Source organism: Camelina sativa, chromosome 5, assembly GCF_030686135.1.
Source record: "Camelina sativa cultivar CO46 ecotype springtype chromosome 5, ASM3068613v1".
In the NCBI taxonomy this organism is placed as follows: Eukaryota; Viridiplantae; Streptophyta; class Magnoliopsida; order Brassicales; family Brassicaceae; genus Camelina; species Camelina sativa.
Genome location: NC_141884.1, coordinates 33,706,189 through 33,765,924, shown reverse-complemented (window position 1 = coordinate 33,765,924; position 59,736 = coordinate 33,706,189). Strand labels below are relative to the sequence as shown.

At 33.8% G+C, this 59,736-nt stretch overlaps 4 protein-coding genes, 1 long non-coding RNA gene and 2 pseudogenes across 11 annotated transcripts; 2 read left to right on the top strand and 5 right to left on the bottom strand.

Annotated features, from left to right (window-relative positions):
* Positions 1 to 1,038: 1,038 nt before the first annotated feature.
* LOC104787686 (uncharacterized) lies at positions 1,039 to 1,746 on the bottom strand. Its single transcript, XM_010513293.3, has one exon. It carries the CDS (start codon positions 1,573 to 1,575, stop codon positions 1,072 to 1,074), a length of 504 nt encoding a protein of 167 aa, XP_010511595.1. The 5' UTR covers positions 1,576 to 1,746; the 3' UTR covers positions 1,039 to 1,071.
* Positions 1,747 to 6,741: 4,995 nt separating this feature from the next.
* Positions 6,742 to 15,238, bottom strand: LOC104787685 (LEAF RUST 10 DISEASE-RESISTANCE LOCUS RECEPTOR-LIKE PROTEIN KINASE-like 1.4). Of its 5 annotated transcripts, none has more exons than XM_087451028.1 (5): positions 13,130 to 13,974; positions 8,622 to 9,341; positions 8,352 to 8,381; positions 7,608 to 8,252; positions 6,742 to 7,537 (listed from the first exon to the last, which is right to left on the bottom strand). In XM_087451028.1, the coding sequence occupies exons 1-5, from the start codon at positions 13,836 to 13,838 to the stop codon at positions 6,903 to 6,905; spliced, it is 2,739 nt and encodes a 912-aa protein (XP_087307154.1). In that variant the 5' UTR covers positions 13,839 to 13,974; the 3' UTR covers positions 6,742 to 6,902. The 5 variants fall into 5 exon arrangements, with proteins under 5 accessions (XP_087307154.1, XP_087307153.1, XP_010511594.1 ...); XM_087451027.1 differs by lacking the exon at positions 13,130 to 13,974 and adding an exon at positions 10,312 to 11,206; XM_010513292.3 differs by lacking the exons at positions 8,622 to 9,341; positions 13,130 to 13,974 and adding an exon at positions 14,388 to 15,238.
* Positions 8,281 to 9,652, top strand: LOC147944697 (uncharacterized). The gene is made up of 2 exons (XR_015557688.1): positions 8,281 to 8,413; positions 9,023 to 9,652. It is a non-coding gene; the product is annotated as an uncharacterized LOC147944697 (long non-coding RNA).
* On the bottom strand, positions 11,223 to 12,471 carry LOC147944696 (LEAF RUST 10 DISEASE-RESISTANCE LOCUS RECEPTOR-LIKE PROTEIN KINASE-like 1.4 pseudogene; annotated as a pseudogene). Its single transcript, XR_015557687.1, has 2 exons — positions 11,409 to 12,471; positions 11,223 to 11,304 (listed from the first exon to the last, which is right to left on the bottom strand). The product of XR_015557687.1 is annotated as an LEAF RUST 10 DISEASE-RESISTANCE LOCUS RECEPTOR-LIKE PROTEIN KINASE-like 1.4 pseudogene (transcript).
* Positions 15,239 to 23,991: 8,753 nt separating the features above from the next.
* LOC104787684 (putative glutamine amidotransferase GAT1_2.1) lies at positions 23,992 to 26,912 on the bottom strand. Its single transcript, XM_010513288.2, has 5 exons — positions 26,743 to 26,912; positions 26,318 to 26,631; positions 25,727 to 26,143; positions 25,362 to 25,571; positions 23,992 to 24,475 (listed from the first exon to the last, which is right to left on the bottom strand). Exons 1-5 carry the CDS (start codon positions 26,840 to 26,842, stop codon positions 24,215 to 24,217), a joined length of 1,302 nt encoding a protein of 433 aa, XP_010511590.2. The 5' UTR covers positions 26,843 to 26,912; the 3' UTR covers positions 23,992 to 24,214.
* An 11,334-nt stretch (positions 26,913 to 38,246) lies between these two features.
* Positions 38,247 to 38,690, top strand: LOC104787683 (major pollen allergen Ole e 10 pseudogene; annotated as a pseudogene). Its single transcript, XR_015557679.1, has one exon. The product of XR_015557679.1 is annotated as a major pollen allergen Ole e 10 pseudogene (transcript).
* A 19,139-nt stretch (positions 38,691 to 57,829) lies between these two features.
* Positions 57,830 to 58,317, bottom strand: LOC104787682 (Bifunctional inhibitor/lipid-transfer protein/seed storage 2S albumin superfamily protein). Its single transcript, XM_010513286.3, has one exon. The coding sequence runs from the start codon at positions 58,275 to 58,277 to the stop codon at positions 57,969 to 57,971; it is 309 nt and encodes a 102-aa protein (XP_010511588.1). The 5' UTR covers positions 58,278 to 58,317; the 3' UTR covers positions 57,830 to 57,968.
* Positions 58,318 to 59,736: the final 1,419 nt, after the last annotated feature.

Sequence of the window (59,736 nt, the reverse complement as noted above, 5' to 3'; positions counted from 1 at the left end):
TTTTCTTCATCAACAATACTAAGCCACTCTGTAACCGAAAAACTACAAACCGAAAAAGCTGAATACATAAAAATGGACAACAACAACGAACTTTCTTACTCATTAGCAACTACTTTGTTTCCAATGATATTATAACAAACACTTGGTATGCAACAACTTTGATGTTGATATATGCTATGTTGGTGGCCGTCGCTGAGTCTGTTTATATGGTCGTGGCGGTGGGAATTCGCAGGACTGAAACGATGGTGGTGGTGGATGTGTTGTATGCAAAATTTGGTTTGAATTAATGCTAAAACAAAATCGATCTTAGTGTCTTCATCTAACACCACAATCAAATTGAAATCTATCAGTTCTTCCCTCCAAGTCTAGCTTTCGTTGTGAACCCAAGCTCCAGTCACATGCTCTTTCCTCAAAAACAGAGTTTGTGGATTCGTCAGAGATTTTGCCGATTTAGTATGACCCTAAGCTTCTTTGATTGAATCTCCGACATATTCTTTGATTGAATCACAAATATGATTAGTGAAAGAGATGAAGAAGAAGAAGAAGATGTGAGATCGTAGGTTTCACCGAAATCAGAATCGATAGACTCTTGATTATAATTATTTTATCCTTTTATCATGAATTAATTTAGTAATTAATTTTAGAGAAATGTTAGTTTTGGAAAATTTGAACTTATGTGCTAACTTTGAAAGAAAAACCTAAAATAGTGTTATTATTTCTCTTCCTTTTATATTTGCCTAATCTATAGTTAACTTATTTAATCATTTATCGATCGTGACAACGTTGTAGGCCAATTCTTTAAATGAAAACAAATTGTTATAAACTCTCTCTCATTGTATGATCAAATTCAGAATACAGTAATTGTTCGAACTTGTCAATATCCTCATCAAACCACTAAATTATTACTGCAATTTTTCACGAAAAACTTGCAATAATAAGACCTAACACCTAGACCAAGAAATAATATTTTCACAAACGAATTGGGAAAAAAAAATCAGGCGAAATCAAGAACAAAGAAAATATAAACAACCGACGAAAGATGTTAAATAAGTTTATTTTGTTTCAAGAGTTTTACTGTTCAGGAATAGTTACAAGAACTGGACGCCAAGCTCGTCGAAGTAACCTACATCGAAGTGTAACAGACGACATGGGCCTCCTAACAGACCCGTTAAAGCCCACACTCCGAGCCGCCGTTATCTCTTCTCCACCAAAACCTCCGTTATTATTCTCAACGCCGTTAACCGTTACATCGTCCCTCTCCATCTCCACCTCCATCTTCTTCTTCCCCTTATCGCCTCCTCCGCCGCCGCCGACACTACTTTCCTCAAACGGAGGCGACGATACAAAAAGCTCTCTCAGCTTCCTTCGAGATCGGATCTTACCTCTCTTATCTGATTTATTCGATTCGTCTACGTTGTTTTGGATCTCAGGTAACCGCCACCGATCTGATGATGATCGGGTGAGTAGTAAACGCAGCGTTTTACGGCGGCGGAGGTGGATGACTGGACTACGCGTTGGACTCTCCGCGACGGTGCTGCATTGAGTAGCGAGAAGCTTGAATTTTTGCAGAGACATTTTTGTGATTTGATCTCTGTGTTGATCATTTGGATTGGTTTAGTGTTGTTGGATTCGATTCGTTGCTTCGTGTGAGTGTATGAGTGTACTCGTAGTGGAGGTAAAGGGAATAAGGGTGACTAGGATCGGCACCATTCTTGAAGAAGATAGGTTACACGTGGCAGTTAGAATGAGTGTTGTTTACTTTTTTTTTGGGGATATTTGATATGATATTTATTATTTAATATGCCAGCGAATTTCTCTTTTTGTTTATATATTAAAATAAAATTAATGGGGCTGATTTCTTTTTAATAAAAGACCAAAGAGATAACAGATAAAAATTTGTTGAAAAGAAAAAAAAAAACAAATTAACATCAAATCCCTTAGATACAAGTTAGATTCAAAACCTATATGAAACATAAAGAAGATGGATGAAGTTCTTTTTTACAACATATGTATACTCAAAAACTTATTTTATGAATCCATATGTTTAATTTTTGTCAAGTCTACAAATTTTAAGAGGAAAAAAAAATATAAATTGTGGGTTGAGTATCTAATCACCGTAAATGTTTTACTATTTCGATCTAATTTTGTTAGTTACAGTAGAACCTCTATAAATTAATACTCTTTAAATTAATATTCGCTATAAATTAATAAATTCTTCCGGTCCCGAGTTGGGCCGGTGTAAAAATTGATACATTTCGATAAATTAATAAGATAATAATTTTTTCAGAAATCCTATGTAAAAATATGGTCCCATCAATATCATAAATTAATAATCAAGCTAATATTGATATATATATATATATATATATATATATATCTAAGAAAATCTAGTGAAATATGACTCTATTGTTGTTTTCATATTCTTGAATTTGCATTCTTATTGGAGATCATCTCTAATCTTTTTCATTACCGTCTTCTCAAATCGCATCCAAAAATTATGGAGAATCATAAATGCGATAATTGCTTCCTTACATGTATTTGATTCTAAAATTACCACAATATATTCTTTGACTTAATCATTACCATGAATGATAGTAGCAATTTCTTCTAAAACTCTAAACTTCTAACATTTATCATTTTTACCTAAACTCTAAACTTAACAATTACGATAGCCAAGATTATAAATTAAGAAAATTCTTAAATATTATGAATGATAACAAAAGTATCTTATTTTATAATATAATTTTTTAAAAAATTATGAAAATTAAAAATCTCTTCATAAATTAATAAAATATTAATTTATCGATAAATTAATAATTGTTAATTTATCGATAAATTAAAACTTCTATAAATTAATAAAATTTTGTGGTCTCGAACTTATTAATTTATAGAGGTTTTACTGTATAGGATTCCAATGTTTGTGGTGATTGGAGCAAACAAATATGTAGGTTTGTAGATTGGCTTTTATTACTACTAGGTGCTTCCCCACGCAACGCGTGGATTGTGCTGTAGTTGACATTTTCTTGTTTTTTTTTGGTCTTTTTCATTTTCTCTTTTGTATTATTTCGTTTTAATTAGGCATATACGGGCTTTGCCATCACTTTTATTTATACACTATATGTTTATACCATTTCGTTCAGATGTGTATAATTGTGGCGTTTATTTTTTATGAATTATGAAGATGTTGTTTCTTGCTTTTGAGGATCCAATCTTATCATTGACTGATATTGTTTCCAATATATTTATTGTATTATAGATTTTCTAATTAACTGCTTATGTAAACTCTTCATGTTGCAATAATAAGTTATTTTTTTAAAATATCTTCCGTGTAAGTGATTATGTTTGTATGCCCATGTTTTGGTCTAATATCAATAAGATCGTTTCTGTTTTTCTTTAGTTGGCTTTGAAACCAATATTCAGTTAAGCAAATAATGGGTCGAATTATGGTGTTAATAAGTAATATAAATTCTTATGTATATATATTGTATATATGTGACTATAAATTTAGCTAACTAAAAGATTATGTAATATTTAAATACAATCTTGAACATATATGAATATTTTTTTATTTGTGGGAGGAATGTATGAAATTATTGGATAGAAGTTATTTTTGAGTTAAATGACCTTTAATGTCTTTAAAGTGAGTTAAATATTAATAAATTTTTATATGTGTCTTGACTTTTTTAAAAAGAAATACCAAGTGTTTCCTTCCAAATTTGAAGTGATATAGTATTTTAGTTTTCTTATATGATTTTATGAACACTCACTGATTAAATCATAAAATTTGGAGAAATGTTTATTTCGTTTAATCATCTGCTCTTTTAAATAAATTAAATAAGTATGTTGTTATTCCTACAAATAGGACAACATATATTATAGTTTAACTATGGAGTTAAGCAATGGAAATGGAACTTGTGATTGCAAGACAAAATGCTTATATGTTACACATTGATCGTTTAAAAATGAATAGGAACATCTAATTCTCAAATAAAGTTGATTGTTTTGTTAAAACCAATATATGTGAATTTAAATTTAACTATGCAAATTTAAAAAGTAAATATGAATAGATTAGAAAGGCAAGAAATATAAAAGAAATAGTTTTTTATATAAATAAAATAAAAATTGAAAACAATGTTAAATATATATAATACTTTCTACATTAAAATATAAAATCAAACTCTTACAAGTTACAACACATATGAGATATAACAACATTTGATATTGGTAGGAGAGGAGGAGAGAATGTTTACTATAAGATGGTAATCCAAATTAGATAATGGAGATGAATCTTTAAAAAATAGAACAATGTAATATCTATATATATATATAATACTTTCTAAATTAAAATATAGAATCAAACTCTTACAACACATATGAGATATAACAACATTTGATATTGGTGGGAGAGGAAGAGATAATGATTACTTATAAGATAATAATCCAAATTAGATAAAGGAGATAAATCTTTTAAAATAAAAACAATGTAAAATATATATCATGTAGTCTCTAAAATTAAAATTTAGCATTAACAATTTACAATGATATATACTTTTTTTCTTTTACAACCTATACAACAAAAATAAGAAATCAAAAATAACAAAAAAAAACGAAAAATGATTTGAGGTATTGTAGAAGAGAATGAGAGAATGTGAAAATGAGATAGTAAAAGAATGTCAATATGAGAGAATGATAGATTGAGAGAATGCTTATTTATATGATAAGAAATGATGGAAGTTACATTTAGAACTATGGAGTTACAATAGTAATTTATTGTGTTTGAATAAAATTGAGTGGTAGAATATGATTAATGCATAATTTATTTTATTTTCAGTTAATAATTTTATTTTAATGTGTGAGTTAAATGTATTGTGTTTATTGGATCTTAAATATTGTTTAAAGCAATTAGAAAGCAAAAAAAAAAAAAAAATAGAAACATTAAATGAAAATCAACCAATAAGGAGAGACCAAAACCTTACTTTTATATATATGATATATTGCTTTAAACTTTGAAATGAGAAATATATTATAAACAATAATTTTACATGAGAAATATATTAATTTAGCCAACCAAAATATGAATATAAGTTTAGCCAACCAAAATAAATAAAAAGTATTAAAATTTAACCAAAAATAATTTCTCTTGAAAGATAATAAGTTAGTAGAAGGAATGAATTAATGTACAATTATTGGATAGGAGTTACATTTGAGTTAAATGGAGTTACATGTCTTTAATTATAAATAAATATTTTAATTTTTTATAACCTAAAATAAAAGGAATACCAAGTGGCTGAATCAAAATTCACATGATTTGGTTGTTTGTTGATATAAACTCAACACTTACACATAATATTTCAAAATAAAAAATATTACTTTTTAAGTGACAAACTAAATTAGTTTTCTTATAAAATTATATGAATTCTTCAATCTCAATAATTTTTAAAATCCCAAGGATAACTTATTTTTTTTTGGTTTTCACTCATCAATTTAATTTATAGTGCTAGATTTCATACTAATGGTTTCATCTTTAGAGAATTTAGTGAAATGATATTTTTAAAATTATATTTTATTTTTATATTTAAGTTCCAGTTGAATATGTTTTGTTTTTTGGATCATTTTTTATTTTGATTAAAGACACAAAAAAGCAATTGTTTAATTATGTTCTTTTTGTTTTCAAAAACCTCAAATCATAAAAATATATATATATATTATATTGATATCTGCAGATTTAACAATTGGATCACAAAACAAAATAGTCTTTATAAATGGATAAATGGATAATTATATTGATCTTTAAATATTATATTGATCTTTATAAATTATTGAAAATGATACATGAATATGTGAGATAACCAAAGACATAATAGATAATTATATATGGATCATTTCAACTTTATGATCTTATTGTGTGGTGAATATTGTAAGGAAGTATGAAAATAATGACTTATAAGATGTTAATATAAAATAGAAAATGGAGATAAGCATTTTAAAAGATTAAAATAAATATATAAGATATACATATCATACAAACTCTAAAACTAAGCTTTTACAATGATATTTGATTTGATTTTTTATAACCTATATAACAACAATAAAAAAAAAACAAAACAAAACAAAAAAGAGATTTGAGAGTAGTGGAAGAAGATGAGAGAATGAAAGAGTGATAGACTAAGTGAATAAGATAATGAGTATTTATAGGAAGAGAAATGATGAAAAATTACATTTAGAAAAATGAGAGTTACAATTCTAATTTATTGTTTTGTTTTAATACAATTGATTAATACAACTTAGTGGAGAAATAAAGTTAATGAATAATTTATAGGAGAAGGTATAAAGATTTCAGTTTTATATTATGTGAGTTAAATGTGAAAATTAATTGTTTTAAATTTGTGTTTTAATATAAATTTTTTTTATATTAAAATTGCATTGCCAAATGGATCAATAAGGAGAGACTGAAACTCTACTTTTATATATATGATTCATAATGTATATCTAGTAGTGATGCACGTACTCAAATAGAAGAAATCTATTGCAAACCAATTATGAACCGATTTTTATACAAATAGATTTGATATGGAGTTGTTTGTTATCCATCTTATAAAAATAGAATGTGTATTATTAATCCACTTAACATTAGTTAAATTTCTAATTTTGCTATAACTCATTATGAGTTACTCATACATTTTCCCTATAAGACTAATGTGGTAGAATATTAAGAATATGACGATTATTGGAATGTACATCTCTAGAAATAGTAATGTCATTTTAGTTTGTAACCAAAAAAAAACGTTATCACAGAAATAGAACAAATAGGTCCATTTCTTAATACACAGTCTCGTCCAAAAAAGGAAAACAATAATAATTATTAAAAAAAGAACACTTACAGTTCACGGACGATTCCTAATTTACAAACTCGCCGCCGTATCAGAACTACTCGTCCACTTATCAGTCTCCGGCGAAATCGGCGGCGGAACACTATTTCTCAACAATCCAACATCATCACCACCACGTTCAATATCAACAACATCCGGAGTAGACTCAACCACCCCAACACGCTTCTCCCCATCCTTAATCCCTTTCAAAATCTCCACAATCTCATCCATCGAAGGTCTAACCTCTCTCTCCTGTTGCAAACACCGAAACGCCAGCTCCGCCACAGACATCATCTCCCTCCTCACATCTAAATCCTTCTCAAACCCTAAACTCGGATCCACGAGCTCGTGCAACGCGTTGTTCTGGATTTTGGATACGGCCATGTTCGCGAGGTTAATATCGTGACGGTGTCGAGTTATGTCCACCGCTTCTTTCGATGATATTAGTTCGGTTAGTACCACTCCGAAGCTGTATACGTCGCTCTTCTCGTTTAATCTGTAACATTGGTAATACTCTGGATCTACATAGCCTGGTGTGCCTTGTGGTGCAGTTGAGATATGTGTTTGATCCATTGGAAATAATCGCGAAAGTCCGAAATCGGCTACTTTGACTTGGTAGTTATCTTCTAGGAGTATGTTTGTAGTTTTGACATCTCTGTGTATGATCTCTGTATAAACACATTGTGAGAAATTTGCAAATGTACTGTGAATTTTAGGATGTTTGATGTTGTTTTGTACCTGATTTGTGGAGGAAGGATAATGCGCTTGCGGTTTCGATTGCGACGTTTAATCGGGTTGACCAGCTAAGAGGACGAGCTTCTGCGCGGTCGCCGTGGAGATGTTCAGCGAGTGTTCCGTTTGAGATGTACTCATAGACTAGTAGAAGCTCTCTGCTGTGTCTTGATGTGCATCCGTAGAGTATCACAAGATTCTGATGTTTTATCCTTTTCAAGATTTCGATCTCGTTCTTGAACTGTTCTACGCGTTTTAGCGATCTTTCGTAGAGGCGTTTCACTGCTACCGCTCGTCCGTCTTTTAACATGCCGTAGTAGACTGTACCGAAGCCACCATCTCCGAGCTCTCTGGAGAAATTCTCGGTTGCTTCTTCAAGTTCTTCGTAGCTGAAGACTTGAACTCCGTAGTAGTCGCTTCCGTTTGGAAGGTTAGAGATTGACATTGAGGGAAGATAAGAGTGATTGCTACTAGAGGAGATTGTTGTGGAAGTTGGATTTCTTGATGTTTCTCTACTCGAGTATGATGTTGTTGGCAAGTCCTTGCTTGTGTATTGAGCTTCTTGTGTCTTTCTTCTCCGTCTGATGAGTAAGAACACACATGCGACTATGAGAGCCAGCGCCGATATAGATACAGCAGCTGCAATAATACCTAGAGAAGGATAAAAGAAAAGGAAATCGTAATAAGTCTGTGATGTTGCCTATGTTAATCAAATCAGTTGTTGCCAAAGAACATGAAAAAAGGGAGCACCTGTATTTGCTTTAGTAGACTTCTTTCCAACTGCATCAAAAATGGAATGGCACCAGAAAAAGGTTAGTTGAAACTAATAACAGAACTATAAATGAAAAAACTTGAGATTCTTTCTTCTATATATACTTTAATCAGAAACTGTAAGGATGTTCTGTGGATGATCTAGTGAAAAGGTTTGTGGGTGAGTAGGGAGATTTAAAGAAGGGAAAAGTGGTGGTTATTGAGGAAGAACCATTAGGAAATTAGAATTAGTAGGCAAGATATCCTTACCCTTGTCTGTAGAACCGCAAACACCGTTACCTGGCTGATCATCTATACAATAGCAGACAAACCCACTCGTGGTAAGTATGTGATTATATCCACAAGAACCCCCAGAGTCTCTGCACTTCTTACAATCTAAGTTAACTCCAACCTCGAAACTCTCTTTAAACGCCTTATTTAGATTATCCGTACTTGGAAAGCTCTCGAGTGTGTTCAGTGCGGTTCTAGATGCGGGAATATTAATGTATATACTGCAAGATCTCCTAAAGTCTATGAAAACCGAACTGTACCCTTCAAGTAGAGAGGACACTAGGTTTCTCGTCACGTAGTAATTTCTTCTATCATCATCCCCACACTCGAGCTCTTTCACATAAGTAGCATTAACAAATGGTGAAAAGTCTTGGTCGCAGTTGTAATAAACGGACAGCCAGTCGGTGGTAGGAGCAATTGGAAGAACCGTTTCGTTGAAAGAAATCTTTAAAGAATCTTGGGAACATGGATCATCGCTATAATCGGATCTGGCAAGTTTTATGATACCAGAGGTATAGTTCGCCGCTAGGATTTGGAATTTCACAGAGGAAATGCTAAGCTCTGGAAATCCTCCGCTACAGTCGAGCTCGAAGTCGGGGTGACCGCAGTCTTTTCTGCCAGGAATCCAGAAAGGGTACAAGAGACCGCTCTGATTGCCACAACTAAACGAGGGACTGCAGAGTACGTGATGCTGCTCAGCTGAGAAAACATAAGATGGGAGGATGACAAAGAGCATCCATATGAAGCTATAGGATATAGATTTTGATAGGGAAGGAGACAAATTGATCATTGTGTAGCAGTTGCAGGTGAATAAAGAAAATGGTGAAGAAGGAGAAGAAGACGAAGAGATGAAGCAATTGGGAATATGTCTTGGTTTTTTTGTAAGACTTGAACTAAAAGGAACACATGTTTGTTTTTGGTCTTTTTTCGACCAACCTTCACTTTAATATTTTCATTTAATGTTTTCTATCTGGAATTTTATATTTTCAAAATCGAAGTTTCTTTTGGAATTAGGTGGCTTACGACGACGACTTTGAATGGTACTCCTATTTATATTGATAAACGATAATGCGAATAGTGTGATTCAAAACGAGTTTTTTATCATTGTTTTTTATAGAATATAAAACGAGTTCCCACTTTGGACTCTTCTTCGTCTTTTATTTTTTAATTTTTACTCTTTTGTTTTTTTCAGTACGACGACTTTCAAAGTCAGGTGTTTGGAATTTTCTCAGAAAGAACCTAATGGGAAAAAGAATATCATAAAAGTAGGACCCTTTTAATTTTTGCATAAATTGACCAGCGCACAAACCATGTCCTAGTTTGGTCCAATGGTTTTTATCAGTTCTAGAGAATTTAACGATATTGTGGGTATTGTCAAAAAAAAAAGGATATTGTGGGGAAGAAAAAAATGGAGTGTGGGATAAGGCAAAGAGAAGAAGAAAAAGTGTAAGAGAGCTAGACTGCTAAGTTAATGCTAATTTGTTTGAGATAGAAGAAGATTCAAATAAATGATTATAGGACCATTTTACAGAGTGGGTTTTGGGGGTAGTGGTGTTATCTAGATTTTTCTAAAGGTTGTGTTGCTCTTAGGAGGGAGATATACCGGTTATACAAGCAAAACCAAAACTAAGACGGCTACTAAAACGATGATGATGTATAAGAAACTTACCATCATGTGGATGGAGATTATAGCAACTTGAGGATGAGGCTTCCTTGCAGCAAATTTGTGTGGAATTTTCGAAGCCGCAAGTACCACCAGAGGATGAACATTTTTCATGACAAACTTTCTCATCAATCTTCAACTTCACCTCAAACCCTTTACTTAAAGTACTTTCGAGATGTACCAAACTCAACTCTTTTTCTTCTGGTACGAAGCTCTTAGGAACGTTAATAGTAAAAATGCCTTGACAGGACTTATGATAATCAAGGTTTTGAGAGACCGAGACAGGACCTCTACCAGGACAAGTATAACAGGATTGGTAAGAAAGCTTAGTGTCGCAGAGGTAGAAAACATTGAGGCTCTTGTAGGTCGATGAAAGCTCAAAGATTTCGGGAGGCAAGGTTGTGGTGGCTGTGAAAGTAGCGTTACAAAAAGAACCTTGAAGCTCTGCTCTAGCAAGTCTAAGAGTCTTAGATGTTTGATCTATTTGGAGAACATTGTAAAGATGGTTTGAGATGATTAAAGAGGTAATGTTTTTATAGCAGTTAAGCTCCAGCAATGGATGACCGCAAACTTGGGGACGACTCCCACCGGAGAAGGGGAAACCAGCAGCGATATTCCCACACTGAAACTTAGCTTCGCACCACCCAAGTTCTTTTTCATTTGAAGCACAGAGAAGAGAGTGAAATAAGGAGAAAAGGAAGAACAAGAACAGACAAGAAGTTGAGAGATAGTACATGATTTGTTGAGATCTATGGAACAGTGTGTCTTTTGTGTTTGGTTTATGTTGAGAGAGCAAAAGAAATGATTTAAACAAAGAAATAAAGAGAGACACTTGAAACGGGAGACTTGGCGTGTCATTATTAGTTTACTTTGGAAGACTTTTTATTCTTTGTATTCTCTTTTCTCAAAAGCTAAAATTTTCGAAGACTTATGTTACCATTGTGAAACTCTCTTTTTAGAAAAATTGTGGGAACATTACATGTAAAGAGGAAAGAGCCACTTATTTAAGTTGATAGACGACTCCATCATATATCATCCCTTGTTGGAGGAAAATGTCAAACCAAGAAGTTTATATCTTGAACATGTAAAGAGGAAAGAGCCACTTATTTAAGTTGATAGACGACTCCATCATATATCATCCCTTGTTGGAGGAGAATTTCAAACCAAGAAGTTTATATCTTGATCACCTTCTCTTTATAAGCTCACTACTAAGCTATGTCTAAACGTGTGAAAATTATTAGAGGAAGATCAAAACCGAAATTACTTGGAGAAATAAGCTTAGTAGTTGTTTGGTATGTCAAATTAAAGGGTTAATTAAAAATAATATGGTATTCAGGAAGAGAAAGACTTGTCAAACTGTGATTTTAGGTTTCAGTTTCTCAAACCATGCTCATACTGCATAAGTTAGGGTTATTAGAAGTAAAGTCGCTAGCCCAGCATAAGAAACTTACCAGTTGGTGGATTGCATTTAACTCCAGATGGCAAGGTTTCATCGTAGCTACAGATTTCATGAGAGGATGAACATTCTTGACAACTTTTCTCATCGATCTTCACCTTCACCTCAAATCCTTGTCTTAAAACACTTTCCAAAACTTGCAGATCCAACACTTTCTTTTTTGTAAGGAAACTCATAGGAACCTTCACGGTGAAACTGGAAAGGCAGGTCTTATATAAATGGTTCTCAGACACGAAGATCTTACCTATCTCACGACATGTATAAATCGAACGGTGAGGATAAACATGTGAACGGTGGAATGTAACGCTCTTGTAGGTTGGCAAAAGGTTGAAAAGCTCTGGAGGTAAGGTTTCGTTGGTGAATGTAGAGGAGCAAAAAGGCTCTTGCAGTAGGTCTCGACTGACAAGTGTAAGGGTGTAGGATGTTTGATTTATATGGAGAACATGGTACAGATGGTCTGAAATGAGTAAAGAACTGATGTTTTTCTCGCAGTGAAGCTCCAGGGATGGATGACCGCAATGTTTGTGACGATCCCCTCCCCAGAAAGGGAAACCGGCGGTAATGCTCCCACACTGAAACTGATGAGTTTTGCATGACCCATGTTCATGTTTACTTGAATCACAAGGAAAAGGGTAAAATAAGGAGAAGAGGATGAACAAGACTAGAGAAGAATTGGGGAGATAGTACATGATTTTGTTGTGGTCGATGAAAACTGTGTCTATTGGGTTTAGTTTGTGTCGAGAAGATCAGTTTAAATAAAGAGAGAGATAAGCATAGAGAGATGTCGTGGAAACGTACGGTGAAGAGACTTAGGACCAAGTCAAGTTGGATAGTGACAAAAGCAGAGAGACTTTGGATGTCTCTAATAGTTTACTTTGAAAATATTTTCTTCTTTGTTTTCTCTTTTTCCAATTTTTTTTTTAAAAAAATTGAAAGACTGCTCTTACTATTGTGAAACTCTCTATTCAAGGAAATTGTGGGAACACTATACGGTGCATGAATCCTGATATAGGCCTTTTGGCTTTTGCAAAGTGTCCAAGGTTTGGGGGTATCAGGTACGTTAGTCATTTATGCACTCTTAGAAACTTAAAAAAAAAAAGTATTATATATATAGAAATTAAAGAAATTGCAGAGAAATTGACTATGGAAATAAAACCATTTAGTACGAAAATTGACTGACGTGGAAGAAGAAAATTCAATTAGTGATACAGCTAACTAGTTGTTTGATATGTCAGAGTAGGGTGAAAAAAACTCAATAAATATCTTGAGTTTTACCACCATGCTCATACTGCATATATCTCATAGGCTCATAAGAAGAACCAAACTGCTACTTGAGCATAAAATGAAGAAAATGGATATGAAACTTACCAATTGGTTGATCGATTGGAATGCATTTAAATGCATACGGAAATGTTTCTTTGAAGCTACAGATTCCATGAGATGATGAACATTTCTGGCACGCTTTCTTATCGACCGTCAGCTTCACCTCAAATCCTTGTTTTAAAACCCTTTCCAATTTGGTCATATTCAACTCTTTCTCCTTTGTGAAGAAAATCCTAGGAACGTTTACGGTGCAACTGGAAAGGCAGGACATATGATGTTTAGGGTTTTCAGACGCTGAGATTGGACCAATCTCAGGACATGTATGACTGAAAAGGTTATGCGTAGGAGAGAGGCAGAGGTAGAAAACGGTGAGGTTTTTGTATGCTGGCGAAAGCTCGAAAATTTCTGGAGGCACCGATTTTTCCAAGTTAAAAGAGGAGCAAAAAGAACTTAGAAGCTCTGCTCTGGCAATTGTAAGAGTGTTAGATTTTTGATTTAGATGAAAAACATAGTATTCTTCTTTTGAGATGAATAGAGAGGTGATGTTGTTTTTGTGGCAGTGAAGCTCTAGCAATGGATGACCGCAATCTTTGTGACGATTCCCTCCCCAGAAGGGGAAACCAGCGGTTATGTTACCACACTGAAACTGAGCTTCACACCACTCATGTACTTGTTTACTTGAAGTACAAGGAAGAGGGTGAAATAAGGATAAGAGAAAGAGAAAGAACAGACAAGAAGTGGGGAGATTGTACATGTTTCGTTTCAGATCTATGGATAGTGTGTCTTCTGGGTTTGGTTTGTGTTGAGAAGAGCAGAAGAGGTTCTTTAAACAGAGTGAAAGATAAGCATAAAGATGAGGTGGAAACTGTGAAAGGCCTGAAGACCAAGTCAAGTGAGAATTGAATAGTGACAGAAGCGGAGACTTCGGATGTCAGTATTAGTTTACTTTTAAAATATTTTTGGTTCTTTTCTCTACGCTAAAAATTTCGAGGAAGCCTAGATGAAGTATTATGGCAAAGTGTCGCACACGTAGTTGATGAGGTCTCAGGTTCCAATTGCGGATGAGTATGGGAACACTATTAGGTACATAAGTCCATTGATGTAGTATTTTAAATTGATCGACGATCTAAAGCCAAATATAGGTTGGTAAACAATTTGATCATATCAGATTTTGAAAAATTATAATTATACTCTAGGGACATGCGTTTCATGCAGTAGAGACATAGATTACTAGTTGTTTTGATATGTCTAAGCTAAGTCTAAGTAATTGATATGAAATGATAGAGATGCATAAGAAACTTACCAGGTGGTGGATGGAGTGAACATTCTTGACACGTTGTTTTATCTGTCTTCACCTTCACCTCAAATCCTTTTCTTAAAACACTTTCCAAATTTGTCATATTCAGAATTTTCTCATTTGTAACGAAACTCTTAGGAACGTTCATGGTGAAACTGTCATGGCAGCTCTCGGGACGTTCAGGTTTTTCAGACACTGAGATCTGACCTTTCTTTAGACATGTATAACTCAAATAGTAATGACGAAAAGGTTTGCAGTGGTAGAATACGGTGAGGCTTTTGTAGGTTGGCGAAAGCTCAAAAACTTCTGGAGGCAAGGATACGTTGGTGAATACAGAGGAGCAAAATGGTCCTTGCAGGTCCGCTCTGGCAAGTGTAAGAGTGTAAGATGTTTGATTTATATGGAAAACTCGGTACACATGGTTTGAGATGTTTAAAGAGGTGATGTTGTTTTTGTCGCAGTGAACCTCCAGCGATGGATCACCGCAGTGTTCAGGACGGTTCCCGCTCCAGAAGGGGAAACCGGCAGTGATGTTCCCACACTTAAACAGAGTCTCACCACACGAATCCATTTTACTTGAAGTACAAGGAAGAGGGTGGAATAAGGAGAAGAGGAAGAACAAGATCAAACTAGAACTGAGGGGATCATACATGATTTTTGTCTGATCGATGAACAGAAGAAGTGTTTTTTCAATCAAGATAGAAATATAAGCCTAAATATGAGGTGGAAACGGTGAAGGGGGATAGGAGACCAAGTCCAAGTGAGGATTGTGACAAAAGCGGAGACTTTGAACTATTAGTTTACTTTGAACTACTTTTTTTTGTTTTTTCTCTAAGCTACAAACTGAAAAATATATTTTACTAGAAATAGGCTCGGGCGATACACGAGATATATTTAATTTAATTTTTATTAATTATGATATATTTTAAATTTAGAAATGTATTTTTTATATGAATTTTTTAAATTTTTTTAATATTTGTTCCTTTTTATATATGGTTCATAATGTTTGGATGCAAAATAAAATAAACAAAACATATCGGAAATTTTTTTAGTGAAGTAATTAAATCTCTCAAAATTTTGTTGTTTTTGGATTTTACTGCTTTGTGATAAATTGTTAGGTTCTTAAAGCATCTCCAACCCACTCTATTTTAAAGTCAAAACTTTGTTATAGAGTAACATTTGCTCTAACCCTACTATATATCTTACTCTAAAATAGAGTAAATGGTACGATTACCCTATATGCAACTTTAATTTTTTACACTAACTCCATTTTTTAGTATAAAATAGATTGACATATTGAAAAAACTATGCTCTACTTTAGAGTAAAAAAATAGAATATATATTGGAGATAGTCTTAGCACACATGAGATTTGTATAGAGACCATATATCAGACATTCGAAACGAAAATTGAGTATTGAAAATTGTTTACAAATATTACCAAATAAATCTCATCTTTCCCTACATCTTTTCCAAAGCTGTAATATATGGATGCGATCAAGACTTATATGATCGTAAAAAAAAAAAATTGATAAATATTTATCTTTTTGCGAGTGGTTTTACAACTTTATATATTCTTTAACTCAATCTTGATATTTGATTTTCTTTTTGACTCCACAATATGTTGCTACGGTTTGATTTTCTTCAGTTAGCTTCCTAACAAATATCTTGTGAATTAGAAACTCTATATGATTGCTTAGAATGTGTTATACTTCTATGATTATGGGTTATTTCTCGGTCCTTGTCTCTATTCTTATGTTCTTTTAATTGTCAAAAAAATGAATTCTCCAACATTTCAATTGGTGTAGATGGAAGGGAAGACAAAATTAGAACAATTGATATCAACAATAGATACATTCCAATTATTTTTCTGACATAGCTACATTTCTAATTTATTTTAACTTACATCTAAATGCTTTTTTAATTAACTATATAAAAACTTATAATATCTATATGTTGACTTTTTCATCAGATTTTGATGATTTTAAAATAAGATATGTGAGGACAAAAAATCTGACCGACTCAAATTCATCCAATCAATAAACTAAATTTCTAAAACCTGAATTTTGTACTATACTAATGAGATTATGAATCTAGACAATATGTTTTACAAGGTAACAGAGGAATCACCAATGATTATTTTGAATATTTAATAATTGTACTCATGATTTATCATATGCTCCAGTGTTTACTCTCTAATCTGGTAATAACCCTTAATATAAAAAATTGGAATAATGTATATTAAAATATGGCTCATGTCATAAAAATTTATGAAATATCTTATATTATATCTCACATTAAATTTTGAATAAAATTCATGAAAAGAAAAATGTATCAAATTTAATATTTTTAGATTCGATATATTATATCTATTTTCTAATCATTTTAAAATATATACTATAATTACCATTAAATTATTTTGTGAAACTATTGTTTCCTACTATTTCATGGGGTGATTAAGCAATTATGTTATTTTTCTTTTCTTTTAGTACATACGTTTAAAGACAGTCAAACTGTAACTTATAGAATATTAAATATAATTTAATTTAATCTGAGTTTTGTCTTTAATACAATATATATGATTAGTGAATACAATGTGATTTTTAAAAATATATTAGAACATATTTTATATTTTTAAATTAGTCTGTCATAAATTAATTTGGTTTCAATTTTTATTTTAAAATATGAAAACTTTTTTTGTTTTAATTGGTTCGATCAGTAGTTTCTTTTTTATCTAAGTTTTGTCTTTAATACAATATATATGATTATTGAATACAATGTGATTTTTAAAAATATATTAGTACATATTCTATATTTTAAAATTAGTCTATCATAAATGAACTTGGTTACAATTTTGACTTTAAAAGTATGAAAGCTTTTTTTTTGTTTTAATTGGTTTGATTAGTAGTTTTATTTTTTTGTTATATGGTATATGCTTTTATTAGGAAATATATTATATGTTGAAACTAAAAAGTTGGAAAAAATATATTTTTGTAACAACGTATTTTTTTTAACCAACTATACACTATATAAGATATAAATAAAATAAAGTATGTAAAAAATGTTTAATTTATGATTAGTGAGAAAGACATGTATCATAAATATAGAACGCCAAGTGTCGCATTGACAGGCAAAGTTAGAAAAAAACTTTCTCATATTATATAAGATATATCTTCACCTTTTTGAATTCTATATATGTTTGTATCTGTTATGTTCTTAATATAACTTCGATGAAAAAAATAATGAAAAAAAGCTACAAATTGAAAAATATCTCACCGACCCTTGTGAAATTATCTATATATAAGTAAATTTGTATGAAAGCATGAATTATGATATAGGCGTAAAGTGGCCTGTGGCCGCCAAGGTTCTTTCGGTCTTAGGTTCAAACTGCGGATAATTATGAGAACACTATTTGGTACATGAATCATGCTGCAGTCATTTGAATTGATGGATCACCGACCATTGCAAATTTACAATCAACTCAATTTCCAACACACGTTTTGTGGTCACTAACATCATAATATAGCATAGTTGACTGATATGTTGACTATAAATACCCACATCAATAGATGAGTATCCAACGAGAATGAGCCATAGGTAAAGGATAATTTTGTTCACCTATATGATTATCATTTCTTTGTTGGTTTTCGGGCAAACGATTCATATGTCATGAACCTATTTTTACCTTTTTACGTGATATATGTAATATGTTTAAATCCATCAGAAAAACATGATATTTGAGACGATACCATATAACTTGCTCTGATCTTGGACCTGAAGGGATGTATGGACTTTAGTCCAAAACTTTTTAGTTATTAAAAAAAACATGTTATTTGCCACATTAAAGTGCAAAATCACATCTTACTTATCTGCTATTTTACCCTTTAATTTATATATCAAAAATTAATTATAACTATATATATATTTATATATCCAACCAGATACAAAATTTCATCCAAACTAAAAAATAAAATAAAGAGAGATAGATCGGTGAGATGTAAATCAATCATTTTAAAATAAATAGAAATTGTTACATTGAAAATTCTGTCATACTAACTTGTATTGATTGATCCAATACCAGATTAATTTTATTTGAACCAATGTAAAAATTGAAAAAATTTAATTAAATAATAAAAGAATAATTTGTTAGTTTCAATATAAATATATATCTCGCTAATAGAATAATTTATTATATATAGCTCATCTTTAACTGCTGTTGTAAAAACCATTCCTTATGTTGTGTTATTAAACTACAGTATCTTATATAATATGAGAAGGTTTTTCTCAACTTCTTCTAATAACATGACACCTGACTTCTTATATATCTGACACATGTCTTCATTTTCAATTTAATTCAAAACATTGGGTTAAAGAAACTTAAATAGATCCATCTCAATTCCCTAGCCAACAAGATATAAACTCATTTCAATTTTAATTCAAAACTATGGAGCAAAGAAACCAAAGAAACAAAAAAAATAGGCCTGTTCCCTAGCCAACATGACTAATTAAAAAAGTTAAATATATTTTCTTTCTTTTCCATGCCTCTCTGCTTCTACGAACTTGGCATCATTTCGAAGCATCAACTACATAATCTGACAATGTATTAATGCTTTACTTATGGTTGGTTGTCCCTCATTTCTTACATCATCATCAATTCTATCATCTGCTTTATTCCTCTTTGATGACCTAATTGGTTAAAAATCACATTATTTATTATATAGAAGTACTCAGATTTATCTTTCTCTACCAAATCTTTAATTAATTTTGGTTTTTTTAATTTAGTATTATTTCATAGCAAAAATCTCTATAGTTTACTTTTGTTAAAGAAAAATTAATCTATTAATCTATTTTGTTTTTACAATTCATAAAATTTTCACTTATTTTTTGATCGCAACTGGAACTTTATTACTTCACTATTTTTATCGGTTTCACATGTCAATATTTACTATATATTAAACTATAATAAAGTAGAGTTGTGAGAAATTGTCATTTGGTACTCCTGTATTTTTTTTAACATGTGTCATTTTTTTCAATTTTAATGAAATAAAAAGACACATTATTGCTAATCTAAAACTAAATTGTCTACACACATTTTTTAAATTTGGGACATTTTATTTGTTCAGTTTCTTTAGATTTACATTTACTTCTCTCAATCAATTACCTTTATGACATTATGGGTGGACATTTTCTTTTGTTCAAACTGTTCATGTTGAAATAATGCATATGACCAAATTAATTACAATTAATATGCTTTATAACTGTATTTATTGCCATGAATGTGACTACTCAGAATAATGTGTCAGTGAAATTCCTTTTCCCATCATTTCCCATGGTATTTTTTAAAAAATATTATTTCTTATGAAGTTTTTTTAAAAAAACATGATGTCTTGCAGTATGATGATTAACATATTAATTTCTCTAGGACTATTTGAAGAAATCGTTTATAAAGCCATGTCAATGTTTTTCTTGTTGATATCATAGTCTTGTCAATATTTATTAGCCTCTTTCAAAGGATTATGTTTTATGATAGTCATGATTTAAAGTTTTTGCATTGTTTTGTAATGTGATTTTTAACTTTCTAACTATAGTTGGAAGTCTTAAGTGATGAAGATGAGCCTAATGCTTGACTCCTAAAGCACAATCTCTTTGGCTTTGAACATTCAATCATAATATTATAGTTGTAAGTCCCTTAGATTTCTCCTCTTAAGTCCTCTGATATTCAACTACAATATATTTCTAAGTTTATGTTTTGTAAATTTGCTTTGTTTTTCATTTTTAAAAGTTCTTTATCCCCATTACAAAAAAAAAATATTTTACTTTGCATATTGATAAAAAGATTGAGCCTAATTTTACCGTGTAATACATATAGAAATAGTCAAAAGATCACATATTTCTTTATGCTTCTTTGGAATCACTTCCCAAACTTTACAACATCCTTTCGCATTACACGGAAAAACATTACAGAGACCTATTGTAAAATATTTAATATATATACACATATTGTAACCTTAATACTTTCATCATAGACATATGTCAATCATTAGAAGTGGTATAAATTATAGTAGATTAACCTGTACAAAAGCAAAACTACTTTTATATCACATTGGTATTGTTTGAGTTGCCAATCATACCTCATGTCTATTTTCCTGTAATCCTTACTCCATCCGTCATTATGCCGAAAAAGCTTACACTATTTCCAATGGTTATCTATATTTTATATTTTACATTTAGGGTATAATTTTGAAGAGATATGGTTTAGTATTTAAATATATAAGATTAAAAGCATGATGCTATTTTAGTATTTTTAGAATTTAGAAATGATTTGCTAAATTTAAAACCAAAACTTATTTTTATGCAATATGTGAAAATTGTCCTTTTTTAACACACTTCATAACTATAAACTGATAAATGTATGTATTTAAATTCTTTTCAAGGCATATATAAATAATATCATAAACTATTCATATATAATTTAACAAAATTTTATTTTATATACAAAATATTTGATTTTATAACCCACGCATCCCGTGGGTAACTTTCTACAAAACTATTGCATTTTTATACTACACCAAAACTTAGAGTAATTTTTTATAACTTTATTTACTTGGATTCATTTTCATTATTAAAATTTCGTAAAAAAAAATTTAATTTGTATTAGAATGTATAAAGAATAAATTATATTGAGGGATGTGATTGCATTTTTTACCTCACCAAAAATTAGCTGGTAAAATATATTTATTAAGTTCATTGTTGTTTACCTAACTTTCATATTTAGATTGTATTCATGTAAGTTATTTTCCAAAATTTTCATGTTTTTGTAGATGTCAGTGGTAATATAATTTGTGCAAACGCAAGAAAGAAAATAAAAAGATAGAGAATGCTTAATATGTCTTGAAAGTCTAAAGAGAGAAAAAACCATAAACGATTTATAAACATTGACATGGCTTTATAAACGATTTCTTCAAATAGTCCTAGAGAAATTAATATGTTAATCATCATACTGCAAGACATCATGTTTTTTTAAAAAAACTTCATAAGAAATAATATTTTTTAAAAAATACCATGGGAAATGATGGGAAAAGGAATTTCACTGACACATTATTCTGAGTAGTCACATTCATGGCAATAAATACAGTTATAAAGCATATTAATTGTAATTAATTTGGTCATATGCATTATTTCAACATGAACAGTTTGAACAAAAGAAAATGTCCACCCATAATGTCATAAAGGTAATTGATTGAGAGAAGTAAATGTAAATCTAAAGAAACTGAACAAATAAAATGTCCCAAATTTAAAAAATGTGTGTAGACAATTTAGTTTTAGATTAGCAATAATGTGTCTTTTTATTTCATTAAAATTGAAAAAAATGACACATGTTAAAAAAAATACAGGAGTACCAAATGACAATTTCTCACAACTCTACTTTATTATAGTTTAATATATAGTAAATATTGACATGTGAAACCGATAAAAATAGTGAAGTAATAAAGTTCCAGTTGCGATCAAAAAATAAGTGAAAATTTTATGAATTGTAAAAACAAAATAGATTAATAGATTAATTTTTCTTTAACAAAAGTAAACTATAGAGATTTTTGCTATGAAATAATACTAAATTAAAAAAACCAAAATTAATTAAAGATTTGGTAGAGAAAGATAAATCTGAGTACTTCTATATAATAAATAATGTGATTTTTAACCAATTAGGTCATCAAAGAGGAATAAAGCAGATGATAGAATTGATGATGATGTAAGAAATGAGGGACAACCAACCATAAGTAAAGCATTAATACATTGTCAGATTATGTAGTTGATGCTTCGAAATGATGCCAAGTTCGTAGAAGCAGAGAGGCATGGAAAAGAAAGAAAATATATTTAACTTTTTTAATTAGTCATGTTGGCTAGGGAACAGGCCTATTTTTTTTGTTTCTTTGGTTTCTTTGCTCCATAGTTTTGAATTAAAATTGAAATGAGTTTATATCTTGTTGGCTAGGGAATTGAGATGGATCTATTTAAGTTTCTTTAACCCAATGTTTTGAATTAAATTGAAAATGAAGACATGTGTCAGATATATAAGAAGCCAGGTGTCATGTTATTAGAAGAAGTTGAGAAAAACCTTCTCATATTATTTAAATATAATTTTGGGGTATAATTTTGAAGAGATATGGTTTAGTATTTAAATATGTCTTGAAAGTCTAAAGAGAGAAAAAACCATAAACACACTACTATGTAACCAAAAATTTCTCTACATGTTGAAATACTCTAATACTACATATAAAAGGAAAATTTAAGTAACACTAAACAAAAGAACCCAAAAAATATTGAAATGATCAGTATATTTTAAAAATCATTAAAATAACAATTGCTGAGTAAACAAATAAAAGAACTATAATATCTAAATTACTAAAATTCAAAAACAATATAAGCTAAATCCGTGCGTAGCACGGAATGACTTCTAGTTGTAGTATACTTTATAACTTTGACATAAAAATATCCAAAACTTTCTGTAAAGTTTTAGTTTCTGAATATATATATATATGTATATATATATATATATATATATATATATATATCATGTTCATTTCAATAGTTTTATACACACATGACACAACTGACTTCATTAAATTATAAACAAGCAAAACCACGAGATTCCATTTGTGTTTCAAAAGTGTTTTATAGATGAAATGTGTTTTTCCTCTGTAGTTGTTGTGCGACATTAATTTAATCAGAACGTTTTGTCTACATTATTGATATTTACGAGATATTACGAATACAAAAATCTGCCTATATGCCACGATATTTATATAATATGAATACAATTTTGTTAATCATTTTATGAATCATGCGTTTCCCATTACCACTTTATCACATCAATCGCCATCTTTCTTTGGTCCCCGTCCCACTGAACACTGTTACATTATGTACGTGAAAAAAGAAACTTACATATATATTACAAAACAATTTTGTTTGTGTAATCGTGTTTGGCATTTCTGTTCGGAATTGACCTTTTTATTTAGAGTAATATTAGTAACTACCACTAGACTCAAAAAGAATTGAGAAAATACCACTGAATCACAAAATTTTGGAAACTACCATTTTTCAATGATGTGAAAAATCAAAATTGCCCTCAAACAAAAACAAAAGATGTATCAGCATTACATGTGATCTTAATAAATAACGTGTAATACAAAAAAAAATGCATGTTATAAAAACAAAAGACAACGGAGATTCCAAGAAAATTTGAAATTCAGTGAAATAAAAATGAAGATCTTTGACTATTAAAGGGAGAATGCACACATAAGTATGTAGAGAGTTAGGATGACACTATTGTTGATGACATAGAAGAGGTAAAGAAGGTGGAGAATCAAGAGCAGTTGAAGAATGAAAAGAGAGGAAGTGATGGTGGTGTTGGTCTTCATGACTGTAGTTAATGGTTAAAAAGAGAGAAGAAAAAAAGTAAGGGATGAAGATGAACAAATATGGAAGTTGTTATATCTTTGAACTAAAAACAAAAAAAGAGTATTATGGAGAAGATGAAGACAATTATACTGTATATTTTGGGTACTATTTGGTCAAATGATAGTTCCTTAATTTCTTTTTAAAATTGTGCTATCTACTACATATAGTCTTTTATTTATTGGCTAAAAAAGCCAAACATTACAAATTTACAAGGTTCTTTCGTTGCAAGTCGTATGCTTATTGAAAGTAAGTCATGTAATACGTTTCCAAAGCACAAAAGTAACTTAAAACACACAAAAAAAAATTTTTAAAAGCCAAACTTAAGCATTAAATTAATGCCATTAATCAATACATCATTATAGTTTTTTAGCTGATGTCATTGAGAAGTGAGGTTGTGTTCATTGACTGAGGCATGAAGTTTTCTCTCCAACACCTCACTAGAGATCTTACCCATCAGTTGATAGAAAGTGATGAGCTCAGAGAGTCTCTCAACGTTCATCTTCTTCATTATGTTCATCGCTTTCCTCTGCTTCTCCTCATCAAGCCTAAGCTTTTCCGTAAATGATCCACCGTTCCTCATTGTCGCTCCCATCTCCTTCAGCCTCATCTCTTGTTTCACACTTAGAGCCGTATTTGACTGTCCACATCGAATGAAACAAAAACATGTGTTAAGCCTTGGTCATCAAATTCACATTTACAATGACTTTGGAAGTCGCATAGCTGGACCTCTTACTTATTCAAAAAAACAAAAAAATGAATACTAATTATGTATAGGAAAAGTGTATTTAGTTAAATAAAAGAATCACAGAGCAATAAATACTTTTTTTTTGCTTTTTTTTTCAATCAGAAAGACACCAATTAAAAATTAAACAAGTGAACCCCAAATTATTAACCCGTGCCGACAATATTATAATACAATAAAATTTTTATAAATTAATACTCGGTAAATTAATAATTTCTATAAATTAATATAATTCTCCGTCCCAAATTTGGCCAATGCAATTTTGGATACAATTCGATAACAATAAAATAATTTTTTTTTGAAAATCCTTTATAAATAATATGGTCCCATCAATAATATAAATTAAAAATTATATAGAATTATCAAAATATATGTATATATACACATTAATTTTTGTTAGAATTCATTTCTAATATTTGTACTATATCAGAAACTTTGACTGTTCTCTTCAAAATATGAGAATTGTTATTTTCTTTGTAATTGATTCTACAAAAATATTAGTTATAACAATTAATTTTTTTTTTTTGGTTCTTTTTTCTACCAAATTAGGAAAATCTTTCTGTAAATTAATAATTACTAATTATCGATAAATTAAAACCTTTATAAATTAATACATTTTCATGGTCTCAACATTATTAATTTATAGAGCTTTTACATTTAGCCCTTCCATATACGAAAGGCCAAATAACATTCCTAACCTCTTTCTCATCCCTTGCAATAAAATGGATCAAGATAATAATGTTTAATTAACAGTAACACAGAACGATTTGGTGTAATGTACCTCAAGAAACTCAGCCCCAACTTTAAGTTCTGATTCTATGGGTTGGTTATTCAACGAATAAGATCTGGTGTACATAGACCTAGCAAGCGAGAAGCTCCTGACAAGTATCTTTCTTTTGTTCTCCATTTCTGGATTGAGTTCCAATTTCTTAGGAACGGACAATGTGCTATTCAGCTTCTTTTGACATGCAATAACTGCCTTTGCAAATTCCTGTCAATAACCAACCACAAAAGAACATGAACTCAATGATCAGGTTATTTAGTTTAGGGGTTTTGTACCTGTAATTGTTGAAGTGTCACAATCTGAATTTAAACCCGCATAATAGATGTTATTGGAAAAGAAAAAAAAAAAACATAATCACGAACCTGATAAGCAACAGAACAACCAGGAAAATCAAATTCTTCGAGACCGTTCTTTCTCATCCTCTCTGGATGGAACTGTAAACCCACTAGGAACTTTCCCTCATCAGGATTATACATATCAGGATCATAAAACCCTTCAATCAATCCATCAGGAGCAAAAGCCATTGGCACGAACCTTTTCGCCAATCTCTTAACTCCTTGGTGGTGATAACTGTTGACCAAGATCTCCATCTTTTCTTCATCTAAGGAATCTTTAAACCATTTATGCAAAGGAGTGTTTTTTACTATCTTCACCTCATGTCTATAACCATCATAGTCATCATAATCGATGTGGTTTCTTTTGTTTTCATCAGAGACGTAATTTGTGACCTCTGTCTCAAGGTCTTGATAAAGACTCCCACCACAAGAAACATTCAAGACCTGCATGCAAGTTTCATTAGAATAGTTAAACAACCGTGGTGGTCTTATCCATTGATTGATATATATATTGTCTTCTACCATTCTAAGTGGCAAGAAAAATTAGTTGTACATTTTATTTTATTATGATTATTAAAACTAAAATGTTATGCTCCTTTTTAGACAAGGATACAATACCTGTGATCCTCTACAAATTCCTAAGTAAGGAATGTTCTGTTCTAGGCAGAGCTTTGCTAGGGCAAACTCAATAGAGTCTTTTTCCTTGTCGATAGCTGTATCACTTGCGTGTGTTTTTCTAATCTCGTCGAGTTCTTGAGGTGATAGGGAAGATAATTCGGACTCATATAGAGAAGGGTCGATGTCTTCTCCTTCACAGAGTAGAACTCCATGGATTGGTTTGAAGCTCTCTAACAACTTGTGAACACCAGCCACTCGTGGGACAATCACCGGTACAGCACCGTACTCCACAATAAGATCAAGATGGTACTCACCTAAACGGAAAAAAAAAAAAGCAAACATAAACTTTCAAAACGTCTAAGGGAAAATGGAACAACAAAACGTAGAACATTTGAAGGATATCCATCAAAAGGACTATATATTACCAACGAAATCGACGAACTTGTTCTTGCGAAGGGTGCGTCTAGAGACGACAAGGACGCGAGGGAGGATCTGAGATAGATCATTAACGCTTGGATTCTCCATTTTCTATGTGAGCTATATATGACCTTAGACGCAGAAGCTCGAGTGGTGTTTAGGTTATGACTTATGAGTTGAGAGAGGATGAGAAAAAATGGAGGGTGAATTTATAGGCTGGGAGGAGGAGGAACGATCATGCTCTCTTTTTTTCTCTTGACTTTCTTTGTTCAACGATTTTGGGCTCTCTTCACCTTCTACTGTTTACTGTTTATGTTGATGTAAATTGAATTGATTATGAAAACTCGTCGCACGTTTAATTCAAGGCATACAAAGGTCAATTATCATTTTCAAGGTGTCCAATGGTTATCTAACTTTTTTCTACTAATTTTTTTTTCTTTTCCTTTCGTTTTTTTTAATACTTCGAATTTTTTTTAACAAGTTAGTATAAAATAATAGACATGCTTTACTAATAGTTAGCACATTTATATTTTACTAAATCCACTATAAGAAAACACGCTTTTTGCAACGGAAAGCTACAATGACAATATGCTCTCGCAAATTTGCGACGGATTTGCAAGTAACTTACTATAGAGAACAGGATACTTACAATTCCCTCGCCAATTTTACGACGGAATATTTTCTCGCAAATTTGCGACGCATTAGCGATAACGCCTGATATATCATGGTTTTTGTGGTTTTTAACCATGATATAAGGAGTCTTTTAGAGTCTTTTGATGTGTTTCTAGGATGTTTTGGAGTCTTTGCAGGTTTTCTAGGATTTCAGCATGGATGGAGCAAAGTGGAGCAATTTGGAACAGTTTGGAGCAATAATCCGGAGGAATTGGATTCGATCAGAGGAGATGGTGTCGATCGACACCACTCTTGGTGTCGGTCGACACCCAGTTTAACCGACGGGAGAAGCCAATTTGGAAGTTTTACAAATCTGCCCCAAAGTTTTCCATAATTGCAAGATTAGTCCCTGACGTGTTTTAGGACATATAAATAGTATTTTTAGGTTTTACAAACCATTTACAAACCATTAAGTTGTTTTCTAGCAATTATTATTTTTCTGCAACCCTGTGAGATTTTGAGAGCTTTGGAGAGAGAGAGATCTGCTTTGTAGAGAAGAATTATTGAACTCCCTTTTACTCTTTTAATCTCTATTGCTTATTATTCAGAATTATGTTTTGTTCTTCATTGAATATGTCTGAGTAGTTTGCTTGTTAGGTTCAAGGTTTTTCATAGGGTTTTTATGAATTATTAGATCTGTTTATTTAGGATTCAATATCTTTCTAGATCTTCACCATAGGTTTTTCTTAATGCTAGATATTTGATTAGTCATCTGGATTTAAATTTTAGGATTATTGATTGATATGAGAATATAATTGATTTACCTGATAAAAACTTTTGATGAGCAAAATTACTTTCTGCAAAGAGATTTGATTTAGATTTTGTGAACAATCTAAACCTGTTTTTAAAGCTGATTTTTAACCTACAATTTTACAAAGAGATTTGAATTTTCTGGTTTTTAATCTAGACAATATTTGCAGTGAGAACTGATTTATTTTAAAGAAGTGTTTAGAGTTCTAGATCTGTTCTTAATTGCTTGAATCCTAATTTATTTATTGATTTAATAATTTGTAATTTCCTGAGAAATTCCCTAGACCTAGCTTTTTAATCCATTGAATTTTCACAACTTAAATATTTTGCATTGTTATTTCAATTCAAACTAATCTGTTTAGCATAATTAAAAAACTCTATAATTTATTGTGTAGTCTTGAGTCCTTGTGGAATTCGACCCCTAATTACTGCAGTGATCTCTTAATTTGAGAGAGTAGCTCTAGGGTAAATTTGAGCATATCAACGCCTTCCATAGCAAATTTGCGAGGAAGTTACGAGGGACGTAGATGTCGAAAAGTGCGTTTTACCCGAGTGTAACTGTTATGTCAGAAAAAATCGAATCGCCTCGCAAATTTGTAGCAAAAAATATATTTAAAAAATATCACTCCCAAATTCTTTGCAAATTTCCCCTAGCAAATTCATATCAATTATTTTTAGTAAGCCTATAAATAGCAAGTTCATGAGACATGGAAACCACAACATAAAATACTTGCAACAAAAACACTATTGCTACCAAAAAAAATATTGTGAAAGAAAAAAAAGCTACAAAAAAGCCTAAATTTTTTTAAATTTCATAATAATATTTGGAGGCGGGGAGATGTACAATCATAGATATCCGGAGACTGGTGATGTGACAAAAGAGTTTTGTGATTGGTTGCATGGTTTTATGTACCAGGCGACAAACCAAGACTTTGCTCGTGAAAACGGTACAATATTTTGTCCATATCGTAAGTGCTTAAACGATAGTTATTTGGAATTTAATCTAATGAAAAGCATCTTTATAATAGAGGATTTATGCCGAATTACTATGTATGGTTACATTATGGAGATGGTTCTAGCAGTAACGCTGGAAGTAGTAGTATGAATTATGATGTTGACCAACCTAGTAATTATGGGCATCAAGAATCTGATCAATTTGGTTTTTATGGGTATAATGAGGAAAATTGATTTCATGATATGGTTAATGATGCATTTCAAGAAACTATTGCTACATTTCTTGAGAGTAATATGGAAGAACCCAACATATATGCACAACATTTTTATGCTATGTTAGATGCTGCAAATCAACCTATCTACGATGGATTTATAGAATGGCATTCTAAGTTATCATTGGCATCTAGAATGATGACAATTAAAACTGATAATAACTGAAGTGAAAATTGCATTGATTCTTAGGCTAAACTAATTAAAAAATTCCAAACCCTAATCTTCTTCTTCCGTCAAAACCAAACCCTAATTTTCTTCTTCCGATCTTTTCTTCTCCGTTTCTCTCGTCTCTCGATTTCCTTCTTCAATCGAAAACCCTAATCTCGTCTCTCGATTTCCTTCGTCAATCGAAAATCATGTTCGTCTCTCATCCGATTTTCGTCGAATCAAACCATAGATCTGAAAGGTTTGTTTCTATTTATTTTTTTGTTATGATTTCTTCTTCTTCTTCTCTGTTTCAATCTCCTTGTTCTTTAAATTTTTAGATTTGATTTGTTTTGATTTATTATTGTTATGACTTCTTCTTCTTCTCCGTTTCAATTTGTTTTGTTTTGAATTATGATTTGATTTACTTTTGATTTACTTTTCTTATAGATGTTTGGAGGCAATGATTACACAAGATTCCTGTCGGATCAAGGTGTACCTGCTCCCACTGGTTCTCACAGTCGGGCTCCTCCAGTTCTCATAACACAAACTCGGTCCAGAATAGCCGTTGTGCAACCTCGCAACCACTGCCTTTGACACCTTCTTATGATACGCCTTCACCCTCTATTGCGCATGGTGGCACTGCGGCGGCTCTAGACAGTGGTACGTCTCCACCACTCGTTCCTCTTCTACAGTAGCATCTGCACGTCTCAACAATGAAAGGACCCAACTTTTTTTTTTTAAATAATAAATAATAAATATTTAAATATAATATAATAAATAAACTACAGCTAGCCACCTAACCACAATCACAATCAACAGCGGAAATAACCAATATCAATATCCAATAGATAACCAATAATAATTCAATAACCAACACTAATTCCAAATCATAAACTAATGATCCAAACAACATAAACCAGAGAACCAACAATCCTAAACAACATTCTAGAACTCCACTCTAGCAACCTAACAGAAGCTAGACAACCAAGCGAACAACTAGAACATCCTCCTCTTCATTGCCTTGATTCCACGATCACACTTTACCTTTAGCTGCATCACAAACATAAATTGCAATGCATGAGTATTTTATAAACACTCAGTAATGCAATCCTCCCATCTACTGGGCTATACACACAAGCAATAGAGACATCTCTAACCATCAAACAACAATCAACATTCAACAATAACAAACCAGGACTCTGCATCGACCGACACCAACATGCATCGACCGACACAAGGTTGCATCGACCGATGGTAGATGCACTTGCATCGATCGACACTCGCACTGCATCGACCGATGCATGCTCGACATAACACCAAAACCCTAAGTTTTACGCGCTGTCCTCGCACTTGCATCGACCGACACACAAAGTGCATCGACCGATGCAATGCCGAGCATCATGTTTTCCCCAAAGTTTCTCGCTGGATCTTCGTTCCTACAATCACAAAACTCGATCCCAAGCCACAAGAAGCTTCCTAACGTCCTAAATAACAATCTAACAAGCCTAACAACACATAACAAGCAAATCAGAGAGATCTCTAGCTTAGATAAGCCATGGTCATGCACTTACCTTTGCCAAAAAGATTCTGAACCTTAAACAAGCAAAAAAAACACTCCTAGGAAGCTCCTACAACGATCTCAGCTACAGATCTCTACAGGAACAGCCTCAAATCTCCAGAAATCACCAAGAACACTCAAGAACACTCAGGGAACTTTTCTCTATTTTGTTTTCTCTCTTTTGTTTTCTCTCAAAATTGGCCAAAACTGTCGAATGAGACAAAAACACGACTTAAGGGTTTCCTAACCCAAAACGCAGCATTTAACTTAAGTCAAAACGCAGAAAACTAAACCTACATCGACCGATGCACTATCCGCATCGACCGATGCAATCCTCTAAACCGGGATTTCGGTTCGCGGATGTTATAATTCTCCCCCACCAATCTAGAATACTATATAATAAATATACGGTTCATTAGTTGGTTATAAAATTAAGATATTAATAATTTAGACATGTTTAAGTTATGTATCATTTGTATATTCATCATTTTACGGGTTGACTTGATTATCGATTGATATTAAACTAAAATCTTTTCAATTGATTATCGATCGATTGACTTAAATTATTCATCATATAAAATTTTTTGATATCTATCATACCATATTAATTTGTTACTTATCATTAGAATTCACTGCTCATCTTTATATGATTCTATTTTTATGAAACAAATAAATTATCATATTATTTATACAAAATATACAAAATTTTATTTTCAAATATAAAATATACAAAATTTTGTATAAAATAAAATTTAACCCGTGCTATAGCACATGTACTTTCTAGTTTATTATAGGGAATATGCACTAGATACCACAAAAATCAAAAGTAATTAAGAAACTACCATATGACTCATAGTGTATTCTCTCTCCTCATATACAATTACTTTTATACCCATTACATATATTATATGTTAACTATTAACATTCCATAATTTTTATTGACCCTCACTAGTCAGCCAGTGTTAATTTTTCCACCTCAAACTAGCATAAACTGGTCAAAGATTTGTAAAATATAATTAAATATTATGGAAATAAATTACTTTCATAAGATATATTTATAGATGATATATATTGCAATATCATTTGAGTTAATTATCATTTACAAACAAATTTAAACAGTAGTCTAATAGTCTTCCTTTTATCTTTCCTAAGATATATTTATAGATTATATATATTTACGCTGTTGACAGTAGTCTAATAGTCTTCCATTATCTTTCCTTTTAATTTACCCTCTTCGTGTCCCAGCAAAGACATGGTGTGTGTCAGATCCATCGGCGACAGATGCACAACTAAAAGCTAATATCGATTGGGCATGTAGCGCAGGGAAAGTTTCTTGTGTAATAATCAGACCTGGTGGTCCTTGCTATGAACCAAATACTTTTGCTAACCATTCATCATTTGTGATGAATGATTACTACCAAAACCAAGGAGGTACTGAAGAGGCGTGTGATTTCAGCCATACTGGTCGAATCGTTAGTACTAATCCAAGTTATGGAGGTTGTGTGTTTACGTAGAATGTTTTGATAAATGATTTTGTATCTTCTTACAAATAATACAATTATGGAGAATCAGCTGTATTTTAACTAATATGTTTTGTAAGGTTAATAAAACTCAAGTTATTTTTCATTCAGTTCAAGTCATATTAAATGTTTTTATCTTGACGAATTTCCCATTATATTTTCACTTTTTGTGATTCTCAAATACACCCAAGTTTTCAAGCACATAGTCGTTATATTAACATGAATACAGCTTTGTGCCCAAACTCTTAGAATGTTTCACGGTATGATAAGTCATCCCAGCATAAACTTGGCAAATAGGGCTCATTTGTTTTGGCTAGCATGTTGGAAACCCTAGAGTATCCCTATAAGTAGAGATCTAGCGCCCTATATTTCTAGAGAGAGAGAGAGAGTTTGGCCGAGAGAGAGAAGTCCTAGCCTCACCGATCTCACTCGCAGTCGTTGCTCGTTGCTGGTGCGCCATTCACCGAGCTCACTCGTGTGCAGTTTCCAAGCCGAATAGCCTCCGATCCCACGAGCTCTAGCTCGTATGTGCGATCCAAGTCTTCGCCAAGCCGAGATCCGCCATCGTTTCAGACCTGCCACCATCTGGTGCCTCTTCATTGTCTCGTCATGTGCATTTGTGTGAGAAGAGAGAGATCAAAGTTTCCTAGAATGTGAGAAAATATGCACAATCTAGGGATCTAAATGGTAACCGAAGAATCTTGCTGAATCTAGCTAAATTATTACATTTCTAAACGACAACTGCTGAATATAGCTGGATTTTTTGTGATTAGACAAAAACTAGCAAAATAACCAAAAAAAAATTAATAGAAAATATCCCCAAATAATTAAGAATAAATAGAAACAGAAAAAATTCTAAAAAAATATCTAATAGTCTAATTAAATCCTATACTATTAAATAATACAAAAATTATTACTAATATAAATGATATTTTTGTGGCTGAACCTGGCTGAAATTTGTTGAATATTTTTTTATGTAACCTAAGTTCCTAAAACCCTGTATCTCTGAAATCTTAGTTTTTTCTGTAACTTAGATATGCAAGGAGAGCTTCAAAATGGTTTATTAGTTTCTTGAGAAGAAAGTGTTCCTAATACTGAGAAGATTTTGAAGCCGCCTCTTGATGAGGTTCATGCAATGACAGACACTCCAAACCAGAAGTCAAAGATGTGATATGTGGATTTTTTGCATACTTCTAGAACTAATTAAGTGTAACAAAATGCTAAGGTTGGGTGTAGATAGCTTAGCTTGGGTGATGCTTAGGTTGTTAAATGCTAAAGCAGGTTGTCGAGATTTTTGAGATGATAATTGCATGTTATGCGAAGTTGGATCGACGGACCCTAAGGCAATGACATGTAACCGACGAGTTGAGTGTTGCACAATGTATATGAATGTATGAGAAGAAGGTAGACATGTTGGTTGTTAGGAAAGATGTATGCTTAGATTCATTTATATCGCTATAGTTAGATTCTTTGTTGCATGTAGATGTGTATTGTGTCAAGAAGCTTTAGTAGTTGTAAAAGGTTTTCTTGTGTATTATGTTCGACGGCTCACGCCTTATATACAATTGCGTACAAGTGATATTCATATAACCTAATACAATCTATTAAACCGACTAACAAGGTCCAAGTATAATACAGCCCAACTCCAATATAGTCCAACATATTGGACTTCTGTGTAAGAACACTGAAACTAGATGAATGTTTAGGATCATGTGAGCAACAAAGATAATCTTCAACCGAGCAAACTCGTTTACTAACGCATCCCAAAATTGTATATAAGTGGGTTTTCCAAAATATTTGTATCAAGATAATATAGATAATATATATTAAAATAAGGACCCGTCAGGTTTAAAGTTTGTAATTAAAACTAAATTTAATAAAAATATATTAAAATTTATTTTACATTATTTATAAATTTCGTTTTTGCTATAATACGCTGATTTATATCTATATACAAATTTTTTGTGTATGTTACCAGTAAAAGTGTATTTTTTACATCTAGGTATATTGTATATTATAAATGAAGTATTATTTACCACTACCTAGAAAATGTCCATATGAACAAACTAAGCCAACTATTATATATCTTTTTATTTTCATTTTTGTCTGGTTTCTGTAATCACTAAAATTGTTAGCTCAAAAAATATTTCGAATAAAAAATAAATTACATCACAATAGTGCATGACCAACCATGGAGACAACCTCTTCTGTCCTCCTTCTTTATGGGGAGACTTTGCGTCCAACTTCCTCCACCATGGAGAGAACCTTAGCTCCATCTTCCTCTCATGGGGAGATAACCTTGCGTCCAAACTCCCCCACCTTATTTCCTTGGGGAAATAACTTTGGGTCCAACCTCCTCCACCGTAGAGAGAACCTCGGCTATGCCCTCCTCCTTTATGGAAAGAACATGTTCAGGTCTTTTAGCTATCTCAGAGTGGCTTGCTCCAACAACCCATGAAACTAAAGACCCTTTTCCAACATCAAAAAATCTTTTGATAGTAACTAATGTTAAATTTGCCAATGTATTCGTAGAACTTTCTTTGACACACCATGATGTAGCCTCTGTCTCAGAGCTCATATGCATCTATCAACAATGATTTATGTTTTTCTAATCTATCTATGTTTATTGTAAGCTTGTGTTTGATTAGCCTATTTTATCCAACTATTAGGTTGATAACCTTTTCCTCTTTATCTTCTTTTGGGATTGAACGAATGGTAACAATTATGTTTGCACAAAAAGAAAAAGGTATATGACCAACCAATCAAGGTTGAAAAAGAAGAAGAAAATTAATTTGATATAATCAAAGAAATAATAGAAAACTATAAGCACAGTAATATATGAATCTCAAATAATTCAAAGATGAAGATATATATTAAATAAAACAGTCTAAAACTACTATAATAAATTTTAAATTACAGTATTAGAAAAATAAAATGCATATATTATGTTCCATTTTTTTGGGTCAACATATTAATCTTACCTATTCCAAACTAAAAAAGGAGAAAGTGGGAGTATATTTTGGTTTTTAAAAATATGGAAAATTTGCCTTCCGATTAAAAAAGTTTCAACAATAGTGCAAAGTTGAAAGCAATATCATGGTAAATAAAGTAATAGAACAAAGTCGAAATTGTCTCTGAAAATCATATGTTGTTGAAAACTTCTTTTGTAGACAATATTTTGTAGAACATTATTGTCGTAGTGTTTTGTGTCTCCTTTAAGAATATGAAGTCCTGTAGTTGTAGTGACTCTGGTGAGGGCTACATATAATTCTCTGTGACAAAAGACTGGACTTGGCAAATATAAAACCAATCTCTTTTAAAGTTTTGACCTTGGCTCTTATTGATAGTCATTGCATATCAAACTCGTACAGTAAATTGACGTCTTTTTAGTCGCGCAACCATAAATTTCTCTATAAATAGCAAGACAATTTTTCATCAAACATCATATTCTACCGCTCACATAAATTTTTAAATATAGTTATATTAATTTTAATTTAATTAAAATATTTTTTTTCTCTTTTATGTGACTTTTGTAGGTTTTTTTTTATCAACAAAAGATTAGCTCAGATAAGCCAATGTGAAGGGAAATTGTTTACATACAGAACATTATGCGGTGTGCGCGCATGGCATACCAAAAGATCCGCTTTTACATTTGCATTTCTAGGAATAAAAGATAAGGAAAAAAAAAAGAAAATTCCTCCCTGTCCATCTTGATATCGTCGAGGTATGTCGAGAACGCCGGCCAGTCATGTGGCGAAGACACCATCTTCACTAAATCAGAGCAGTCTGAGTAGAACGCCACATTACGGTAATCATGTCCGATCATGCAACACATAGCCCAAATGAAAGCTTCGACTTCATCATGTAAGGGGGAAAGACTCCGTAAAAAATTAGTAGCTCCCATACTTGGCGTCGGATCCTGAAACTGGGTACAAAACCATCCGGCCCCTGCGAATGGATCTCCGTCTTTCCAAGAGCCATCAACGAAGCAACAATAGCCTGAAAAGAACATGGGAAGGGAAATGACTGGCCCTCGTAACCGAGATTCGGTTACCGTTAGCTGGACTGTGGAGTCCGCATCTTTACCCTCCTCCTGAGCCTGCTGCTAGGACAATGCCTCACCTTCGGCTACCCGAATAACCTCCTCTGGCCCCTCAGTAATGTTTTCAAAAACTTTTACATTACGCGCTTTCGATAAATACCACAAAATCCACGGGAAGGCCGACACATGGTACCCCGGGCTCTTGGGATCCAAGAAATGATCCACATTAGCATAGACAGACTCCATCAGAAAACAATGTGGTCCTACCGGTACCTGAGATAATGCCCACACCTGACGCACCGGTGGACAAAGAAACCGAGCAAAAATTTGGAGCATATGTAAAAAGGCTAGATGAAGAAGGTCTAAGGTACATGAAACATTCTCACTTTTAGAAGAGACATAAGATCTTTTGTATTTTTTACCTTTCGTTTCTACTTTTTGTTCATGTTTTGAAATTAGTAAATGTTGTTCAAAATCTTTATTTTGTATATCAATATTGTACTTTGTTTCTTTTGATCTATTTTATAAATTTTAAATTTAAAAATTTAGTTCTAGATAATAATTCATAAAATCTATTAGATTTTTAGTTTTTTTTTGTCTTCTATTAGATTTTTAGTTTATAGTTAATATATCTTAGTTCCTACCGCTTCATATCACTTATGTAAATAGTGTTCCTAACAATTGGATCTTTTGAGCTAATCTATTTAAGTTGTTGACAAAAAAAAGTTAATATATCTTAGTTACAATGTTAATGTTAACTATTACTGAATGTATTTTAAAATAACTAAACATATTTTATTCTGTTCATTTTGCCCACGCATCGCGTGAGATTTTTTCTATCCCAAGCAATTTGTATGATCTTGACTTTTCGTTATTTTCACAGTTTTGGTTTCCATCGATAGTGCTCATGTTTAAAAATTCTAATTGAGTTTGATACATTGGAATGACCTTTTCCTCTCTCTAGCTACATATATGACAAAGATACAAGAGATACATATCTTTATATTTATGTTTTTTTTTTCTTTTAAGATTAGGCCAAGAAATTCAATATAACGAAATTGTTTTTGTATAGGTTTAATTATCGTATAATTTTAGGATTTTATTTAGGATAACTACGTGTATCTTTATTGTAAAATTATTTGTATGATTTCTTTTATGTTTTTGAATCATGGATTTTTTTTGTTTGGACGATTTCTTTCTCTTTAGAATTACAAAATTGTATCATTTACAACATAATAATAATATTTTATTATTATTTTAATAATCTACAATATAATAAGATTTTAACACATGTTGTGATCTTGTGAATTAGTAACTTTTACAACATAATAATAAGATTTTATTATTATTTTAATAATTTATTATTTTATAATCTACAATATAATAAGATTTATACACATGTCGCGATCTTATGTATTAGTAATTTTTGAAACCATACTTTATATAATAAAATTAGTCAACTAGTTATAAATTCCACCAAAAACTACCATAAATTGGTCAAAGATAAAATAATAATATTATAGTAATAAAATACTTTTAGATTTTTATATCATATTATATATATGTGTGTGTGGCAATATCATTTGAGTTAACAATATTTACAAGCAAACACTAGAATGTTTTCACAATTGACGATAATCTTCTTTTTATCTCTCATTCTATGCCACCCCCTTCATATCTCGGCAAAGACATGGTGTGTCTCAGCCGCATCAGCGACAGATGCACAACTACAAGCCAACATTGATTGGGCATGCACCATAGGAACAGTTGATTGTGTAAAAATCAATCCTGGTGGACCTTGCTATGAACCAAATACTCTTACTAGCCATGCATCATTTGTGATGAATGAATACTACCAATTGCATGGGGCTACTGAAGAGGCGTGTGATTTCAATCATACTGGTCAAATCATTAATGCTAATCCAAGTTATGGTCGTTGTAGGTATTCATAGAAATAATACATGGGTTGATCCGTTGATGACTGATTTTTAAATTGCAAATTTTTCTTACAAATAATACAATTATGCGGAATCACAATTATTTTATGTAGATTTATAAAACCGTAAGGTATTTCTCCAATTTTATTCAACTCTTTCTTGCGATTCTCTCATAAAGCGAAGTATTCAAGCGCAACATCAACATTTAGTGGTTTTAATAACAAAACTAAACTATTATTATTTTTGGTAAGGAAAACAAATCTAACGTAACTTCTCAATTTATATATATATATATATATATATATATATATATATATATATATATATATATATTTGGTCAAACAATCTTTCCTTTTCCTAATTTTAGAAAATGAAACTCAAGATCTTATAAATTAAATTATTCAGGAACAATTATTAAATTCCCAAGACTAAATAATATTTATATTAAATAAATACAAAATAAAAATAAAGTATTATTGATAGTATAACAGCTAGTATGCCTATAAATTATTACACAATCGCCCCCCAGTTACAAAATATGGTTACTAATATTAAAACAAAAAATTAGCTTTTCTTTTAGTTTTCCAGTTACAAAATAAATTTAAAACTTGATTAGTGTATTACTAATTAGGTGGTGGAAAAAGAGGTGCAATCATATCAAATTTTACATGAACCGCTCGATATCGATCTAATTGATAATCCCCCCCCCCCCCTCTAAGTGTTTATAAACTGTCAAATATTATATATTTGTGATAAACTACCGGGGATGTATTGAAACAATGGTTTTGGAAGATTCTATGGGATTTAGTAAATTTGGAATTTTGATAGATTTTAAGGAAGTTGATTTGATTTATGGTAAAATTCTCTCAAATCCCACCTAAAACTATGAGATTTGGATTTCTCTATTTTTACCTAAACAAATCCTCTCAAATCCTCCAGAATCCCTAAAACTTATTAAAATCCAAATCCACAAACTGTTTTTAATAACAGTGGATTTTAAAGTAGATTTTTAAATCATCAGTTCAATAACAGTAGATTTCATGAGACTTTTTAAAATCCATATATGATTGAATAATATAGGATTTGTAACTTTTATAGAAATCACCTAAAATGTCAAGTTGAATACACCCCCTACTACTTCATCTGTTTCATTATATATTTCTCTTTTTGCTAAAAGCACAAAATTTTTAAAACGATAAATATTTGATCATTTATAAAAGTTCAACCATTAGAAAAATATTACAGAATTAAAATAGTTAGAATTTTTAATTAATATAAATTATACGTGGAAACTTGGAAAAATCTCATATATTGGAACAAAAAGAGTATTAATATTCCATAATTTTTATTGACTTCAATAGTCAACTAGTCTTAAATTCCACCAGAAACTACAATAAATGAGTAAAGATTTATAAAATAAATTACTTTCATAAGAAATTTTATCGCTTATATATATATATTGAAACATCCAACCCGTTTTTTTATAAATTAAATTCTAAACAAGTGATTGCATACTCACTAACAACAATCAAAATCAGACACCGGAAATACCAAACATTAATCAGCAATAATCCACCAATAAATAAATAAACCAATATCAATAACCATCAATCCAACCTAACATCATTCTAATGATCCACACTGGCAACCTAATAGAAGCCAGACAACACATCAACGAGCCACTAGAATATTCTCCTCTTCATTGTCTTCATTTCATGATAAGACTATGCATTTACCTGTACCACAAACAACAATTGAGATGCATGAGTATTATCACAAATACTCAGAAAGACAATCCTTCTATCTATTGGGCTATACATACAATCAATTGAGATGTCCACATGCCACAATTCAACAAAAAACAACAAACCAGGTAATACACAAAGGGAGCAAAGCATTACCCACCTGTTGAGGAGGATGTCGACCGACACTGGCCACCTGGTGTCTCCCAACACCCAACTTGTATCGACCGACACCTTCTCAACATCCCCGGAAAACCCTAGTTTGTGTCGACTAACACCTCCACATGGTGTCGACCGACACTCATTAGAGTTCTCGCGCTGTCCTCGCATTGGTGTCGATCGACAACCCAAAAAAAACCCATCCAAAAATAACCCAAATTTAAAAAACCCGTTCGGGTTTTAGGTATTATGGGTAAACCCGCAAAAAACCTGATTATACTAAGACTACCCGTGGATACCCGAATGCTAACCCATCAGAAATTTTTTTTTCTGCCCCACACCTCAGATAAAGTAAAATTTTCATCTTAACACAGTACCCAGATTGTCGATAATAAATAGAATAAACAACAACAAAATCAAACGATCTGAAAAATGAAAACCAATCAAAGAGCTAGATATTAAACCAAAGCCACCATGAACAATTGAACACCATCAACATAAAAAAAAAAAAATAAAATAAAAGAAACAAAGAGACAAATCGTAACTTGGTGTCTTCTCCTCCCCCACTCAAACTAATCTTTACCAAATGTGTGCAATAAGAAAATATAGCCACCTCGAAATTAAAATTGCCTCTTTCGTGTTTTTCACCACAGTCCAACTTCATGAGACGAACTCAAGCATCTTCAATAAGCATGATAAACAGAGGGCAGCCCACAAAATAAGAATTTTAGAACCCAGATCAAAGGTCAAATGATTGATGATGAGAATCAAAAAGCTCTTACAAAAAGAAATTATATGATGCTTATAATTAATATCACTCGATTTTGAGAGAGAGCGTATTTTAGATTTGTTGGCTTATGATTAAGTGACATGAAGTTAAAAAAAACCCGATGGGTATCCATAACCCAGAAGGGTAAACCCGTGTAAGACTTTGTGTAAACGGGTCCTGCCCATTTAAAACCCACGTAAGATTTTATGTAAACGGGTCCTGCCCATTCAATCCTGGTTTCGGGTACCCAACTGGGTAAAATCCACTTTTAACATCCCTAAGCCATGGTCATGTACTCACCTTTGAAAAAGAGATTTCTAACTCTACAACCACGAAAACAGCCTCCAAGGAAAGCTCCTACTGGAGAAATTAGAAATAACCTGAGAAGTGGTGTTGACTGGTGTCATTCGACACCCAAACAAATACTTTGGTTCGAGGGCGTTACAATATATATATATATATATATATATATATATATATATATATATATATATATATATATATATATATATTGCAATACCATTTGATTTATCATGTACAAGACACAACTAAAATGTTCCACAGTTGACACTAATATTCCTTCAAAAATTTTTTAACGATAGTGTCATGTACAGTAGCACGCTTATGGCCAATGCCAGTTTCAATTGAGTCTTTTATAAGGTGCCATAGGACACACTTTTTACACATAAAATGACAAAATTTTTCTTGATGAATTCTTTCACATTTATGTTCTATCTCTTCTTCTCTCGTTTCTCTCAATCTCTCTCAGCCACCATCTCTTTTTTTTTTTTTCTGAAAATCTCCAAAACTTCAACTCTCTCTCTCTCTCCAAACCTCCAAACCTCCAAACCTCCAACTCTTTCTCTCTTCAAACATCCATTTCTCTCATTTCATACCTCCATATGATTCGCCTGCCCCAGAAATTTGTGATTTAAAATAAACATCTGATGCAGCTCAGGTGGACTAGATCCACGATCCATTGTTTATTGTCTCTCGATGGACCAGATTCGTGGACCAAATTCAACAACTTGACAGGTTTTGTCCATCCGAATTCTGTCCATTGATCTTTTTAGTGGACCAGAACCGCTTGGTTGTACTCTTTCTTGTTTATCATTATGAAGATAACGTGTCCACCTTGCTGATCAGCTAACGTTTTAAACGTGTTGTGCCTTCAGCGACCAGATTCAACCCTGACCATGTTTTTGTCCACCAAAACTTTTTCATTCTGTCTCCTTAGTGGACCAGATCCTCTTAAGTGATAAGACTTGACCACCACAAATAGTCCCCAAAAAAAAATCCTCATTTAACTCATGGGTAGTTTTGTCTTTTCTTCATATGGCATGGAGTTAGAAAATGACATTCTCAGAAAAAAAAGTTATAAAATGACATTTATTAAAAATTTCATTACAAAAATGACATTTCTCATTAAATCCCTTCCTTGGATATCTCCTTGTAATCCATCCTCTTCATGTCTCTGGAAAGACATGGTGTATGTCAGCTCTATCGGTGACGGATGCAGATTTACAAGCTAATTTTGATTGGGGATGCAGCATAGGAAAAATTGATTGTAGACAAATCCAACCTGGTGGGATTTGCTTTGAGCCAAATACTCTTAGTAGCCATGCATCATTTATGATGTATAGTTACTACCAAAATCATGGTTGCACTGACGAAGCATGTGATTTTAATAATACTATTCAAATTATTCTTATTGATCCAAGTCTTGATGATTGTGTGTATTGATCCATACTGATATTCGTAGAATACATGGTTTTATGAATTGTTTTGTGAATGTAAAGTTTCTTAATAATACAACGATGTGGCTGACCATATATTTCAATCTTATTCTTCCTTTGATTTTTAGTGCTAATGTTGCTCCCATTCTTCCTTACTTTTCTTTTCTTTGTGTTTTAGCGCAAGTTTCCCGACCATGGGTCGGGGCTTATCGACAGTCTTCTAGAAATTATCGATCATCGATTATTCATCTTTGTTTGCTTTAAGAGTTCTTTGACTATGAGTCTTTAATCATTCATCCATCTATTTCATCGTGATTTTATCACTTTACTGGTCTCCAACATGTATCTCCCTTGGTATCATCATTGGCCTCTCGGTACCAACGTTAGTGTCTCGGTAATTCTACTTTTAATATGTTGGCCTCCCGGTACCAATGTTAGCCTCTCTGTAATTCTGCTTCTGGCACATTGGCTTCTCGGTACCAACGTTATCCTCTTGGTAATTTGACAGCTGGTACGCTGGTGTCTTGATACCAGCGTTAGCCTTCTGATACTTTTATCGCTGGTTCATTGTCTTTTCGATAATCTTCGTTGGCCGTTTGTCGTATTTCATTTTTGGCTCGACAATTCTTCTTCTTTGTAATTTTTTAAGAACTTCCATTATAAAAAATCCTTTGGCTATCGGCCATCTTCTCCCTTGGTTCGTTGGAACTCGTATTCGTCATTGGCCATCAAGTCGTTTATTGACTGTGATATTCTTTCGAAAGTTTTTCAGTAGTTCTTCTTTATTTTCTCTTCACCTACTTTCAGAGTTCTTTCTGGGTCTTTCTATCCCTTAGTACAGGTCAGTATAACGTCTCCTTACATATGCTCTCCGACCACTACCACTGTTGAATTGTCTACCAGACTATCTTCAGCGTCATTCATTACCGGTACTTTGAATGGGAAGAATGGTATCCTCTGATTATAACGAACAAGACGAGACACCGTTTGAAACAACCCGATCAGTTTTTTTTTTGTTTTTTTCTATTAATCAAGCATCTCATACTACTTACTTAAACCAACCACATAAACATTACTAACCAGCCATAATACAAATAATAAACCAATATCCACAGCGTCGATCGATGATTGAGGTCGGTTTTAGCATCACAGACACTGTGGGGATGATCTGGTCATGACATTTCTCTTAGATTTCTCATGTTATTTCTTTGATTCCTTTAAAAAAATTGGTGAATCTTAAAATATTCTATTTTTTTTTTAATTAAAGTGTTGAACGATAACTACAGGTATATGATAAAATTAATATGACTCCGACTAAGTGGATAAAATAAAATAATTTATGTTATTCGGAGGATACATTTAAAATTTTTGATGAGAAATAATCATATAGTTTATGATATAAGGTTATAATATTTAGGGAAAATAGTTGATTCTACCACATTTTGATAAAAACTTTTCTATTCTTTCACATGTTAAACACTTTTTCCATTCAACCACATGGACTAGACGATCATGCCCTCAAATTGATTGTGTCATTTTTTGTCAATTAGTTATGATATTTAATATAGTTTGATATTTTTGGCAATATGGGTGAGCATTAATTATTTGTACTAGATAGATAAATAGGACCCGTACACTAGTAAAAAAATATCATATAGCCACTTCCTCGTCACGGTCACTCCATGGCTTTTTTTTAAACAGTGACGAAATAGTCACATAAAGTCACGAAAATGAAAAAAAAGTAAAAACGTGAATAAGACGTAGTCTAACCGTGGCTAAAATAGTCACGACACAGTCACATAAGTGATGTCACTAAACTAGTTACGAAATAGTCACTTTAAATTTGTGATAACAAAACCACAAAGTAAAAATGTGATAAAATGGTGACAAATTACCCACAATAAAATGTGTTACAAAACCACAAAGTAAAAATGTGATCAAATGTGTTATCATGTTTTACTTTAATATCTTATTTAAGAACATATGTTTTTCTATACGTTATCATGTTTTAATTTAATATCAGTTTTATAAGTTTAATTATACCAGTTTTCTTACAGCATAATTTCATTTAATTGTTTTACACTAAATTATTTAAGTTGAATTGGATCAGCGAAACAATAAATTATTTGGTTTTCCCGGGTCACAAAAAAATTAATCACCAAAAAATATTTGGGAGAAATATTTGGGTTCCCGGGTTAATAGAAAAACTTTTACATTAGGTTAAAAGCAAGGAAACCTTCCCCTTATGTGTTTTATTATCTCTGCCTCCATTTCTAACTTAACACTTAGAAAAAAAAAAATTATCTCTCTCTCATCAAAAACACACTTCATAAACAAGCGCTTACAGTTTCTCCAATTCGAATCGATGACTCCGTCCGACCAAGCCTCTAACCGTCGTCGCACACGGCCTTCCGACTTAAATCTACTGGTAAATCTTCTTCTTCTCTTCTGGATATGGGTTTCTTCAGATCCCATTTCAATGTATAAAAGTTTAGGTTTTGAGTATGTTCTTCAGATCCCCTTTCAATGTATGTGTTCTGCTTTGTTTGCATATATGCAACAGAGAAGGCCTACAAGGTCTTCACCTTTGGGTTCTCCCATTCCTCTAGGTCCTTCCATGCCTCCAGGAGCTATTGGATCTATAAGCGCAACATCTTCAGCTGAAAACAATTACGCTCGTAGAATCGAAGAGGCACTACTACGTGCTGCCTCAAGAGAAGGCCAACCACACCTCCATCCAAGGAAAATCAATGGCGCTTTATGGTAATTAGTAAGCAAAATTCTATAAATGTGTATATCATGAATGTATAATCTTCTTTGTCTCTAATTCTTATTTTTTCTTCTGCCAGGTTCGGTGTAGACCCCTGGGACTTGGCAAGGCAACTACAGGGGACCATAGTCAAGCTGGAAATTTGTTTCTCAGGAGAGAAAAACTAACTGGTGGCAATCTTTTGTGGTAAGTGTTCAAAATTTATACTACTTCTTTTACTCTACATAACTTAGTTTACTTACTTACAGATACTAATGTCTTCTTTTAATGTTGTAGCAAAACTTATATTGGGAATCAAGGTATTATTGAAATAACTTTCACTTTTGTATTATGTGGATGATGTTTTGTAGGTGTATGATGTCTGCACTTTTTCATTCACAATCCATAAGAGAATCTTCATTGTTTTGATTTAGTTTTTGTTTGGACTAGCTGTTTTTGACTTTTGATCTGAATGTTTGTCTTTGATTGTTGGTTTATATTAATTTGGTTTTATATCCATTCACAGCGGGGTAAGTCAAGCAAAGGACGCATTATGGAATAGGTAGTGTTCAATATCGGGATTTTGATGTTGAAACTCTCAAGACTGACATGACGACGCGCAAAGATGATATGATAGCCTTGAAGAGTGAGTTCAAGGACGAGATGGCTGCAACACGAGCTTCACTAAATGTGATTCTACAGGCTCTTGGGGTGAATTCTGCTACCCTCCAACGAGTTAATCATACTCAACCTTCTCATCCTGCTGCAAAACCTAGTAATCCCACTGTCCTGAATGCCACAATACCTAACTCTGCCTCGACCTCGACTCCACTTTTGACTCGAGCTCAACAAGCTGACTTTGAAAAATGGTGTGCGACTCGTGACTTTAACTTCACAAGCACTTAGATAAGCGGTGTGTCTCTTACTTTATTGTGTATCTTGTATTTTTAGCTTGCTTTGCAAAATATTTGCATCGGCTTTTGTAAGTTTTTTAAAATCTCATGGATCTTTTTGTAAAACTTTGGAAATCTATGGTATTGTATTTTAGATTTTATATTTCACGATTCAGATTTTAGAATTTGCATTTCACGTTTCAAATTTTAGTATTTTGGGGTATAGGTTTCAATTTCTAAATTCTTCGCAATAACCAGGTCACGGTGGTTCGTGGTTAAAAAAAGCCATTGTTTTAGACACAAGTGCTTCGTGTCTACTTAGTCACTAAATAGACATAAACTGAATCGTGGCTAACTGACCACAAAAATTTGCCTGACTATTCAGTGGCAATTTATGTCACGAAATACGCGTGTCAAAATCGTGACTATAACGTCACAAAAAGCCACGAAAAATTTTAGTCCACAATCGTATAGACACGATTTTTTTCCGTGTCTTGTCGTGTCTGTGTGGTCATATAGCCACAAAAATGTGGCCTTATTCACGGAATATTCCATGGCTATAGGCTCTGTTTTTACTAGTGGTAGTATTAAATAAAATTTATCAATAGAATATATATATATATATATATATATGTCGATCGTTGATAACACCTTTATATTTATATATATATATATATATATATATTTATAAAATTTCCCATGATAACACCTTTTTAAAAGTTCTAACATCAAATGTCGATCGTTGGCTTAATTATAGAAATCATTTAAACATAACGATATCCCACATTAAATAAAAATATACAAAGTTTCATGAACAGTTTTAGTGCTCTGTCGCTACAACGGAGTTGTCCAAGTGCATCACCTGCCATAATAAAACTTCCAACCAAATCAAGAATACTTAGATGGTGAAACTATTAAACCGTCAATGAATATCCGTTCACTAATCCAGGTTACATATTTTTCTAAAACCTCATATGTTATTTTCAGATGTTAATTTTTTGATGCAACATCAGCTTTGTCTTCTCAAAAAACATAGTATACTTTAAATATGTTGTTTATGTCAATGTTTTGGTTTAAAAGCATTTGATAAAATTAATGAAATCTCAAACTTGTTTTCTTGTTAATTTTTTATCATGTTATAGAATTGTAGCTCCCGTTGATAATATGTCTTATGAGATATGCTACTCAAATTACATGTCACTTTTTGTAACAGCTTACATATTATTTTCTTTTCTATTTTGTGACCATTGATTTTTTTAGTTGGATTATTTTTTCAAAATTCTTTTTCATAGTTTTCTAAAAAAAGTTTGACCATTACAATATCTTCGTTTCAGATCAAAGGTTTTTAGTTGAGTAAATCTTTTGTTCTTTTTCCCACTATATAACTCTGTCACGTGATATTTTTTCCTGTATAAAACGATTAGAATCTAAATTAAATTAGATACAAACATTTACTTTTAATTTAATAATACTTTATGTATTGTTAAGTGTAACTTAGATTTCTATATTCTCTTTCTTCCTTTTCGTCTCATTTTATTAAGATGAAATGAAAGGCAAACATGAAAAACTGAACAAACACAAATGATCGGTTAATCTCGTTTCAAATACTTATAAGACTATGTCTCTATGAATGCTATATGATATATCATGGTTTTTGTGGTTTTTAACCATGGTATAAGTGTGCTTTTTGAATCTTTTGATTAGTTTTCTAGGTTGTTTTTGAGTCTTTATTGGTTTTGGTACTCATTGGCACGGATGGAACACTAAGAAGCTAAAAGAGGATGATTTGGAGCATAATCAAAGCATGAAGGCTGCTCAACGAAGCTGGGAGACGAGTTTAAGAGTTTGCATCGACCGATGCAACTAAAGCATCGATCGATGCAGCTGCCACAAGTCAATCGGAAGTTTCCTCCATAAGGCTTTAGAAAATTTACAAAATTTGCCCAAGTTTCCCTTATTTGCAATTAAGGCCCAAGACGTGTTTTAGAGTATTTATAGGATTTTTATGGTCATTGTTAAGACCTAAGTTATTTTCTAGCAATTTTGATTCCAGCCACCTTTTTGATTGAGAGCTGTTGGGAGAGAGCGATCTGATTTCATCTGTAGAGAGAAGATTCTTGAACTCCTTTCTTACTTCTTAATATCAATTGCTTATTATTCAGAAAATATGTCTTGTTCTTCATTAAACATGTCTGAGTAGTTTGCTTATTAGGTTTAGGGTTTTTCATATGGTTTTTATAGTTTATTAGATCTGTTAATTTTAGGATTCATTATCTTCTATGATCTCCATCTTAGGTTGTTCTTCACATTAATTATTGACTGATCACCTATAATTAATACTTTAGGAAAATAAATTGATATGAGAATATAATTGATTTTCCTGATAAAACCTTTTGATGAGCAAAATTACTTCTTGCAAAGAGATTTGATTTAGTGATTTTGTGAACAATCTAAACCTGTTTTCAAAGCTGATTTTTAACCTTGAATTTTGCAAAGAGATTTGGATTTTCTGCTTTTAAATTTAGATAATATTTGCAGTGAGAACTGAACTATTTTACAAAAGAGTTTAGAGTTCTAGATCTGCTCTTAATTGCTTGAATCCTAATTTATTGATTGATTTAATAATTTATAAATTCCTGATAATTTCCCTAGGCCTAGCTCTTTGATCCTTTGAATTTACAACACTTTTAATTTTGTTTTTGCATTTTTTTAATTTAATATTTTGATTTAGCATAATTAAAAGATTAATAAGTATATTGTGTGATCTAGAGTCTTTGTGGATTCGACCCCTAGAGTATTACAACTGCAAGGCTGTTAGTACCATTAGGGTATTACAATTTGACCATATCAAATTTTTTGCGTCGGTCGATGCCTTCTTGGTTGCGTCGATCGATGCCGTCATTGCGTCGGTCGACGCAACCTGCATTCTCATCGACCACGACGAGTTCTTCCTGAATAACCCGTCCATCAGCATCAAGTTTTTGGCCTTATTTGTTGCGCACATGACCCTCTTGATCCCTCAAAACTCCAGCCTCATCAGGTCTCAATATGATTGTATTGGCCATCTTCGCTGACTTGGCTGCTTTTGTGTTATCACGCTCCAGTTGTCCTAACTCTTGGTTTGTAAGCTTAACAACTGGACCAGTAGGATTTTTCCTGGTGCTATGCTTAGGCATGTACCTGAAACATACAAGAGAAAAGAAATAAAAGCGTGTAAAATAAGAAAAGAAAAATTTAGACAAAATCAAAGACTTTAATCTAACGAACCGTGAGGTTTTTGGGGATGTTCAAAAGCGTAAATCATCACTCATGGATAAAATAAAGGCGGTACAGGATGAGTTGGAACATTCGCAATCAGATAAATTGTTATCTGCAGAGGAGAGTCTTTTGAAAGAGTTTGAAGTGGTGCTTGAACAGGAGGAGATTCTTTTGTTTCAAAAATCAAGAGAGAATTTGATTGCTCTTGGGGATCTGAAACAACCCATCTTTTTAAAAAAAAATAATAATATTAATTTACTAGTGGTCCCCTACCCACTAACAACCTAGCAACAAATCAACAACAGCGGATAACAAAACAATTCTATTAAACCAATAAGAATTCCAACAATAACAATCCAATAACCAACAATGCAATAAATCAATACCAGCAATGATATAACCAAGTTCCAACATCCTACAATGTCCTATCAACTCAATACTAGACACCTAACAAGAACTAGACCACAATCAATCAAGTCTCTAGAACATCCTCCTCCTCATCGCCTTGATTCCACGATCACACTTTGCCTTTACCTGCACACCACAAACAACAATTCAGATGCGTAAGTATTATCATAAATACTTAGTGAGGCCATCCTCCCATCTACTAGGTTATACACACAAGCATTTGAGACTCTCATGTTTAAGCAAGCAAACAAAACACAAGCAATACATCAAACCAGGAAAACAAGTCTCGGATGAGACTGGTGTCGACCAACGCTAAGTCAGTGTTGACCGATGCTAGACCAACATGGTGTCAACCGACGCTAAGTCGGTGTCGACCGACGCTAAGTCGGTGTCGACCGATGCTAGACCAACATGGTGTCGACCGACGCTACGTCGATGTCGACTGATGCTAGACCAACATGGTGTCGACCGATGCTAGACCAATATGGTGTCGACCGACACCACATTGGTGTCGATTGACACTGCTTCTGCAGACGCGAACTGCACGAACACAAACGTCGATCCTCCGTTTCAAATCAACTCGAAACCGTCCCAAACTAACCCAAATACCTCAGGAACCTATGGGAAACACGAAAACAATGAACCCAAGCAAGCAAACACCACAAATAGACAAAGAACAGCCAAACAAAAGAGATCTCATGCTTAGATCAACCATGGTCAAGCACTCACCTCTTTTACAGGAAGATTGGGTTGAGAAACGGTGGAAACAACACCTTCACAAGCTTATCCTTCGTTCCCAGCAACAACTCTCCCTTCCACAGTCACAGATCTCACCAAAACCACCAAGAACAAGCCAAAATCTCACAGAAACACTCTCCAACGCTTTCTCTCCTTTTTCTCTCTTTTTCTCACTCAACAGCGACCAAAACAATAGAAAACCTCGACTTGGATCGTCCATACCTTAAATAAACGGTTTATGGATTTCTAATTGAACAAAACCAAACCAAACAGCAATTAAAACCAACACGACCAACCCGGAAAACATGGTGTCGATCGATACACCAAGGGTGTCGATCGACACTCAAACCAAAAATGTGATACTTGGTTTGCGGATGTTACAATTCTCCCCCACCAATAAGGATTCGTCCTCAATCCCGCAGCACCGTCCATCCGTCAAGGACCTCCGTGCCACCATCAACACGTCCTCCGACCGGACTGAACACCATCAGCCAAGGTTTCCCGTGCCACTGTCGCAACAGCCCGCACACCTCCGACTGAACCATGAGGTCTCCCTCTAGCCAATATACTCACATCAAAGACACTATTTGCTCACAACTCAGTGCTTCCCCCGTCCGTAGTCGCAACTAACAAATCATGCCGGCCCGCTATCAGGCTAACCACCTTAAGCTACAACATCCAGGAAGTCACTCACACTCCCCCCGCTCTCAGGTCGCAACCTTCAAGACATACCGGCTCACTGCCAGGCCATAGGCTACAGCTACGGTATCCAGGGAGTCTCACACGCCCACTCCCCCCCGCACTCTGGTTGCAACCCTCGAGACATACCAGCTCACTGCCGAGCCGCGGCTCACAGCTACGGTATCCAGGGAGTCTCAAAATCCCGTTCTAGGGTCGTCACCCTAAAGCGCGCTCTCAGATCGTCATCCGAAGCAAACATACCACTCCCATTCTCTGGCCACAAAGTCCATCGAGCTATCGTATCATAAGAGTTGGGCCCACACGATCTTGAGAAAACAAGTCTAATGTCATCGAGTATCTCCCGAGTAGATCTACCTCAACACTTTCCATTAATAGGCAAGCTTTAACTATTCATAAAACTTCCCATTTTTAGAAACTTTCCTTTTATAACGATATTCTATTTATGGAAACTTTCCATTTATAGCAACCTTCTATTTATGGAAACTTTCCATTTATAGCAACCTTCTATTTATGGAAACTTTCCATTTATAGAATTCCCGAGCTATTTCCTTTCCACTGATTTCACAATTTCTCAAATCCAAAAAACTCTAACTTTTATTAGAACCTCAAAAGCAATAATTGTTTACAACTCCAAACGAAAATACATAAAGAAAGAAAAAAAACAAAAGCTAAAACTAAGCGCCGGAATGGGCACCCGGTCCTCCCTTCGGCTGTGCCACAACCTCCATCATCTGCCTCTTCTTAGGACAGAAAGGCCTGATATGCCCTTCCTCCCCACAATGATAACACAATCGACGATACTCCTGCGAGTCACCTTTCTTGGGACAGCTTGCCAACATGTGATCCGGGCTCCCGCGCCCATAGCATCCCTGGCCACTTTGGTTTGCCACCGTTGTCTCTTTCCGCTTCCTTTTACGCCTTTGCTCCAACTGCCTATGCTTGCTTTGAATGCTCTGCTCCAATGTCTCCTCTGACTTAGCCGCTGGACTGACCACCACCAACTGTGACCTCAAGTCATCCTCTATCCCAGCTGCAACCTCAACCAGCTCCCGCCTCGTTGCATAGTTCCTCACCCTGCACCGAGTCCTCAGATCATCCCGCAGAGCCAACAAGAACCTCTGCACCTGAGTTGACTATGGCTCCCATGCCCGGCCTGCATACCCCAAAAGCCAACTGAACTCTGCATCCAGCTCCCGCACTGTACGGTCCCCCTGAGTCAACCCCAATAACCGTGCCTCCATGCGATCAAGAGCCTCCTATGGAAAATACTTGGAGTTAAACTCCCTCAGAAAATCCCCCCAAGTCATCTCCCGCGGCATCCTCCATGCGATCACCGACCTCCACCACACACGTGCATCTCCTGTCAGGTAATACACTGCCAAAACCACTCTATACTGCTCGGGACACCGAAGCAACTGGAAAATATCCTCCATCCTTTCTCTCCACTCATCCGCTACACTCGGATCCGTACCTCCCGAGAAAGACCCCGCTCCCACTCGCTGCAGCTGCACCATCATGTGCACATACTGAGCATCCACTACCTCGGCCCCCGGCTGCACACCTGCCTGCAAACCCACCTCAGGCTGTACCGCCGGAACCTGCCCACCAACCACTGGCGGCACTACTGGAACCTGCCTACCAATCACTGGCGGCACCACTGGAACCTGCCCACCAACTACTGGCGGCACTGCTGCTGGAAGCCGCGCCAAAATCTGAGCTAGCAAGTCCATCAAGACATCCTCCCTGTCTGGAGCACCCTCCGCTGCAACCCTCACACCCGGGGCAACACCGTGACCGACACCAGGCCCATCCGCCCTGCCGTCACCCAAACTAGCCTGGTCTCCAGACACACTAGGATGAACCTGTGACTCCGCTACCTCCTCTCTGGCAATGCTCTGGGTCACACTCACACTGTCCTCGGGAACCTGACCTCGTCCCCGACCATGACCACGACCACGCCCGCGACCAACAGCACCCTCTCTAGCCATCTGCACTACCCAGAACAGAAGGCTAAGCACACAATTCAAAACCGCACATAAAGTACACATCTTACCGTGGAATCTCATTGAAGACTCGAAGAGGATGTTCTAGGACCTCATGCCACACACAATTGACTGACTCACACAATCAACTCTAGCATGAAATCCTAAACATCAACAGCAAAGCACAGTGAACCCTAGACCTAGAATTGTAAGGGCTTTGATACCAAAATGAAACAACCCATCTTTTTTATATAAAAAAAATAATAATATTAATTCACTAGTGGACCCATACCCACTAACAACCTAGGAACAATCAACAACAGCGGATAACAAAACAATTCCATTAAACCAATGAGAATTCCAACAATAACAATCCAATAACCAACAATGCAATAAATCAATACCAGCAATGAAATAACCAAGTTCCAATATCCTACAATGTCCTATCAACTCAATACTAGCAACCTAACAAGAGCTAGACCACAATCAATCAAGTCTCTAGAACATCCTCCTCCTCATCGCCTTGATTCCACGATCACACTTTGCCTTTACTTGCACACCACAAACAACAATTGAGAAGCGCAAGTGTTATCATAAATACTTAGTGAGGCCATCCTCCCATCTGTTAGGTTATACACACAATCATTTGAGACTCTCATGTTTAAGCAAGCAAACAAAACACAAGCAATACATCAAACTAGGAAAACAAGTCTCGGATGAGACTGGTGTCGACCGACGCTAAGTCGGTGTCTACCGATGCTAGACCAACATGGTGTCGACCGATGCTAAGTCGGTGTCGACCGATGCTAGACCAACATGGTGTCGATCGACAATGCTTTTGCAGATGCAAACTGCACGAACAAGAACGTCGATCCTCCATTTCAAATCAACTTGAAACCGTCCCAAACTCACCCAAATACCTCAGGAACCTATGGGAAACACGAAAACAACAAACCCAAGCAAGCAAACACCACAAATAGACAAAGAACAGCCAAACAAAAGAGATCTCATGCTTAGATCAACCATGGTCAAGCACTCACCTCTTTTACAGGAAGATTGGGTTGAGAAACGGTAGAAACAACACCTTCACAAGCTTCTCCTTCATTCCCAGCAACAACTCTCCCTTCCACAGCCACAGATCTCACCAAAACCACCAAGAACAAGCCAAAATCTCATAGAAACACTCTCCAACGCTTTCTCTCCTTTTTCTCTCTTTTTCTCTCTTTTTCTCACTCAACGGCGACCAAAACAATAGAAAACCTCGACTTGGGTCGTCCTTTAACTTAAATACACGGTTTATGGATTTCTAATTGAACCAAACCGAACCAAACAGCAATTAAAACCAACACGACCAATCAGGAAAACATGGTGTCGATCGATACACCAAGGGTGTCGATCGACACTCAGACCAAAAATGCGATACTTGGTTCGTGGATGTTACAAGATCGAAACACAACGTATTTCCATACATCAATGGTGATTCGTCGGCGAAGAAACCGCATCGAAATGTTGCAAAATGACGAGAATACATGGGTGACGAGTGCTCAGGAACTGGAGGATATGGCAGTGGCTTATTATAAGAGGTTGTATTCAATGGATGATGTGCCTCTAGTGGTTTAATCTTTGCCTCATGAAGGGTTTATATGCCTGTCCAGTGACAATTCTTTGGAATGGGGAGAAGACTGCTTCTTTCAAGCCATCTCTAGGGTTGAGGCAAGGTGATCCTCTATCACCATATCTTTTTTTGCTGTGCTTGGAGCGCCTGTGTCACATGATCGATAATACAGTAGCTAGAAGTGAGTGGAAAGCTATCTCTTTGTCTCGTGGGGGACCCAAGTTATCTCATATCTGCTTTGCAGATGATTTCATTTTATTTGCGGAGGCGTCAGTAACACAGATTTGGGTTATAAGACGAATATTGGAGACTTTTTGTGTTGCTTCGGTTCAAAAAGTCAGTTTGGAGAAATCCAAAATCTACTTTTCTGAGAACATCTCCGGAGAATTGTGCAACCAAATTTCAGATGAAAGTGGTATCAAGGCAACCAAGGATTTGGGGAAGTATTTAGGTATGCCAATGTTGCAGAAGTGAATCAATAAGAATACATTTGGAGAATTTTTTCAGAGGATTTCATCACGGCTGGCTGGGTGGAAGGGTAAACTCTTGAGTATGGCAGGGAGACTTACATTGACAAAGTCAATTCTCTCTTCGATACCGGTGCATACCATGAGCATGATATTGTTGCCTAAGTTAATGTTAGATGGGCTGGATAAACTGTCACGAGACTGTTGTGGGGTAGTACAACAGAGATGAGGAAGCAACATCTTATAACATGGGACAAAGTCTACTTACACCGATCAAAAATAGGTTTTGTGATTTGAAAGTCACAGGTTATGAACAAAGCCTTATTGGAAAAGTTGGGGTGGCGACTTTTGGAGGATCATACCAGTTTATGGGCCAGAACGTTGCGGAGCAAGTATAAGGTCGGAGGGGTTAATGAACCAGCTTGGATGTCAGCCAGGAAACCGGGTTCCTCAACTTGGCGAAGCATCAAGGTGAGTTTGCGAGAGGTAGTAACCAAAGGACAGAATTGGGTTATGGGGAATGGTAGTGATATCCGGTTTTGGGAGGATAGGTGGATGTCTGACACACCACTGTTGGAGGAGGTGACTACTGAGCTACCAAGCGAGCAGAGAGAGGTTCGGGTGAAAGACCTATGGCGGGAAGGGGCAAGATGGAGGTTGAATCATATTTTGCCATATGTTTCATCGCATACTAGACTAATGCTATCAGCAATGGTGGTGGATAATGTAACTGGTGCCAGTGACAGGTTAGCTTGGGAAGGTATTGCAGATGGGACCTTTACTGTGACATCTGCTTATGTCATGCTGATGCAGGACTCATCCCCAAGACTTCACATGGCAGATTTCTTTAAGCGTGTGTGGCGGGTAGTGGCGCCAAAGAGGGTCAGAATGTTTCTTTGGTTGGTTGCCAATCAGGTACTGATGACTAATCATGAAAGATTCCGAAGACATATTGGGAGTTCAAGTGTCTGTCAAGTCTGCAAAGGATGGGAGGAAACTATACTTCATGTGTTGAGGGATTGTCCAGCCATGGCTGGGGTATGGCAGCGTGTAGTGCCGGCTAGTAGGCGACTTAATTTTTTCAACGCTCCATCATTGGGTTGGTTATACGGAAACCTGGGGGAGACGGAAGAGATCGGAGGTTGTGTTTGGTCGACTCTGTTCGCCATGGGTTTATGGTGGAGATGGAAATGGAGATGTGGTAATGTGTTTGACGTTATTGGAAAATGTTGGGATCAGGTAAAATTTGTGAAAGAACTAGCGAAGGAGGTAAACAAAATGCATCGTGTCCACCAGTCAAGGGAAAACAACTTGGGCAGGGTTGAACAAATGAATGCTTGGAGAGCATCGGATGAGGGTTGGATCAAATTAATACGGATGGCGCATCATGCGGGAATCCAAGTTTGGCTGTGGCCGGGGGTGTGTTGAGAGATCACATGGGCTGGTGGTGTGGTGGTTTTGCTCTGAACATCGGTATATGTTCGGCGCCTCTAGCGGAATTATGGGAGATTTATTATGGTCTTTACTTGGCTTGGGAGAAGAATTTTTGGCAGTTAGAGGTTGAGGTGGACTCTAAGCTGGTGGTGGGATTTTTAACCAAAGGGATTGGTGAGAAGCATCCCTTATTTTTCCTGGTACGCTTGTGCCATGGCTTCTTTTCTAGAGACTGGGTGGTCCGGATTTCACGTGTATATAGAGAAGCGAACCGTCTTGCTGATGGGGTAGTTTTCTATGCTTTTACTTTACCGTTGGGTTTCCATTTGTTAGAGTTGAGTCCGAATATTGTGGATTGTATTGTTGGTGAGAGGATATTCGAGGGACTGCGTTCCCAAGAAACCTTCGTTTGTAATTTTTTTCTAGTCTTTGAATAAAACACAAGGAAACTTGTCTCCTTGTTCCCCACCAAAAAAAAAAAAAAATTTACCGTTACGATATAAACTTCTCTTATCACTTTGGATCTTTTGGTGTGTTTAATTAGGCTTTTAATTCGTTTCCCAGATAAAGTTACTGTATAAAAATATCAGTAAGAAAACTAAACTTTATTTAACCATATATGCCAAGTACATTAACACAAACGGGTTAAATTGTTTCATAAAACGTTTGATATTATGTTATTTATTTCCTTTCATTTTTATTTATATATAAAATCTCTAGATCAGTTTTTCAACAAGTGGGATAAGCAACACCACACGCAGCGAGGACTTTGCGAGAGTTGGGAGAGCTTATGTACTGCGCAAAGGCAGGGTTCTTAGCGAAACCACACAGGCAAGACTGTTGCTCTGTAAGCTTTGCACAACATGCACCTGAGGGTTGTCCTCCTCCCGTAATCGCTGCAAGGCAAGGCTGAAGCTGCCTTGCGTCACATGTCACTCCCACGTTTCCTGTGTCTCCAGTGTCGGCGGCTTTGATGGCAGCCGGGAATGATAGCGAAAGTGTGACGAAAACGACGAGTATCAATGTCACGATCTTCATGTTTAACTGTTTTGTGTTTTGTAATTTTTTTTCTTAGGAATATTATGTTGTCTTGTTTTGGTATTTATTTGGTATGGGTTTCGTATTGCATTGCATAACGCGAAATGCATGAATCTTGCATCGTTAAATAACGTGAACGTAACTAGCCGTCATGCAAAAAGAACCTAGAAACTAAAGGTCGAGAACAAGTAAGTAAACACGTTTATAAAAATAGGGGACAGGGGTTATTATTTAGATAGAAAATACCTCATATAAAAAGATTATAAAATAACTGATTTGACTATTTATATCATCGAAATACAATAATTTTTTTATTTATCTCACGAGAAAATTTTACATTTAAATGTGATTGTGTTGAAGGCTTGAATTGAAGCAATGTAATACACAATAGGTGACCGGCTGACCGCTGGAACTGATTTTAGTCCCTGGGAATGTAAAGAGAAACATTAATTAGAAAAACTCTCATTATGACTGACATTGATCACAAATCTTTCGAACTTCTAGTATAAACGCGCGCAAACAACGTCAACAAAGATATTAAGAGTTTCAAAATTTTCAAAAACTGTTGTTAATGCTGATATGGTTTAATTGCTGTATATAGGTATCATATATAAGACCATCATGAATTACCTTGTTGGATAATGAAGGTCTCGTATCGTCCGTATTGCATGGTATTGCGTAGAATATTAGTGTCTTGAGTTAAACCATTGAGCACTGTGAAAGTAACCTGAGGCTGAAATTCGATAATCGATCACTAATACATTTTTTTTTTTTATCACTACATTTACACATGGGCTTGTACAAATAATGCTTACAAAATAATAAAAGACTAAATTATTCTTTCTAACATTAATATAAGTGTGTAAACTATTACTAAATGTGTAAACAACACAACTAAAGTTGGGCTCATTTGCGGGAATATTGATTGATGAACCAACAATTGAACCAGATCGTTACAATTTTTTTTTTAGTTTACGCAAAAATGAAAAGAAAGAAGAAAGAAAGAAAGATCAACACATAAACATGTGCCTAGCAGCCTAGGTATGTATTCCTCTTTCGATCCACACAAATTACACAATGTATTAATTTCTTCTTTTATAGTAATATTTTTTCTCTCTAACATATGTATTGCTCTCTAGCATATGTATGGAAGAATGTATGTATACATTTTTTAAGTATATTTTGGGTTTTACCCTTTTATTTATACTTATTTAAAAACTTATTTACAAAGTTAATCCTTAAGACATTTCCAAATATACCATTATTCAGATTTTGTTTCCTAAATATTTTACATACTATTCCAACTAAAAAGAATACAACATAATTAATATGAAAACTGAAACTATGATATTTTAACCACACCTTCTATTATGTATTGAAGATTCTATCTATGGATCTTTTGCAAACAAATAAAACAACAATATGATTCCTATTTTGTTTTCCAAAATCTCTGAGCTTT

Excerpts from the sequence above, each read along its gene's own strand:
- LOC104787684 (XM_010513288.2), bottom strand. The coding sequence starts at position 26,842 with ATGGAGAATCCAAGCGTTAATGATCTATCTCAGATCCTCCCTCGCGTC. Across the intron at positions 26,144-26,317 it reads GAATTTGTAGAGGATCACAG|GTCTTGAATGTTTCTTGTGG; the intron begins GTATTGTATCCT and ends ACTTGCATGCAG. Across the intron at positions 25,572-25,726 it reads GTTGTTCTGTTGCTTATCAG|GAATTTGCAAAGGCAGTTAT; the intron begins GTTCGTGATTAT and ends GGTTATTGACAG.
- LOC104787682 (XM_010513286.3), bottom strand. The coding sequence starts at position 58,277 with ATGAAGATCGTGACATTGATACTCGTCGTTTTCGTCACACTTTCGCTA.
- LOC104787685 (XM_087451027.1), bottom strand. The coding sequence starts at position 11,041 with ATGTACTATCTCTCAACTTCTTGTCTGTTCTTGTTCTTCCTTTTCTCC. Across the intron at positions 8,253-8,351 it reads GTCTACTAAAGCAAATACAG|GTATTATTGCAGCTGCTGTA; the intron begins GTGCTCCCTTTT and ends ATCCTTCTCTAG. Across the intron at positions 7,538-7,607 it reads ATCCTTCCTCCACAAATCAG|AGATCATACACAGAGATGTC; the intron begins GTACAAAACAAC and ends GTGTTTATACAG.
- LOC104787686 (XM_010513293.3), bottom strand. The coding sequence starts at position 1,575 with ATGTCTCTGCAAAAATTCAAGCTTCTCGCTACTCAATGCAGCACCGTC.